Source organism: Cherax quadricarinatus, chromosome 27 (assembly GCF_038502225.1).
Source record: "Cherax quadricarinatus isolate ZL_2023a chromosome 27, ASM3850222v1, whole genome shotgun sequence".
In the NCBI taxonomy this organism is placed as follows: domain Eukaryota; kingdom Metazoa; phylum Arthropoda; class Malacostraca; order Decapoda; family Parastacidae; genus Cherax; species Cherax quadricarinatus.
In genome coordinates, this window is record NC_091318.1 from 22,989,696 (window position 1) to 23,061,784 (window position 72,089).

The window sequence follows — 72,089 nt, forward strand, 5'->3', positions numbered from 1 at the left end:
ATCCATAGTCCAGGAGCCATAGTCCATTGGTACTCAATGGTATTTTTACGTTTACTGATACTCGCTCACGTTGTTTGTATGTATTATACCTACATGCTGTAACAGTCCCAATTTCGGCTCAAAGCCTCTGTCAGCGGCGATGATAGTGGCGTCAGGAAACAGACTGAGGCAATTCCTCCTCTAACTAAATCAGGAAATCCAAGAGTTAAACCGAAACCAACTGTCTTATCAAACCATACCACGGGCGGGGATAGAACCCGAACGCGACGGTCTGGAGTTTTGAGACTGATCGCGGGTTCTATCCCCACCCGTGGTATAATTTGTTTGCAATCGTGTCATTACGATTTCATGAGTCAACTGCCATATATGGCAAGAATATACAGAGAAAATAGGTAACATGAGATCCCTGGATAATCTCCAGTTCACCGCTAACAACGTGGCGTCCCCAAAAGATAAGTTATAACATACAAAACTTTCCACCATAGACTTTTAAAGCTGACATATTAAAGAGAAAAATGGTGACCTTCAGTTTAGAATCTGTAAACAATGGATACTTTTATCTTTACAACAGTACAGTATACTGATGCTGAATTACACAGGTGCAACATTCGGGTTGAACAGAGTAGCTTCCGGAGGTCATCGCCCCCGCTGCCCGGTCCCAGACAAGGTATCTATTTTGCAGATGTTTCGCCCAGTAGTGACTATCCATGGAATTCAGACACACGGAAGACTGTAAAATAGTAGGTAATGAGTCCCTCCGCCTTTCAGAAATAAAGAGAAGACAGATGGTGAAATAATCAGCAACTTATTTTTTCCATCTTTACGGTCTTCTGTTTATATCTGTATTACATTAATAAAGTCAAGGAGGGCGAAACGTCTACAAAATAAAGATACTCAGATGTTGTATATGTGCCTAATTCATCAACCTGACGATAGTGTATGCTATTAATGTAATATAATAACGAACCCCACCTACATGGAGTGGGAGGGATTCGAACCCGCGGCAAGGTAGTCCTAAAACTGCCTAGCCTCAGTATCCTCATATTTTATTACACAATCCGGTAGAAATATAGAAGAGGAGCATATCTATATGCTCCCCTCCTAATTACATTTCATCCCAGGAAAAGGAGAATAGTCTTGTTCCTTGGATCAAGAGTTTCTCACCAGCGTCAAGGAATGGACAGTTAAAATTAATTGGTTATAGTCTTGAAACTCAAATAAGTTATAATCAACGACTATCAATGATAAAATATGCGATTTCTTACCTGGCCTCGTCAATATTTGGTTCGGACGTGATCTCGCTGGCCGGGGATGACGATGATGCGTCCCTCAACCTCTACTAAGGTAAGGAGGCTGGATCGAGCTTCCCCATTTGCTCAAGATATAACCACTTCCACTGATCAGTCCACTTAAAGCATTAATCATTCCGAGACAAATATACCCCACTTCACGTGTATATGTACTTCTCGTTTCAATGTATACATATTATGTGGGCTATATACACATCACAATATAAACAGAGTGAACAACATACACCCACCACTGGTACACGAAGGACTAGTCTTCTCTTTCCACTACTGGTTGCTCCCTCCATATAAGCAACACACACACCCCACCCTCTCTCTGTTGATAGTTTCAGCTGCTTGTTGTCCAACTCCAGCAAGCTTTTCAGTAGTTTAGGGAAATCCCTCGTGTCATGTACAAAGTTAACGCTCTCTCCACAGGTTTCACCTTGCAAGCTGTTGTTACCTACAGGGTAACAATTCCAGTGTGTTGCTGTCTATGTCGCGTAATAGAGATTCAAGAAAGAGCGAGTATTATTTTGTTAATACTCATTTGGATTAGGAGATAAACAGGTGTGATCCAACAAAGGGGAGGGTAGCTTCAATTTCTTTAATCCAGAGCCCTTCAAAGTTATCAAGGCATCATACCACCCTTCCTCCTTGAGGAGTAGATGAGCGGGTAGTCTGTATACATAGTTACATTTTTTATACCGAGACGTCACTATCAAACAATCTATAGTGACTATGTCCTAAAGTCACTTGAAAATTCATGCTAAATACTACGTTTCTTCAACGTACCTTTTAGTTCAGGGCTCGTGTAGCTCAGAAACGCTTGAAATTGCAACAATTACAGTACTCTGGAAAGATCAAGCCCTCTCACCATCAAACAAATTGTTCACTGCAATGTTGACTGACATTCCTCAAACGTTGCAAGGATCAGGGTGGAAGGAGAGAAATTTGTTAGAAGTTCCTGGTGAAAATGCGACGCAAACTGCATATGTCGGTATATTCTATCACTGATAGAGACAGCTACCGTGAAATAAGCCACGGTGAATTAAGCACATGCAAAGGGTAAAGTTTAATTAATCAAGGTTTCACTCAGGGTGGAGCCTCGTCAAGTACCTGACAAAGCTCTGTCGAAAGCAAAATATTGGTTTATGTGTCATTTGCCATTTGTTGTCCAGTGCGGCGCTGACCCAGCACAAAATGTACTACGGGTAACCCTAACAGTACAGACGACCAGAAGCCGCCAGTGCCTCACTGACCCCGGATAGACGCACCACTAATCCGCAGAGATACACCAGAGAGGCAGTGTTCCACTAACCCCGTGTAAACCTGCTAGAGACAATCTGCGCTGCAGTAACCACGTGCAGGTTCCCCAGAGAGACAACCACTACTCCTGTAAGCACGTACATATATACCAGAGTAGTCCCTACTATTCTAATCATGTACATATGTACCAGAAAGGCAACCACTATTCAAAACGAAATTCATCTTCTTGTAGGCCATTAGTAGCAAATCTCTCCTGTCCTTGCCACATTTTTTCTACCGAAACTTTTCCTATCCAGCCAACCGCAGAATGTGAAGTTAACGCTCTCTTGCTCTCCAGACTCGAGGAAGATAATTGGACAGACAGATCTCCAACAATCGCTCATTTTAGCGAAGCAGCTGCTCTTACCCCGCTCTCAACTCTCGCAAAGTCTTTCATATGTGCTCGTGAATACTGAAGCAAGTCCCGAGTTGGAGTCTAAATTGGTAAACAAGATGAAACTGCTTGATAAGCGGAGGATTCAGAGAGCCGCTGCATCCTCATTGAGTACAAATTGCGTTGGAATTCATTGGGACCAAAACGACGTCCTTGTAGTTGTAAGTCTACTGCTTTACCGACGTAATCACAGTAGACAATTTGTTACTTGTACCATATGGTAAGTATCTCATCTTTTTGGGCACATAGCCTATGGGCGCCTGAGGTGTATAGCAAGCAGGACAAGTCCATTTTCTGCTTGGCTGTTCCAACCTCAAGAGTAGTAAGATTTTTGAAACGGTTAAAGTGTGAAGGATGAAGGGCCTGAATGAGTTCTTATGAGTTCATACGGTTATCAAAGCTAATGCCTTAGGTAATATTGATAATGAGTTAGGCGAATATTTTTGTTAGTGGATTTGGCCAGTAAGCCTGCTGCAGTGTTCCTTCTTTCTTATGTTCTCCCTTCCGGAAAAAATACATCTGTTATATATGGTTCTTTCATTCGTATCTCGTACAAAATAAGTACAAGAACATAACATTTATAAAAATAGTGGAGTTTATAAGTAGGCCTACTGGCTAATGCTAGGCAGGGCCTACTCCACACAGCTATATATGATAATGCAGGAGCACTGCAGCAGGCCGACCTACTAAAGCTAAATAGGGCCCTTGAACTGCGCTAGATCTACACTAGGCAGAACTTCTGCATGAAGTCTGTTAACATAAACAATTCACATGATAGAAAGATGGTGAGTGGTACAGATGGTATACACAAATAACCCGCACATAGGAGAGAAAAGCTTACGATGACGTTTCGGTCCGACTTGGACCATTTACAAATGGTCCAAGTCGGACCATTTGTAACTAGATGCCCTTCTCTTTTGCCAGCTATTGACAGAATAGTTAAGTGCTAGAAAGTCCATAAAAGTTATTTCCAGAGCTTAGGTGAGGAGGAGTGCCCCAAGGTACCATAGAAGTGATTAGGAAATGAAGGAAATGCATGTGAATCGTCAGATATCTATTTCTTCTTCCTCATTTATTATACTCTTAAATTGTTCCCAGACACTACTGAAGCACTAGAAGCCAAGACGTTTAGCATAGCTTCAGTATTTAAGCTAATATCTGAACTGAAAAGCAAACTTGAGGGAAGAGTAAAATACTATTTTTATGGCTTGGCAGTAAACACCAAGCTTGGCCAGCTTACCCCAGAGGTGTTTAAGAAATGTGAAACAGACTTCATTGTTTTCTATGAGCCATAATAAAATACTTAAGTAACAGGTATGACTTCTCTGAAAGAAGCTTTCATAATTTTGTGATGCAGTCAAGGCTTGTAACCTTTAAGATTTTGATATGGATGAATTATATGAAGAGTATGGGATTGTGCAGGCAATTATCAATACTCCTGAGATGGTAGATAGCTACAGTGAGGAAAGTTATCTCAGCCTGTTCAGTAAATCTGAAGTCCCTTTCACAAATCTGAAGAAGGTGAGTGTTTATATCTACTCTATGCCATGCAACAATACCCACACAGAACGAGTTTTTTCAATAATAACGAGAGAAACCGTCTGCAAGTGGACTCAGTCAAAGCAGAGCCCCAAATTTGTAACAGCTTCTCAGAAGAGTGCCCAGTCATGTACAATAAAATCCTGGCCAATAGAAAACTCTTGGAGATAGCAAGTAAAGGACAGAAATACAAAAATAGACACCCATGGTCAATAGGTTACTTCCTTTAGTTTGTGAAGTTAATTTGGTTAGCAAATGCTGTTCCAAAAAAAGTAAAAATAAGGGTTTCTGTTCTGCTGATATCTAGTACTAACAACAGAGTGACTGTGAGGAAGACACCGTGAGGAGACACATTGCAAGGGAGACACGGTGAGGGAGACTGTGTTAGGGAGACTGCGTGAGGGAGACACGGTAAAGGAAATTCTTGAGGGAGACACTGTATGGAAGACACTGAGGAAAGACACTTGAGGAAGACACTGTAAGGAAGACGACAGCACTAATCTCCTCCTTGAATATCATTACGAGTTTCCTGATGAAACAATTTTGGCTGACGTCGACAACTCCCAGAGGGCTGAAAAACTGTATTAGATACTAATGAAGTTTTCACTGCCTTGAACGTCCCATATAGTAGTGGACACTTGTCTATGAATTGAAGAAACTCACAAGGAGACAGAAGCGCGCACACACACACGACACACGACCACCTACTACCAAGGTAGTAGGTTGGCAGACAGCAACCACCTAGGGTGGTACTACCGTCCTGCCAAATGCGTGTAAAACGTAAACCTGTAATTGTTTTACACAATAGTATGAATGCTGGCGTCTTCTTATTTCTGTCTCATAAACACGCAAGAAAACAGGTACATCTTGTTACTTCTACTTAATACTTATGCACACTACATATACATGTACACGTACATGTATACACACCGATCTGTTTTTCTTCTATTTTTCTTGTACTCTTTATTTTCTTTCGTCTCCTGGGGAAGTGGAAAAAATCTTTCCTCCGTAAGCGGGCCTCTGGCAAGACAGTGATGGAGTGAATGATGATAAAAGTGTTTCTTCTTTTTCGGGTCACCCTACCTTGGTGGGAAACTGCCGATGTGTTCATAAAAATGTGTGTGTATGTGTGTGTGTGTGTGTGTGTGTACTCACCTCACCTAGTTGTACTCACCTAGTTGAGGTTGCGGGGGTCGAGTCCGAGCTCCTGGCCCCGCCTCTTCACTGATCGCTACTAGGTCACTCTCCCTGAGCCGTGAGCTTTATCATACCTCTGCTTAAAGCTATGTATGGATCCTGCCTCCACTACATCGCTTCCCAAACTATTCCACTTACTGACTACTCTGTGGCTGAAGAAATACTTCCTAACATCCCTGTGATTCATCTGTGTCTTCAGCTTCCAACTGTGTCCCCTTGTTACTGTGTCCAATCTCTGGAACATCCTGTCTTTGTCCACCTTGTCAATCCCTCTCAGTATTTTGTATGTCGTTATCATGTCTCCCCTATCTCTCCTGTCCTCCAGTGTCGTCAGGTTGATTTCCCTTAACCTCTCCTCGTAGGACATACCTCTTAGCTCTGGGACTAGTCTTGTTGCAAACCTTTGCACTTTCTCTAGTTTCTTCACGTGCTTGGCTAGGTGTGGGTTCCAAACTGGTGCCGCATACTCCAATATGGGCCTAACATACACGGTGTACAGGGTCCTGAATGATTCCTTATTAAGATGTCGGAATGCTGTTCTGAGGTTTGCTAGGCGCCCATATGCTGCAGCAGTTATTTGGTTGATGTGCGCTTCAGGAGATGTGCCTGGTGTTATACTCACCCCAAGATCTTTTTCCTTGAGTGAGGTTTGTAGTCTCTGACCCCCTAGACTGTACTCCGTCTGCGGCCTTCTTTGCCCTTCCCCAATCTTCATGACTTTGCACTTGGTGGGATTGAACTCCAGGAGCCAATTGCTGGACCAGGTCTGCAGCCTGTCCAGATCCCTTTGTAGTTCTGCCTGGTCTTCGATCGAGTGAATTCTTCTCATCAACTTCACGTCATCTGCAAACAGGGACACCTCAGAGTCTATTCCTTCCGTCATGTCGTTCACAAATACCAGAAACAGCACTGGTCCTAGGACTGACCCCTGCGGGACCCCGCTGGTCACAGGTGCCCACTCTGACACCTCGCCACGTACCATGACTCGCTGCTGTCTTCCTGACAAGTATTCCCTGATCCATTGTAGTGCCTTCCCTGTTATCCCTGCTTGGTCCTCCAGTTTTTGCACCAATCTCTTATGTGGAACTGTGTCAAACGCCTTCTTGCAGTCCAAGAAAATGCAATCCACCCACCCCTCTCTCTCTTGTCTTACTGCTGTCACCATGTCATAGAACTCCAGTAGGTTTGTGACACAGGATTTCCCGTCCCTGAAACCATGTTGGCTGCTGTTGATGAGATCATTCCTTTCTAGGTGTTCCACCACTCTTCTCCTGATAATCTTCTCCATGATTTTGCATACTATATATGTGTGTGTGTGTGTGTGTGTGTGTGTGTGTGTGTGTGTGTGTAGACTCAAAAGTTGTAACAAACACCTGTCAGTGGATAAACAGAAGGGTGGATGGGGGGCACGACGCTCTACCGTCTCGACTACCCAGACCTCTAACAGGAAGGATTCGGAGGTAATATTGTATTACATTTGGATGTGGCACTGAGGAGGTTAATTAGCAGTAGGTTCGCCGGTTCTGTCCCGGTCCGGGTCTTTACCAGATGGTGACCCGGCGGAGGAGGGTAAGAACGGATCTACTGTTAAAGCTCCGCGGCTCGAGATGGTAGAGCGTCGGACTGTCAGTTTACAGGCCGGGGTTCGTGCCCCCGTCCACCCTTCTTTTTATCTACTGACAGTTGCTTATTACAACTTAATTTGACTCCACACACACACACACATTATATATATATATATATATATATATATATATATAATCATGTTATGGAAAAAAAATCAGTGTGTTGTTGTGTTGTTGTGGATTACGGAAATGTTTTTATATAAACTTTATGCTTGACTGGGCCAATCAACCTCTAGTAATCAGTTAAAAATAATTTTAAGAATTAAAGACAAATGAGTAGCCTGAGAAGACAGATTGCTCAGCATTTTAAAAACAAGGAAATCAGAATAAATTAGAAGTCTCCCTCCTTGTAAGCATTTGAGTTATGGTCGAAAATATAAATCTTTCCTTTTCTTGGCCATGAATTATACTTTCGGATCCTCTTTTTTTAGCTAAAATGATTTACTCTGTGAAGATGAATGTTTGACGGCAGAGATAAAGAAATATTGCTGCCTAGATTTTTAACGATTGTGAAAGGCTCATGATCCAAGATATTGGAGATGTCCTCCCCTTTCTTGGTTCAAATCTTTTTATTTCCCATGCCCCAGGTGCTGTATGACCCCAACGGGTCACCTTCACCACCACACTGTCATTATTGACAGTGCCGTAAGCACCATTATCAAAAACGACAACAAAACCATCAATAACAACATCATATCACCATCACCATCACCATCACCATCACCAACGACCTCACTATCACCACAATACTAATGACAGTACCGATACACAAATAACCCGCACATAAAAGAGAGAAGCTTACGACGACGTTTCGGTCCGACTCGGACCATTGACAAAGTCAATGGTCCAAGTCGGACCGAAACGTCGTCGTAAGCTTCTTTCTTTTATGTGCGGGTTATTTGTGTATTGTTCCAGTCACGGTATTGTGCCTTTTTGTTATTTATTGACAGTACCGATACATAAACAAAACAATAACGACACCACCACAGCCACCAACACCAATAAAAGTACCAATACACCATCATCACCATTACCAACAACAACACCGCCACCAAAGACTAACATCCTTTCCTCCCTACATAAGCTTTGCACCAACACACCGCCAGATATAAGTTTTATCGGAATCTTGGGTGCGTTGCACTTTACATGCAAATTCCGTTCCAATACGAGTATTAACTAAGACAATAAAGGCCCTGGCCTCGGGCTCACTATCGTTTCATCTCGGGAACAAACTTTGTCTAAAAAAAATTAACAGTGCCCTGAACACGTTAAACTGTGATCTCTGATCTGTCTAATATATATATATATATATATATATATATATATATATATATATATATATATATATATATATATATATATTAGACAGATCAGAGATCACAGTTATATATATATCTGTCGTGCCGATTAGGTAAAAAATGCGATTTTGGTTTAAATAGCAACGCTCTTCTTGCCGGATAAGGCAAGCGAAAATTTGTGTATGCAGCCTAACGAAAAAAATATATTTCATTGTGTTTATTTATTATTAAGTTATTTTAAACTTATCTAAAACATATTCATTTGGATTAGGCAAAATTAAATTGAGCTTAAGGAGCTCCCTGTCATCGTAAATGAAAATTTAATTTAAGTTGTAGAGTTCCTTAGACGACTACAGAGAACCCACTATGCAGCAGGCATTCCCTCTGTTGATCACCACACTGAGGTACTGAAAGGAAAGGTAGCAGCCCTCAGGTGGTTTTTAATAGGCCTGAACCCAGTTCTTTGAGGACACCAGTTGCATGCTTTTCCCAGGAGCCGAGGGGCCTCTGATTCTGTTGAGACGAGATGATACTGGTGAGCCAGTTAAGCTATACAAGAAAATATATGATCAAGTTCTTCGTACTTTTAAAACGTTTGCGGCTCTAAATCTGGCGGATATACTTTCCTCATTACTACTATAATAAATATAGGTGTCAACAAAAGTTGATGCACATGTGTAGATCCAGACCACCAAATTACCATCTGTCTAGGGCTGCAAGGTAACTCGGGATCGGTTCTGCAGAATTGGCGTAGCTGCTTTTTCGTTGGACACCGTGCTATAGCAAAAGCTTCTCATGCCTTGAAATTTTTCTCCTGATCTACAGTAACAAATTTCATCTTGTCCTAATTGGTCTTCTGATGTACTGCCACAGATATACCTGTGTTCGGTGAGGGCAGGGGCAGCAAGGGGTGCTACTCCAATACAAATGACCAGAGAGTCACTGCCAGGAGGTGAGTTTTGTTTCTCCCTGCCATATTCTCAGACCTTGCTGAGGCAGTGTTCTGCAGTATTGAGCTTTAGCAGTGTTACTGTTTGTTTTTAGGAAATTTAGTCTTTTTGAAAAGCCTGTTATAGTATCCCGCTACGTGGTTCCTTTAATTAGTTTTTCGTTATGAACCCTACATTATATGAGGGGCTCAGAGAGAATCGTTGCCATTAATTTGCCATATACGAGGACAGGAATGCAGGAAGTGGTATTTACAATGACTTGTGGACAAAGATACGCCCAAAACCAACTGAAAGTGTAGCTTCATCCCAGTGTTCATTTTTTTATGAATATCGACTCAGGAAACTGTTGTATTCACTTGGTTTCCTGTGCATGGTCAAATTTTTTGAGATGGTACAAACTGTCTTGAATTTCCAGATTAACTGTCTGCTGTTCCATCCTTCTGAAGTCATATAATTTATCCTCGAAGATCACAGCAGGAGCATTATTACCTAAACTGCCTGCCAGTAGGATGCCATCAGTGGGGATGAAGGTTAAGGCTTCTGATAGTAAGGATATCACCTTCTTAATTGATTGGTGACTGGCAGAGATTTCACATTTAGACGGATTAGGGCTAAATGCCAAGGCCTACCCCGATATTTCTTCCTAAACAAAAGCCTAAAATAAGCACTTGTGTACACTTTATAGGTCTGATGTCATCACTTTTCTTACGAATAAGTGAAATGTTTGGAAAATGTAAATAGGGAATTATCGGTCTTTTTTTCCCCACTCACTCTTAAGCTTTAAATGTAATAGTAGATAACCCTTGAGTCTGTCCTGGCTGGCTGTGCAGCAGAGAGAGAATTTGTCCATCGCAATTTATCACGGCGGCAAAAAAGAAGGGGGTTGTTTGCCGGTATCGTTTGTCACCCAGATGTCAGCTTCTCTTCCACAGGTAGTTCAATATTATTCGTATTTTGTGTGAGAAAAAGGAAACAAAATTATGGATAGTGCAAAAAGAAAGATTAACAACAATTAGAGTTATTTAAATGCAAATAAGAGGCTAATTTAACTCATTTAATAAGATACAGATCACGGGAAGAAGTTATTATAAAATAAGTGACTTCAAAAATGGCTAAAAGTCTGTGTAATCGTACGAAATCACTCAAGATTTTAGATCCAATCCATTATTTTTTACTGTCGTATTTTTTTTTATGCTGATCACGTTCACCCCAGCAATATTTTGCAATTTTTATTTCTTATGATTTTTTTTTATCAGAACGCCTGGAAAGGTTCTCTTGTTTTAGATTATTTTAAGAATAAATCTTAAATCCTCTATTAACTTTCAGAGGAATTTATAACGAGAAGTAGTAGTGACCTGCGTATATTTTGCAATATCCTTGAACATTCATGAAATAATTGTAAATATCCACCATAAAGCTCACTCTTGAGCGAAATATCGCCTATAATAAAGTCTTATTCTTTATTACGTGTCTTTATACCGACTTATCGGCTAGTTGTCCCCAGTTACCAATATTCGCCACATTAGCAAAAACATATCAAAACGCAACAATGAAATAAACATTGGCCAACCAAAACAGCACACAATCTTCGCTCTACCCAGAGCGAAATGTTGTCCCAATAAGAAACAAAAAAGATGCAACGTGTGTCTTCATAAGAACATAAGAATGTAGGAACACTGCAGAAGGCCTACTGGCCCATACGAGGCAGGTCCTTATCAAAACGACATCTACCTAAAGCAACCCAAGAAATAACTCCCGTACCCCATGACACCAATCAAACCCAGCCACTCCCACTCATATATTTGTTCAGTCTCTTCTTAAAGCTACCCAAGGTCCTAGCCCCACTTGTAAATGTCATAAAATAATTCACAGTTTACTGGAGAAGACGGCAGAGTGAGACCAAAATCCACTAAAACGCATTTTTATTAATGTGTCATTGTCTCGGGACGGGAGTGACTGGGGGGGGGGCGGGAGGGTGTTCATCTGTGGCGCTTCAGAATACGTAGAACAGTGTCAGGGCTATGACACGCCTGGGGACGGCACAACACAGATGGAAGACAATGTCTGCGTGTGTCTGTGTTGAAGTTAATTATTCACGAGCCAGACACCAGAGAGGACGGTGAGGCTCGTGGATTTGTGTGGGATATGTTTCGTGTAATATTTAGACCAGTAATAGCGAATGAAAGTAATTAGGAATGTATTATTAAAATTATTTTTATATTATTATTATTATTATTATTATTATTATTATTATTATTATTATTATTATTATATTCACATAGAAGCGCTAAAGCAGTAGGACGATCAGATTTGATCTAAGAAAGTTGAATGCAGCTCCAATTTTTCTCCTGCGGAATAAGAGACAAGGTTCATGCAACGACTCTTGTGAAGGAATGGAGCCTAAAATGATAAGTAATGTATAGAGATAAACAGCATGATGAACCTTGAATAACAGTATGATGAACCTTGAATAACAGAATAATGAACCTTGAATAACAGTATGATGAACCTTGAATAACAGCATAATGAAAGGCTTAGTAACAGCGTGATGAAAGATTAAGTAACAGTTATGATGAAACGTGAAATAACAGGCGAAAATAAAGGCAGGATTTCGAACTGGAACAAATGAACTTGAACGAACTCAATCATGCCAATCTAGCCAGGAGCGAAGCTCTATATCGAGTCTATTGTCAATGCAGGTGACTCTGTTGGCATTTTTTTTAAGTCATTTTGTTTTTAAAGAAGAGTCTCTTTTTTCCGGGAAAAAATAACTTTAGTCTGGCCTGAAAAGTATAAAGATTGATGTCTGCAAAAGCAAGTGTTTCTCATCAAGGGAACTGGTTCAGCTTAACTGCGTTTCTCATCTGAGGCACAAAATAGCGCTTAGCTACACGAAGAGTAACAGGTGTTAATATATTATATATTTTATATCTGTTAATGGTTCCCGGGATCATCGCCTCCCATGACCCAGTCTCATACCAGACCTCACAAACTGCGAAGAAATATAACAGATTTAAGAACTATTCAAAAACACCTAATAATATAAGGGTAAGTGTATGCTGAATACAAATACAACTTAGTAAAACATACTTGCCGTCTTACATCTTTTAAAAAACAAATAGAAAACACCAATAGTCCTACTAAAGTGCCAAACATTTAGCTGGCTTCATTTGCACTCTGTTAAACGAGAACTGGTGTACCTTCCTACATACGACAATGCTCCGCGTTGTGCCTTTGTTTTTCGTAAGGGGTGCAAAACCTACTATCACATTTTACAATGAAATATTTTTTTTTTAAATGGAAGGACCAGAAAATCAGCGGAAAACCTCAGTCACTTGACCGAAAATTCCACGGAGTGGATATTATGTGAAGACTCCAGTCAGGAGTTTTCGTATCTCTCCTTATATATTAAGTATCACAACCATCCTTGGATTGTTGCTGTCTACCACCACCACTATCCTCTGCTAGTTGTTATCTACCATCACTACCACCCTTGGATAGTTGCTGTCTACCACCACCACCCCTGGATAATTACTGTCTACCACCACCACCACCTCAGGAGACTTGGTGTCCACCACCATTATCCCTGGATGGTTGCTTAAGAGAATAAATCTTGCACTAAATTGCAATTGTTTTTTTTTCTTCTATCATGATCTTGTGTAGCATGAGTTCACTGTAAAGTTGTCGGTAATTTTTCAAATCAAAATTTTTTATTATTATTTTTTTTTTATTATCACACCGGCCGATTCCCACCAAGGCAGGGTGGCCCGAAAAAGAAAAACTTTCACCATCATTCACTCCATCACTGTCTTGCCAGAAGGGTGCTTTACACTACAGTTTTTAAACTGCAACATTAACACCCCTCCTTCAGAGTGCAGGCACTGTACTTCCCATCTCCAGGACTCAAGTCCGGCCTGCCGGTTTCCCTGAATCCCTTCATAAATGTTACTTTGCTCACACTCCAACAGCACGTCAAGTATTAAAAACCATTTGTCTCCATTCACTCCTATCAAACACGCTCAAGCATGCCTGCTGGAAGTCCAAGCCCCTCGCACACAAAACCTCCTTTACCCCCTCCCTCCAACCCTTCCTAGGCCGACCCCTACCCCGCCTTCCTTCCACTACAGACTGATACACTCTTGAAGTCATTCTGTTTCGCTCCATTCTCTCTACATGTCCGAACCACCTCAACAACCCTTCCTCAGCCCTCTGGACAACAGTTTTGGTAATCCCGCACCTCCTCCTAACTTCCAAACTACGAATTCTCTGCATTATATTCACACCACACATTGCCCTCAGACATGACATCTCCACTGCCTCCAGCCTTCTCCTCGCTGCAACATTCATCACCCACGCTTCACACCCATATAAGAGCGTTGGTAAAACTATACTCTCATACATTCCCCTCTTTGCCTCCAAGGACAAAGTTCTTTGTCTCCACAGACTCCTAAGTGCACCACTCACTCTTTTTCCCTCATCAATTCTATGATTCACCTCATCTTTCATAGACCCATCCGCTGACACGTCCACTCCCAAATATCTGAATACGTTCACCTCCTCCATACTCTCTCCCTCCAATCTGATATTCAATCTTTCATCACCTAATCTTTTTGTTATCCTCATAACCTTACTCTTTCCTGTATTCACCTTTAATTTTCTTCTTTTGCACACCCTACCAAATTCATCCACCAATCTCTGCAACTTCTCTTCAGAATCTCCCAAGAGCACAGTGTCATCAGCAAAGAGCAGCTGTGACAACTCCCACTTTGTGTGTGATTCTTTATCTTTTAACTCCACGCCTCTTGCCAAGACCCTCGCATTTACTTCTCTTACAACCCCATCTATAAATATATTAAACAACCACGGTGACATCACACATCCTTGTCTAAGGCCTACTTTTACTGGGAAAAAATTTCCCTCTTTCCTACATACTCTAACTTGAGCCTCACTATCCTCGTAAAAACTCTTCACTGCTTTCAGTAACCTACCTCCTACACCATACACTTGCAACATCTGCCACATTGCCCCCCTATCCACCCTGTCATACGCCTTTTCCAAATCCATAAATGCCACAAAGACCTCTTTAGCCTTATCTAAATACTGTTCACTTATATGTTTCACTGTAAACACCTGGTCCACACACCCCCTACCTTTCCTAAAGCCTCCTTGTTCATCTGCTATCCTATTCTCCGTCTTACTCTTAATTCTTTCAATTATAACTCTACCATACACTTTACCAGGTACACTCAACAGACTTATCCCCCTATAATTTTTGCACTCTCTTTTATCCCCTTTGCCTTTATACAAAGGAACTATGCATGCTCTCTGCCAATCCCTAGGTACCTTACCCTCTTCCATACATTTATTAAACAATTGCACCAACCACTCCAAAACTATATCCCCACCTGCTTTTAACATTTCTATCTTTATCCCATCAATCCCGGCTGCCTTACCCCCTTTCATTTTACCTACTGCCTCACGAACTTCCCCCACACTCACAACTGGCTCTTCCTCACTCCTACAAGATGTTATTCCTCCTTGCCCTATACACGAAATCACAGCTTCCCTATCTTCATCAACATTTAACAATTCCTCAAAATATTCCTTCCATCTTCCCAATACCTCTAACTCTCCATTTAATAACTCTCCTCTCCTATTTTTAACTGACAAATCCATTTGTTCTCTAGGCTTTCTTAACTTGTTAATCTCACTCCAAAACTTTTTCTTATTTTCAACAAAATTTGTTGATAACATCTCACCCACTCTCTCATTTGCTCTCTTTTTACATTGCTTCACCACTCTCTTAACCTCTCTCTTTTTCTCCATATACTCTTCCCTCCTTGCATCACTTCTACTTTGTAAAAACTTCTCATATGCTAACTTTTTCTCCCTTACTACTCTCTTTACATCATCATTCCACCAATCGCTCCTCTTCCCTCCTGCACCCACTTTCCTGTAACCACAAACTTCTGCTGAACACTCTAACACTACATTTTTAAACCTACCCCATACCTCTTCGACCCCATTGCCTATGCTCTCATTAGCCCATCTATCCTCCAATAGCTGTTTATATCTTACCCTAACTGCCTCCTCTTTTAGTTTATAAACCTTCACCTCTCTCTTCCCTGATGCTTCTATTCTCCTTGTATCCCATCTACCTTTTACTCTCAGTGTAGCTACAACTAGAAAGTGATCTGATATATCTGTGGCCCCTCTATAAACATGTACATCCTGAAGTCTACTCAACAGTCTTTTATCTACCAATACATAATCCAACAAACTACTGTCATTTCGCCCTACATCATATCGTGTATACTTATTTATCCTCTTTTTCTTAAAATATGTATTACCTATAACTAAACCCCTTTCTATACAAAGTTCAATCAAAGGGCTCCCATTATCATTTACACCTGGCACCCCAAACTTACCTACCACACCCTCTCTAAAAGTTTCTCCTACTTTAGCATTCAAGTCCCCTACCACAATTACTCTCTCACTTGGTTCAAAGGCTCCTATACATTCACTTAACATCTCCCAAAATCTCTCTCTCTCCTCTGCATTCCTCTCTTCTCCAGGTGCATACACGCTTATTATGACCCACTTCTCGCATCCAACCTTTACTTTAATCCACATAATTCTTGAATTTACACATTCATATTCTCTTTTCTCCTTCCATAACTGATCATTTAACATTACTGCTACCCCTTCCTTTGCTCTAACTCTCTCAGATATTCCAGATTTAATCCCATTTATTTCCCCCCACTGAAACTCTCCTACCCCCTTCAGCTTTGTTTCGCTTAGGGCCAGGACATCCAACTTCTTTTCATTCATAACATCAGCAATCATCTGTTTCTTGTCATCCGCACTACATCCACGCACATTTAAGCAACCCAGTTTTATAAAGTTTTTCTTCTTCTCTTTTTTAGTAATTGTATACAGGAGAAGGGGTTACTAGCCCATTGCTCCCGGCATTTTAGTCGCCTCATACGACACGCATGGCTTACGGAGGAAAGATTCTTTTCCACTTCCCCATGGACAATAGAAGAAATAAAAAAGAACAAGAGCTATTTAGAAAAAGGAGAAAAACCTAGATGTATGTATATATATATATGCATGTGCGTGTCTGTGAAGTGTGACCAAAGTGTTAGTAGGAGTAGCAAGATATCCCTGTTATCTTAGCGTGTTTATGAGACAGAAAAAGAAACCAGCAATCCTACCATCATGCAAAACAATTACAGGTTTTTGTTTCACAGTCATCTGGCAGGACGGTAGTACTTCCCTGGGTGGTTGCTGTCTACCAACCTACTACCTACAAATCAAAATGACGCCGCCAAATACTATTATGTTCCCTGGTGATTACTAAACTCTTCTGACCGGCTGCAAGACTTTATGGCTGATGCGTCTTAAAGCCAGGATAGTAACCATTAAGTTTCGCTTGCGTGCAGGTAATTTGTTGATGAGATTCAATCAACTTTAATTGTACATATTTAAATTTTATAAAAATACGGATAATATATATATTATGAACAGCTCTCAGTTTTTTTTTAATGACTGATTACCTACAGTCATTCAAAATTCCGAGAACTCAGCACGTGAAATTACTGCAAAGTTATTCCATATTATATATATTATCTGCATTTTTATAAAATTTAAATATTTGTAATCAAATCTAATTGAATCTCATCAACAAGTCACGTAAGATATAAATACAACGATGTAGGCGATCTACGTGTGCCAATGCTTATTTTACAACTATGCACATCAGGTCGCCTTCTACAGTTGTATGAGTCAGTGTTTACTATACAGCTATGTATATTACGGCTAGTTCCACAGCTACCCGAATCGAAATGAATTTGTAGCTACGCATATCGGTTTGTGTTGTAGAGCCAAGCAAGCCAGCGTGCGTAGGCAGCTCTGAGAAAACATGAGGAATCAGTAGATGAGAGAAACGGAGAGAACCAGAAGCAGAGGTCATAAACCAACACTGCTGTCAAAACTTACCCAAATCTTCAAAAATATTGCAGAAACTTGAGATAGTAGAAAAAATGTTTGCCGATAGTATTGGCAAAGCAAAATAGTCTCCCGATGAGAAACAAATGGCTTAACCGCGGCAACACGAAGTATTTCTCGGCAAAGAATACCGGCAAGATAATATTTCGCCAGCAAGGAATATTATTGTATACATGAGAAAACTATGATAGTAAGGGTCATACAGTGCCAAGGAAATAGGAGGTAATTAGGTTTAATACTGGGATGGAGGATAGCACAGGTTCCTTGGATTAAGAGCAAGAGAAAGTACATGCCCCCTAGAGAGACATATGAATGGTTGCACACACACACACACACACACAAGACGCGACACACAAAACACACACGACAGAGAGAGGGAGAGAGACTTCTTAAAAGAAACAAAAATGTGTAGGTCACATGTCAACACGACCCAGCGTCGAGGTACACAATGTAGATTCATAACTCTGTTTAAATCAGAAAACAAAAATGAAACAGGAAAAGGAGATTTAAATAATCTTAAATACAGAACGATTTCACTTGTTTACGATTAAATTAATACCGAACATTTTGCATATCTACCTCACAAGAATTTTCCTGAAAACAAAAAAACTGTGTTGTCCAGAATATTAAGAACAACGTCGAAAATATAAAAAATGGGAGCAAACATTCAATGTCAAAATAAATTCCAACAGTGCCCCCCCAAAAAATAATTTTACTCACAGTTCCCCAATCAACAGAGGCAAAAGTAATTAAGATTGGCAGGAGACAGAATATACATTTTTTTCGAAAATATTGCATCCCATAAATAAAAATACCGAAAATATGGATTGCACGAGACAGAATAGCCACGATTTATTTTTTTACTAAAAATGTAAAGCATTTGACATTAAAGTTCTGCTAGTGTTGTTCTTCCTCATGGAAAACCTTGTTCGACTCTATGTTAAAATTGTGCAGAGGTCTGGAACGACTCTGAGTTTTGTTAGAGGTAAGCAAACTATTACCCAGTGAATATTTAAAGAGTATACAATGTAAGACCAATTATGAGTATCACCTATAAACTGTAATGAAGATATAACTCATAGGATGTAGACTTGGCATAACTCATAGGCTTAACTCACATAATGTATGTTAAGTATAATTCAAAGGATCTATAAGTTATTGGAAGTATAACTCACATGATATACGCTAGGTACAAATCATGTTATTACCCAATGTATGAGTAACCTGAATGCTAGGTGAAATCCAGTGGGTGAATTGGAGGTAAACAGTTCCTCAGCCTTGATATGAGATGCACAGTTTCTCAGCCTTGATATGAGATGCACAGTTTCTCAGCCTTTTTGATACTGAAACAGATGGAGACTTGCATATTCAGTTCAGAGGAAAGGTGCGGCAATTGTATCCCTCCCACCTATGATGATATCTCTGATTGCTGCACCTCTCCTTTGTCTCAAGGATATAAATCTCCTTCTTCAGGTTTTTGCTTCGGATTCAAGAAAGCTAAGAGGGTGAATAGTATATTTCAAAGCTGTTGAACTGATTATCTTGAATTACCTCTCCACTGATTTTACTATCTCTAATGTTTATTCTCTGTAGGTCTATTTGTCGACAAAGTCCTGTTGTCGATAAATGGACAACTTAGCAGTAATTAATCCCAGACAAATCCATAAGTAGAACATGACAGACTGAATAATGTGACGGCGTCTCTTGGAGAAAAAAATATATGGTTCCCTTCCCTTAGTAACAGAACACAATCACCTCTTAAATTAAAAAAAAATAAAAGAGAACTTGATAACAGAGAGAACATGATCAACTTCTACTGACACTCGAGGAATTAAAACAAATATTGCTTCGCTATAAGCTTTTTTTCCCGAGAGAGCTTGCAATAAAGAGTGCCTTGAAGAATGGCACTAATTTGGCATAAACATTTACTATACTGAAGTTTCATAGTCATTCATCAAGGGCTGCAAAGAAAGGGTAATAGAAATCCTTAACAACACATTGAACAGGTGCCAAATTAGCAGACTAAAGATCCCTGTTACAGCTGGCACTGACACCATCATCTCGTACACATGCACACAGCATCACTGGGGTCACCCAAAAAACTAAGCCAGTTAGGAACATCGCCGTGATAATCACTCACAGCTACAGGTTGTCAGCGCCTGAGTCTCTTCAACCAGTCCTTGCGGGAAATGTAATAAACATAAATTATGTGAAACACTATGAAACGCTAACAGAAAGATATAATACCTAAATAATATTGACAATGCAGGTTCAATACATCCACATCATGGTCTAAAAAACGCTTAATTATTGTTATTATTATGGAGAAGTGCAATACCCATAGGAGTCACACTGCGCCTGGAGAATGAGGTAGTTAAATTTGACTAGAGGAAAGGGAGGGTAGCTCCAATTCCTTTGATCAAGTGACATTCCCTTAGTATAAAGATACCTTCCTTCTCTCCCTTCCCTTGAGGGGAACGCTTAGCCAGCCGTTAAAGGTGGCTGTAATTCATACACCAGGACTAAGGAGTGTTCAACATTGCTCCTCATCTGGCTAAACTACTACTGGTTAGAGTCCAACCTGTTATCCTGACGAAACCAGATCCATTTCATCCATTATCTCGCCTTGTTCACTTTCAGTCATTTAATCCACGCTTCTATTTCGGTGTTACGCTCAAATTACTCGGTGAAGCTCATTCCGAGCGAAATGTTGTCTAAATATTACACATTTCAGAAAACATTTACTTTAATCAGTGGCATCATCGTTGAATCCGAGCGAGTAAACCAATACTTGACATCGTTTTTTTTTAAGGACCCGAGGCAAACTGAATACCAGAGCCATGGAATACTTCGTACGAGTCTCTCTCAACCGTTGTAGTCATCCACAGAAAGTATCCATTGCTACTTGCCAATGTGACAAACTGATAATGCAACTGGAGGATGAGGGAGGAGTCATACGGGGTGGTACATCTGTCTCGCTTAGCCTATGGGACTCGAGCAATATGAGTTAGACATCCACCCCATTATAATAGTTTTGATAGTTTGTCGAAACAGTAAAACTCTTAATATTGCAAAACCTTTATATTCAGCGAATTTAGATAGTAAAACTAAGTTAAAGTTTACATGGTCAACGTTAGCTATCATTATCTCAGTAAGTAATGAAGCTTTCTAAATTCTGCAATTTTCCAGAAAGCTTATCCCATACATAAAGCTTATCCCATTCATAAAGCTTATCCCATACATAAAGCTTATCCCATACATAAAGCTTATTCCATACATAAAGCTTATCCCATACATAAAGCTTATCCCATACATAAAGCTTATCCCATACATAAAGCTTATCCCATACATAAAGCTTATCCCATACATAAAGCTTATCCCATACATAAAGCTTATCCCATACATAAAGCTTATCCGATACATAAAGCTTATCCCATACATTCTATTATGCCCTTATACTTCGGTGACTTAAATTTCGTGATCTGTCAATATAACTAAATTTTCTAAATGAAAAAACCCTAAAATAAAGGGTTTTAATATAATTTTTACATACATTCAAACATACTACATATAAAAGCACGATGAACACATTAAATATGTGTAGCATCTATATTAAAAATTCTAAGTGCAAAAAATATTAATATCAATATCTCAGTGTTCACAAAATGTTCATGCTGGCAGTAAGCTTGCTGTTCCTTTGATTTAATATGCAAATGTGAACTATACGAACAAATTGGTACCCGAAATATTTTTTCCACCTTAGGTGGTACCAGTACCTGCTCTGGCCCATGGACGTACTGCTCGTGGGGTTTAGGCACACTGTCCATGGGGTAAAGGCACACTGCCAATAGGGTACATGCATACTGCCCATGGGGTAGAGGCACACTGCCCACATCACCACAGGAAGCGGCTCGAATCAGCTTGATTTCCCTCCCCTTTATATTGACGATGCCAAAAAAACTCAGATTTACTTCTCTCATTTAGACTGTCATAAGTTAATCTTTCTTTTACATGAAAGCTAAAATATAATTATAAGCTATAATAATAATAATAATAATAATAATAATAATAATAATAATAATAATAATAATAATAATAATAATAATAATAATAATAATAATTTATTTACTACAAGTACAAGGTATACAGGCCTAGCTGACATCAGTGACATACTACTATACAGAAAGCCCCTTGTTATGTTGAGCATTTCGGGCAAATTAGGTCAGTTTTTCCCAGGATGCGACCCACACCAGTCCACTAACACCCAGGTACCCATTTTAAACTGATGGGTGAACAGGGACAGGGACAGCAGGTGTCTTATGGAAACACGTCTCTAATGTTTTCCAGCCGTACCAGAGGAGATTCAAACCCCGGACCTCAGTGTGTGTGAGCTGAGAGCTCTAGCGATCGAGCTACGAGACACCGTAAATGTAACAATGGCCTATTCGGTGCGTTCAGATGAAAGTTGACACTAGCAGTCTTGTCATTAGTGGAACGCGTTAAATCTAGTGAGCAGGTTAAGAGATCAGGGTAAAAAGATTGGGTTATCCGAGGAGAACGACTGTCTCGTGAATCAAATATTCCTTTTTGCATACGAAAGTTGGACAAAGCATTTTCTTTTGAGAATTAACTGATTTCCATTTGTTTGTGAATACATTTGCTATATCCCCGTCTCCCGGAATATATACGTCTCTTCTGACATGGTGCGTAATTCTCGGTTCTAGCAAATGCCCAGAGTGAGAGAGAGAGAGAGAGAGAGAGAGAGAGAGAGAGAGAGAGAGAGAGAGAGAGAGAGAGAGAGAGAGAGAGAGAGAGAGAGAGAGAGAGAGAAAGAGAGAGAGAGAGAGAGAGAGAGAGAGATTTTCGCGTTGGTTGCTCCTCTGCGTACATGTTTGTGGCAGTTGGTGTCGGGGTTGGACTACATGCGTGTTTCCTGAGAGCTGCTTCCCGGGTGTAACTAGCCAGGGAGAGCAAGTACACTCGCTACACGTTCTCTAACCGAGGAGATAAAAGTTAGTAACAAGATCAGTGGGTTTGTTGGGGTCCTGACCTAGCTACAGCTGCTGCTGTTTCTACTGCTGTTATTTCTGCTGCTGCTGTATCTGCTGGTGCTGCTGTTGATGATGCCGTGTCTGCTACTGTGATTGCTGTGCTGCTGTTGCTGCTTTGTGTTGTGCTAATGTTGCGGCTTTTACTGCTGCTGCCGATGTCACTGTTGTTGCTGCGCCTGCTGCTGATAATGCAGCTGCTACAGTAGGTTCTACTGCTACTACACCACAAACAGTTTTTACTCATTCTCCTGCTCCGTTCATGGTCTCTTGCGATAAATGTTCATTGATTTAAGGGAATAATTGTATTTCCATTTATTGTCCATGTTCTCCTCAGTTTTGCTCCTCGTTAAACACATCTGGTCCCTTTCTAGAGGTTTTAAAGAGATTCGTCCATCGTTCTAAAATTTTGTAGACTGAACCTAATCCTATTATTATTATTATTATTAACTAAGCGCTAAACTCACAAGGGCTATACAGTAATTTTTTTAATGTAACTCAGAGGAAAATCATTTAGTGGATCATTGTACCTGACCTCACATTCTGGCCGCTTCCCCATTGTCAAAAATTCTGTTAATAAGAATTCTAGAGGGGAGAAAGAGAGAGAGAGAGAGAGAGAGAGAGAGAGAGAGAGAGAGAGAGAGAGAGAGAGAGAGAGAGAGAGAGAGAGAGAGAGAGAGAGAGAGAGAGAGAGAAACTCCACAATGTTCAACCTGACTCCTAAGCCCATCACCAAACTTTACACTGATGAATGACTCTCGACCCGCACACACCACGAGGGGGAAGGAAATCAATAATCCCTTTCGTCCTGCGGGAGAGGATAATTAGTTCCAGAGGAAGAAGAAATTAAACTTTCCTCCTGAGACGATACCTGAGGAAAAGGGCCATCATTCCCACAAGAGGCGTCCAGGAAGGACCAAAATCCCGTCTTGTTTCAGTTTCCTTAATCTCTAGCCTGTCACGATTAAGTCGTAGCCTCAGAGGAAAAAGAAACTTTAGCTGTAGAGTCAAAGAATTTTAATACTGTTTATGAAGACTTTAAGAAGTTAGGATCCTCTTTAGCATCTCGAGCTTCTATGGCGAAAGGGCTTCTAACGCTGACCTCATTTATTGAAGGATATTGAAATAATGTGATTCTTGGAAACTTTATCAGAATGATATGAGCTAAAGAGTTCATGCTTTCAAGTAAAAGATACAATAAAGCATAGCATGTCACTCGTGGCATGTGACAAAGGTGTACAATCCATCTGCTGGGCGAGACGGCCAGAAGCCTCAACCGTGATCTAGAGAGAATACAAGTATGCACGCAGCACAGATATTTTGTGAGACGCTTATTTGATAAACCATAACACACAAAGGCGCCTGGCAAAATGGAAAGAATCCACATTGGTTTTTAAAGGAGAATGATTTGTGCAACTACTACCAACTCTGACACAACAATCACCAGCACTGACACAGCAAAGACCAACTCTGACACAGCAACCACCAACTCTGACACAACAAACACCAACACTGACACAGCAACCGCCAACTCTGACACAACAAACACCAACACTGACACAGCTACCGCCAACTATGACGCAACAACTACCAACTCTTGACACAGCAACCACCAACTATGACACAACAACCACCTACTATGACGCAACACCCACCAACCATGACACAACAACCACCAACTATGACACAACAACCACCAACTATGATGCAACAACCACCAACTATGACACAACAACCACCAACTATGACACAACAACCACCAACTATGACGCAACAACCACCAACTCTTGACACAGCAACCACCAACTATGACACAACAACCACCAACTCTTGACCCAACAATCACCAACTCTGACACAACAACCACCAACTATGACACAACAACCACCAACTATGACGCAATCACCACCAACTCTTAACCCAACAACCACGAACTATGACACAGCAACCACCAATTCTTGGCCCAACAACCACCAACTCTGACACAACAACCGCCAACTCTGACACAATAACCACCAACTCTGATACAACCAACAACTGTAATTAGGTTCCAAGGTGACATAGGCTGAGTTAGTGGCGCAGGTGATGGCGGCGCAATAGGTGGTGCTGGTGGTGCTTGTTGGTGCAAGTTTGGTTATTGGCGCAGGTGGTGTTGCTGGTTTAACTTGCATAGTTAGTAAAGTTAGGCCAGGTATGTCAGAGACTGCAGGCACCTGGCTGAGTAATGTGATCCTGAAGGTAAGCCACATGGCAGTCTACATCAGTGTGGAAAACTGATTTATTTTTAAATGAATAGGGAAAAATTGAAATATAAATCGTCCTTGCGAAAAAAGTTACATTCCTTTATCATGATATATTCATGTCTGAAACAGTAAGGCTTATTAATTATTAAATTTATGAGGAAGTTATGCGTAGCCTGAGGAATGCCATCACCAGCGTCATGAGAGAATATTATGTATATATATATATATATATATATATATATATATATATATATATATATATATATATATATATATATATATATATATATATATATATATATATATATATATATATATATATATATATATATATATATATATATATATATTCCTCCATGGGGAAGTGGAACAGAATTCTTCCTCCGTAAGCCATGCGTGTTGTAAGAGGCGACTAAAATGCCGGGAGCAAGGGGCTAGTAACCCCTTCTCCTGTATATATTACTAAATTTAAAAAGAGAAACTTTAGTTTTTTCTTTTGGGCCACCCCGCCTCGGTGGGATACGGCTGGTATGGTGAAAGGAAGAAGAAAGAATATATATATATATATATATATATATATATATATATATATATATATATATATATATATATATATATATATATATATATATATATATATATATATATATATATATATATATATGTCGTGCCGAATATGTAAAACTGGTCAATTATCAAGAACTCATTTAAAATTATGTCCTTTCTAAAATTTTCTCTTATACGTTTAAAGATATATTTTTTTCATTAATGTTAATGTATTTTTTTTTAAATTTGCACCAAAAGAAACTTAGAAAACTTACCTAACCTTATTATAACAAGAACAATTTATTTTAGCCTAACCCAACTAAATATATTTTAGATTTGTTTACAGTAATTTAATACTAAACAAACACAATGAAATATATTTTTTTCGTTAGGTTCAGAATGATTTTGGCGAAATTATTGCATACACAAATTTTCGCTTGTCCTATATGGCAAGATGAGCGTTGCTATTTAAGCCAAGATCGCAAGTTCTGCCTATTCGGCACGACATATATATATATATATATATATATATATATATATATATATATATATATATATATATATATATATATATATAATCTTTTTATGCTTTAAATCGTATATAAAACAATTTTTGCTTTGCAGAACCGAGACCGAACACAAGCCAAACAAACCTTCCTCAATCAGACATCAATGCTTTAAGTGGAGAGTCAGCCAAGTCGAGAGATCTGCAGGGAAAACAATCCCATCTGCTGTTCGAACAAATATTTCCATGTACGCCAACTTTCCATTCCTTTCCTAGTAATTTGTTGTGTTGTGTCAGCAGCGCTCATAAAATGCAGATCCCTCCTCAGCCAGTTTTGCATACACAGATGCAAGGCGTGCTTCCCTGCGTGTGTTTTCACTTTCTGTGAGTGAAGACGTGAATTTGGATAGCTTAGGAAACTGTCACAAACGCAAAAGCAAGACGACATTATCTGAACAATACAGAAAATTCAGTGACCCATTAGCTAAGGGTTGATGACCTATTAGTGATGGGTCAATGAACTGTTAACTACGGGTCCATGAACCATCAGTAACTGGTCAAAGTTTTATTTGCGACGGGTCAAAGACCCGTTGACTACGGGTCCATGACCCATTAGGAACGTCAAAGTTTTATTTGCGACTGGACAAAGATCTTTTGGCGTCGGTATCAACATCAAAAATGATCTTCATATATTCTTCTTAAGACCTCTGCACCCTCAGCATGAACTTATCGAGGCTTACTATCCCTGGTCTCAGTTGGCCATCAGATTGAGCGTGTCGTGGCCTGTCTGGCTACAGCTGGCTACTGAGGTGAGCATACAGCAGCCTGGCTGGCCACTGCTCGTTCTCAAGGTCAGCATATCGTGACCTGACTGGCCACAGCTGGCCACCACTCAATATCTCAGTAAACAACACTGTGTTTGCCTATAGCATCCATCTTGGCGACCGGAGTTTGCACTACCATTGCCAGATCCCTCAATGTTTACCCAGCTGGTGTTCCTCACCTGGGAAGGCAGGTGGCTCCCGTTCCTCGCCTGGGGCGGTAGATGTTCCAGCTCCCCCTTAATGGAAGCAAGTGGTTCTATACACTTTAAACCGTGGTAAATCTAAGGGATGAATGGGTCGCTCAGTACACATGAGCGTTTATGTATCATTCGCTAGCAAACCAAACATGCAAGCTACATTCTCTCATGGAAACCACCATTAACTTTCCTCGTTATGGGGCGTCTAGGTCTTGTAGGTGTGTCAAGCTGCCATGTTATCATGGCGGAGTACTGAAGCTGATATATTGTACAGCTGGGCTTTCATGTTGTGTGTGGTGTTTGGATATTGGGTTATCTCACTCCATGCTATAGGGCGTATGGAACTTTCCGCATTGAGGAATATCACACACCACGACATGAGGAAGGTTAAATATTCGAGTTTCTTCATACTGTTAAATTCCAAGAAAAAGTGACAGAAGGAATGTGGGTGTTCTCAGTGATAGCTATGTTGAATGTTTTAGCGATTTTATGTAACCAAATTTTTACATTAACATTAATGAAAAAAATATATCTTTAAACGTATAAGAGAAAATTTTAGAAAGGACTTAATTTTAAATGAGTTTTTGGTAATTGACCAGTCTTACCTATTAGACACGATATATATATATATATATATATATATATATATATATATATATATATATATATATATATATATATATATATATATATATATATATATATATATATATATATATATGTCGTGCCGAATATGTAAAACTGGTCAATTAGCAAGAACTCATTTAAAATTATGTCCTTTCTGAAATTTTCTCTTATACGTTTAAAGATATATTTTTTTCATAAACGTTAATGTAAAAATTTTTAATTTTGCACCAAAAGAATCTTAGAAAACTTACCTAACCTTATTATAACAAGAACAATTTATTTTAGCCTAGCCCAACTGAATATATTTTAGATTTGTTTACAGTAATTTAATACTAAACAAATACAGTGAAATATATTTTTTTCGTAAGGTTCAGAATGATTTTGGCGAAATTATTGCATACACAAATTTTTACTTGTCCTATATGGCAAGATGAGCGTTGCTATTTAAGCCAAGATAGCAAGTTCTGCCTATTCGGCACGACATATATATATATATATATATATATATATATATATATATATATATATATATATATATATATATATATATATATATATATATATATATATATATATATATATATATATATATATATATATATATATATATATATATATATATATATATATGTCGTGCCGAATAGACAGAACTTGCGATCTTGGCTTAAATAGCAACGCTCATCTTGCCATATAGGACAAGCGAAAATTTGTGTATGCAATAATTTCGCCAAAATCATTCTGAACCTAACGAAAAAAATACATTTCACTATGTTTGTTTAGTATTAAATTATTGTAAACAAATCTAAAATATATTTAGCTGAGTTAGGCTAAAATAAATTGCGGTTGTTATAATGAGGTTAGGTAAGTTTTCTAAGTTTCTTTTGGCGCATACAGACTCATACAGACACTACTCTCAGTTCGTTCCATATATGAAAACACTAGGAAGAAATTTTGCAAATACATGTTTAAATAATTTTTTATCATGAGGTTCAGCTGCGGCAAACACGAGTATGAAATCTGACTCTCACACAGATTTCAGCACTGGAGTATCGTTCATCACTACCTACTAATGACACAATCTTCTTGTTTTGATAAGCTCTGACTCTTTACAATTTATGCAAAGTACAAACATTTTGTGTGCATACATTTTGCAGCGCGTAATGGTTGTGTGATGTATGGAATTTGGAAGGGAGAAAGAAGCTCTGGGTTTTCCACTGGGGAGAAAATCCGGCTTTATCGCCTTGAATGCAAAATTAACAATGATGCAAATCCAGGCCGAGTAAAAAAAAAATGAACTCTCCACTTTTAATTTCTCTCTCCATTTACAGCCAACAAATATTCATTTTGGTCTAGAATACGAATTATGCAAATCACGAGCTCGCTGCAAATTCATCCCAGCTATCATATTCTCTGTCACATCACGTATTCACGGTAATTTTTACATGCGCGTTGTAAAATGAATTTCATAGCAGCTGAGAACGAAATTTAGAACTTCGGGACCTATGAATGGAACAATTTAACTTCCTTTTTTTATACAAACTGTAAAGAAGTATTAAAATAATGATGATAATTAGGAAGAATATGTGAAGCTGATTCCATTTTCCATGTAACTTTTTTTTCAAACTCTCGGCAACAGACGGCTTCTAGTTTTTGCATCACGCAAGTGTACACAAAATTATTTGAATAGAGTTAAACAGCTTAAATATATACTTAAGAATTCAGATGTTAATAGAAACTGCAAAATATGTGTAAAAATGTGCGTGAAAATAAGAGAATTATTAAATAATGTGCCTATTACACTTTATATGTGTAGTAGGCACCTGAAAAGAGCATCAGTCTTTATTATAACGACGTGTTCCCTTAAGGACCCAGATTAACTTGATAAAATTTAATTTGAGCGAAACGTTGTCATAATAAAAATTTACGATGCTTTGTGTGTCTTCTAATCCGTCCGTTAGCTCGTTGCCACTTTTCTCCTGGGTTTGTGTGTCAATTATAGTTTTTTACATTTCCTCTTCGGAGGTCTGCTTGAAAGACTGCGTTGTTTACATACATTTTGGAGGCTTCCGTGTGATCCAACATGGCCGCTACTAGCAATAGGAAGATTGAAGTTTTAGAAAAGTCTTATATTCAACAACCAAGCACAACTATATTTTTTCCCCGAGACACTATATTCCTTGTACTCTTATGGTGCTTAAATCGCCTAAGATTATAGCAGGGTCTTAGAACACGAAAAAGATGTTCTTTAGTGTTGTAAATGATGTGGAGAAACTTGAACATTACAACAAATGATGTATTTTTTTTTTCAATTAATGGACCGGCAAGCCAGCGGAAGGCCTCGACTTCTACCACGTCAGGAGAAATTCTGGTATTCCTCCTCACGAATACAATACCACCACCAGATAATAAGGCTACAAGTGTATGTATATCATAAATTTTACGGAGCTTTCTTTTGGCCATAATAATAGTATCAACATACAAGGAGAATTCAGCAATACTTACCTATCTTACGCTACAAAAACACTAACGGTGTTGTGGGTGGGAATCGAACACGTCTCACTCTCCCAGATCAGGAAGCCTCTATGAGCCACTTTCTAAACTATTCCGTTCATATGATTTACTTGTTTCAGATGTATTTTATAACCAAAATAAATTTAAAGGTTTCATGAGAGTAAAAAAATAATAATAATAATAATAATAATAATAATAATAATAATAATAATAATAATAATAATAATAATAATAAGAAGAAGAAGAAGAAGAAGAAGAAGAGAAAGAAAAATTCTAATAATAACAACAATGCTTGTAGTTATAATGGTCAACTTTACAGAAAAAAATAGATACTTAAGTTCTTTATGAAAAAAATGTTGGGCTTGTAAAGGTATTCACAGATCACTTTATTTTTAAAACAGTGAATTATCTTCAGTGTAACATTATCTATGAGTCACTTATATTGTTACCATCAGTAAATCATTGCTTCATCCTCGGTGAATCATTGCTTCATCCTAGGTGAATCATTGCTTCACCTTCGGTGAATCATTGCTTCATCTTCGGTGAATCATTGCTTCATCTTCGGTGAATCATTGTTTCATCTTCGGTGAATCATTGCTTCATCTTCGGTGAATCATTGCTTCATCCTAGGTGAATCATTGCTTCATCTTCGGTGAATCATTGCTTCATCTTTGGTGAATCATTGTTTCATCTTCGGTGAATCATTGCTTCATCCTCGGTGAATCATTGCTTCATCTTCGGTGAATCATTGTTTCATCCTCGGTGAATCATTGCTTCATCTTCGGTGAATCATTGTTTCATCCTCGGTGAATCATTGTTTCATCCTCGGTGAATCATTGTTTCATCCTCGGTGAATCATTGTTTCATCTTCGGTGAATCATTGCTTCATCTTCGGTGAATCATTGCTTCATCTTTGGTGAATCATTGTTTCATCTTCGGTGAATCATTGCTTCATCCTCGGTGAATCATTGCTTCATCCTCGGTGAATCATTGCTTCATCCTCGGTGAATCATTGCTTCATCCTCGGTGAATCATTGCTTCATCCTCGGTGAATCATTGCTTCATCCTCGGTGAATCATTGCTTCATCTTCGGTGAATCATTGTTTCATCCTCGGTGAATCATTGCTTCATCTTCGGTGAATCATTACTTCATCCTCGATGAATCATTGCTTCATAATCGGTGAATCATTGTTTCATCCTCGGTGAATCATTGCTTCATCCTTGGTGAATCATTGCTTCATCCTCGGTGAATCATTGCTTCATCCTCGGTGAATCATTGCTTCATCCTCGGTGAATCATTGTTTCATTTTCGGTGAATCATTGCTACATCTTCGGTGAATCATTGCTTCATCCTCGGTGAATCATTGCTTCATCTTCGGTGAATCATTGTTTCATCCTCGGTGAATCATTGCTTCAGCCTCGGTGAATCATTGCTTCATCTTCGGTGAATCATAGTTTCACCCTCGGTGAATCATTGCTTCATTTTCGGCGAATCATTGTTTAATCTTCGGTGAATCATTGCTTCATCTTCGGTGAATCATTGTTTCATCTTCGGTGAATCATTGCTTCATCCTCGGTGAATCATTGTTTCATCATCGGTGAATCATTGCTTCATCATCGGTGAATCATTGCTTCATCATCGGTGAATCATTGCTTCATCTTCGGTGAATCATTGTTTCATCATCGGTTAATCATTGCTTCATCTTCGGTGAATCATTGTTTCATCATCGGTGAATCATTGTTTCATCATCGGTGAATCATTGCTTCATCATCGGTGAATCATTGCTTCATCATCGGTGAATCATTGTTTCATCATCGGTGAATCATTGCTTCATCATCGGTGAATCATTGTTTCATCATCGGTGAATCATTGCTTCATCATCGGTGAATCATTGCTTCATCTTCGGTGAATCATTGTTTCATCATCGGTGAATCATTGCTTCATCCTTGGTGAATCATTGCTTCATCCTCGGTGAATCATTGTTCCATCCTCGGTGAATCATTGATTCATCTTCGGTGAATCATTGCTTCATCTTCGGTGAATCATTGTTTCATCCTCGGTGAATCATTGCTTCATCTTCGGTGAATCATTGTTTCATCCTCGGTGAATCATTGCTTCATCTTCGGTGAATCATTGCTTCATCCTCGGTGAATCATTGCTTCATCCTCGGTGAATCATTGCCTCATCTTCGGTGAATCATTGTTTCATCCTCGGTGAATCATTGCTTCATCTTCGGTGAATCATTGTTTCATCTTCGGTGAATCATTGCTTCATCTTCGGTGAATCATTGCTTCATCCTCGGTGAATCATTGCTTCATCTTCGGTGAATCATTGCTTCATCTTCGGTGAATCATTGCTTCATCTTCGGTGAATCATTGCTTCATCTTCGGTGAATCATTGCTTCATCCTCGGTGAATCATTGCTTCATCTTCGGTGAATCAATGCTTCATCCTCGGTGAATCATTGCTTCATCTTCGGTGAATCATTGCTTCATCCTCGGTGAATCATTGCTTCGTCTTCGGTGAATCATTGCTTCATCTTCGGTGAATCATTGCTTCATCTTCGGTGAATCATTGCTTCATCTTCGGTGAATCATTGCTTCATCTTCGGTGAATCATCCTGAATCATAGATTGGGCACTTCTACTGTGAATTAATTTTTTTTTTTTAACTAAAACTATCTTAGTTCTCGTTGTAAAATTGAAGTTCCCGAATAATAATTGAAAATCCTTTCAAATCTGAAAGCATTGGGAGATACAAAGATTGTTTTTCTCGCTTCTATTCAAACATTAAGAGTTTGCTCAAAGAGCGAATCATAACTTAATTTAAAAAAAAAAAAATCAGTGAATCACTGCTTCATCCTCAATCAATGACTCGGGGGAAAAATTTAATTACGCCAGAGATCCTTTATCACAAAATTTCTTTGCCCTTTCAATCTGTTTTCTTATTCTCTTTGAGAATCAGGTTTTTCTCCAGCCTTGAAACAGTTAGTCCAGCTTAAGCTCTTCCCAGAGCTCTTGTCATCTTGCTCAAACCTTTCCACTGCTCCTGTAAGAGCTTCTCCATATTGCTTGAACCTCTCCTCAGGTCCAGTAAGAATCTCTGTATCTTGTTTAAATCTCTACTCATACAAGAGCCTATCCATCTTTGCTTAAGTCTCTTCTTAGATCCAGTAAGAGCCTCTCCATCTTGCTTGAACCTATCCTCTGATCCCGAAAAAACATCTGAATCTTATTTAAATCTCTACTCATATAAGAGCCTATCCATCTTTGCTTAAGTCTCTTCTCTGATCCAGTAAGAGCCTCTCCATCTTGCTTGAACCTCTCCTCTCGCGCAAACCTCTGCGCCCCTCTTAAACCTCTCTGTAGTTCTTTGCCATATCATTAGGTATCTTGAGATTTATTTTATTTTGCTCAATCTTATCTTAATAACATTTTGTTTTCCATTTCAAAATTTCTGTATGCTAAAAGCTTCAATAGATCATTTTTGTAATAAAGTTGGTAGAATTACCAACAATATGTAAAGTAAAAGGACACAAGTGCAACTAATGTGACATATTTATTGTGGCAACGTTTCGCTCTCCAGGAACTTTGTCAAGCCGTTACAAACAGTACATGGACACAGTGGGTATATATATATATATATATATATATATATATATATATATATATATATATATATATATATATATATATATATATATATATATATATCCTCTGTCACATTAGTTGCACTTGTGTCCTTTTACTTTACAGATCATTTTTGTTGCTAATTTTCAATGCCCTCCTTTCACTTTCTCCTTTCACTCTTTAAACGCTCTTAGACTCTTTGAACACCTGTTACACTTTCTATGAATAACTTAAAGTCTGAAAACATTTTCTAAGACCTCCTTCACTCTCACCATTACTTTTAACTCACCAAAATCTACACTGTAATCACATCAGTTACTGGGGTAGAAAATGCAGTTACACACTGTTACTGCTTTCGTGAACACCCGGTAAACATTTATGTCTATTGTCAGTTTAAAAACAACAGAATACAATAGAAGTCTGAAGACTGTTTTATCATCATGTCTGTGAACTGTCTTATCTCCAGCCCAACGAATTACCTTTAAGGACTGAAAAACAATCTTTTTTTCTCCTGTGGATTATCTTGGCTGTCGGTATGATAACTATCAGTAGATCTGAAAATTATTTTATGCTTGAATAAGACTGATCTGTAGAATTGTTGCACCAGCAAGTTAATGCGGTTTTTGTGCCCCACAGAAAACTCCCTTCTTGTTCCCTCCTTGTTAAACACTCGCCATTATTGTGTATATATTCCAGGAGTTGTGATCAACATTTTTTCGACGCCTAATAGCCGTCCCTGGAGCATTAGTTATGACTTAAAAGGCTCTAATTAGGAAATTTCAGAGTGCATCAATTATACCTTAATTGGCCTTTTCTAATTAGCATTCCAAATTTTTAGACAGAGCAAACATTAATGTAATTAGGTAATCATGGCTCTAATTTAAACCTTAAGAGAATCAACTAGCATCACCAAGAGACTTCATCAGTACCGCTTAAGACGTCACCTTTGTAAACGAGAGATTTGGTGATTGGATCTTTAAATTTTTTAACCTAAGCTTACCTCAGCATTATTGTACGAAATTCTGGTGACAGCCAGCAGCTACTTGAATAATAAATAGTTTACTATCATTTTCTTTAGTTCTTCACCATTAAAGACAACGATTAACTGCATAACGAACTTTAATTGGGGTATCGTTTTTCTTTGTGTAAATCATAATCTAGCTTAATCAACCACTACTTCTACTACTACTGCTGCCACTGATTACTACTACTACTACTACTACTACTACTACTACTACTACTACTGCTGCTGCTGCTGCTGCTGCTGCTGCTGCTGCTGCTGCTGCTGCTGCTGCTGCTGCTGCTGCTGCTGCTGCTGCTGCTACTACTACTACTACTACGACAGTATTACTACCCTTTCTTCAACCTGAACCACTCCTGTCCCCCGCCCCCTCTCGTACAAATTCCGGCGATACGTCGTCATAAGTTTCAGTCTCCTAAGTGGTTGTTGGAGTCGAGTCTTAGCCCCTGACTCTGACTCTCAACGCGTTGTTACCTTCATACTTATCGGCAATGAGCCATCTCAGGAAGTTTCCATAAATCTAGGTAAATATCTTCCAGTGACCTGAGGACAGCACCGGCCCCATCACCAGCGATTAATTCCCATGACCTCCCTAATTTACATTGTCACAAGGAACCTCCATCCATTAATCGTTGCACAGTAGGCACCCCAGTACCGGTATTCACTGCCCATTACCCTTGGTCATTAGGCATCCCATTATTCCTTACCGTCGACCAAGAGGTTCCCCACTTTCCTCCTATATTGCCAGCAGAGGGTATCTTCCCTTCCCTTTGGTCAGTAGGGAATACCTTCTCCTACCCTCGATCAGTTAGGAATACCTCCTGCTAACCTTGAGGAGATGTCACCTCTTACCCTGTGTCAGTAGAAGTTAACTCCTATCCTCGGTAAGCACAGAGGTATCCCCCTATTCTCCTTGCCTTGAACAGAATACCCATTCTCTCCTTGGCCAGATGACTCCCCTTCATGTTCCTCGCCAGGATAGGGTATCCTTTTCCTCCCTTAGCCAGAAAGGGTTTCCCTTTAATTTCTTTGGTCAGCGAAGAGTACTTCCTCTTCCCTTTAATAAACGGTAAACAGAGGGTACACCCGTCCTTCTCTTAGTAAATAAAGGGTACATCCCTCCTCTTAGTAAACAGAGGGTACACCCCTCCTTCTCGTAGTAAAGAAAGGGCACACCCCCTTTCTCTTAGTAAAGAAAGGGCACACCCCTCCTTTTCTTAGTAAACAGAGGGTACACCCTCCTTCCATTTGTAAAAAGAGGGTACACCCTTTTTCCCATCTCCAGAAGCGAGCACCTCTTAATCTCCTTGTCCAAGAGGGCTTTACATTCCCTTCCTTCTCTTAGCAGGGAGTTCTTACCCCCTTAAGCCTCTTGGCCAGGAGGGGCCTCTCTTCCTCTTAAGAGTCGACACAATAATTTCGTTGCAACACAAAAAAGTTGTATTTCCCCGAGGCCAAAACTTTACCTCCGGTTTCCCCACAAAACTTGTCTCATACAATGGAGTTTCTGTGTTCCACTTCCAGCGAGCGACGCGAGCCACACTGGAGGCCCTGCAGGCATAAGTGCCTTGAGCTGAGAGTGCCAGTAGGTGAGCATGTGAGGGAGAGGGAGGGGGCCCTTGAAGGAGAACGTTGAGTCGAATTGTGTGATTTACACAGCACTGGGATCGATGAATAAAATGGGTATCTTTAATTGCCAGACCATTTGGCATGCTCAGCAGGATTCTTCAGTCGAATTCAGAGACGACTTTTGAACTGGAGGCAGTGGAAGACATAGGGAGGAAATTTCAAAGTGTTCTGTCCCATATCCTTGAAGAGTTGACAGGTCTTCAGTTCCTTAGCCTTGAATGATATAATTCTGTACTTAATCTTGTCGCACACGTGCCTTACTCATCATCTTAATCTTGTCGCACACGTGCCTTACTCATCATCAGCTTGTTGTTATTGTATACTTCAGTTTCTAAGAATAGCAACAAGCTATCATTATACAATAGTTATAAGCTATCATTATTATGATGTCCTGAGGCGCGGTCTCAGGACATCATAATAGTGATAGCAACTCTGTGTTAAAGGAATTTTATCACCTAACGGTTACGGTGTACTATTAATATAATGAAACACTGGAAATATTGGGTGATTAAATTCTCTTAACATAACGAGTTGCTATCATTATTGTGATATTCTGAGATGCGTTTCCTGTTGGTATCTGTAGAAGAGCGTTTAAAAAATGAAGACCCAGTCTCAAGATATCACATTATTAATAAACAACAGTCATTACTAATTTTCATCTTAACAATTTACTTATATCAGTATCAGTATTATGAATATTCTTCCGCCATTACATAAATGATCATCATATAATCTTTGCCATCGTTGGCATTCCAAACCAGATTCATAATTCGTTTCAAGAAACAGAATGCGAGGTACACCAAGGAAAAATTTCTCAGATACTTATGATAAACATTGGTTGTTTAGGCACTCAATATTGAAATCGATCTGCAACGATATGGTGACCCATCATCGAGGTGGTTCGACTGGCTGACTGTTTTGTTGAGTTTAAAGCCTACCAATTTAAACGAGGTACATTAAGGCTGCATGTCACCTGTTTACCACCACTCAAAAGTACCTTAATCCTTAGTGCAGAGATTAAATAATAATTATATAGCGACTGAAGAAGAAACTCGTGGCGAAACGTTTTCTTCAATAAATGTCTTGAGCTTAACTTAAGTGACATCAGTGTTGTTGAGAAGGTAATACCAGTATGTAGCATTTTGTGGAGATGCAATAACTGGTACTTAGTGAGATATATACCGAGAAATACATTCCTAAGTATAAAGAGTAAGATTGATGCACATCATTTATTAGTGTTTGTTAAACTATTGAATTTGAATTTTTCCGAAACTCTTGTATTAGTTTTACTTATACAAAAATAAATCGCAAAATAAATGGATTTATAGAGTAAACTGAAGCTCACCACTCAGCTAAAACTCTGTTAGATTTAAAAATCTGCTCTGCAAACTGTTTCTTTACAGAATAAAAGTAACAGTACTATGGCTGGAATAATTCACAAATAATTTACAGTAAGGTGACGAAATTTCAGAAAAAGTTTCCGTAAGATCTGAACCTTTATCAAGGGATTTGATAATGGGTCCACGACTGAACCAAAACGTCATCTGGAGTGTCCTGAGTGTGGGTTATTTGGATATATGTATGTCTTTGCTATATTTTAAAAGTTGAAGACGATTTGTGGTGAGGGTTTGAGGAGAAGCTAGTTAGTCGAGGCTGGAGCGACACAGCTGCTGCCTGGGGCATAATTTACTGGGATTATGGCTTCTGTGTTTATGAGTAACGATGCCGTGGTGCCTAGCTGTCGTAACTCTTCGTGATGACGAGGAATGTGACTATGTCGCAGGAAGTGATGATGATGATGATTATGAATGTGGCTGTCACAGGAAATGATGATGATCATTAATGTGACTATATTGCAGGGAGTGATGATCATGAATATGACTATATTGCAGGAAGTAATGATGATGACGGAGCACATGACTGACTATGCCATGAGAAGTGAATTTAATGGAAGAATGGCATTCAACGGATGCATGTAACGTATGTGATTTTCTCCACGAAATGACTGAAGAAACCACTCGTGGTGAAACGTTTCCTTCAATAAATGTCCTGTGCTCAATATAAGTAACATCACAGTGCATATATTGTTGTTGTTAGTAGGGTTCTTGAGGCAGAACCAGTATATAGCGTTTTGTGGAGAAGCGACATCCTGTACTTAGTGTCTTGTTGAGGTGAAACATACGCATTGACGCTGTCATTCTCAATGATTACCATACGCAATGACACTATCATGCGCAATAACAGTTACCTCAACAATTTGGAATAAAACAAACTTGCGAGCATTTAACTGCAGGATTTAAGTTCCGAATCTGCAACTTAATTAAATCATTTTTGTATATCCTAATCTAGAACACCAGACTTATTAAATAAATTTGCATTGTTTATGAGCATTATTGGAAAATATTGTGTTCGTCTTCCAAGACAACGAAAACATGAAGAAATTATATCTGTTCACCTATTTGTGGTTGCAGGGGTCGAGTCATAGCTCCTGGCCCCTCCTCTTCGCTGATCGCTACTAGGTCCTCTCTCTCTCTCTCTCCCTGTTTCATGAGCTTTATCAAACTTCGTCTTAAAACTATGTATGGTTCCTGCCTAGACTACGTCACTGTCCAGATTTTTCCACCCCCTCGAACAGTGAGAGGATTTCACTCACTGGCTCCTGGATCATCTCCCTCCAAGGTAAGTGCCATTAAGGGCTCTTGATACAAGGAATAGGAGTCATCCTCCAATTCCTCATATCAAACCTTATTACGTACTATTCCCAGTGATGAATGACCTCTTCAATTTTGCCTTATCTTCATTACTACGACCATTATAACTATTTGTACTGTCATTATTGGTACTGTTACTATTGTTATTACTATTACTACTGCTACTACTACGACTACTACTACTACTACTACTAGTACTACTACTACTGCTACTACTACTACTAATAATAATAATAATTATTATTATTATTATTATAATAAAAATTACGATGATAATAATTATTATAAAAAAATTACGATGATAATAATTATTATAAAAAAATTACGATGATAATAATTATAATAAAAACAATAATAATAATAATGTTAATAATTTAGATAATAAAAACAACAACAACAAAATAATAATAATAATAAAAATAATAATAATCTCTGATCACTTCCCACAGCCAGCTACGGGATCTCATTTAAGATACAAGCACAAGAAGAGTGATCTGTTTTAACTCACTGCTCGCTCCCTATAAGATGGAAAATTAGCATAATTAAAATATCCCCTTTGAGAAGGTATCCTCTGTTGCCCCGCCATTAATTTCACACATTATGTAAACGAATCAACTTTTTTCACTTACGTATTCAGACGGGTGTGAGGACGTTAGTAATGAATATTACACCACCTGTATTATTATTATTATTATTATTATTATTATTATTATTATTATTATTATTATTATTATTATTATTATTATTATTATTATTATTATTATTATTATTATTATTATTATCATTACTGTTATTGTTATTAAATAAAATCTTGCACTTTGGAGATGAACTTTAAGACGACGTTTTGGTCAGTTCTGGATCATTGTCAAGTGACAACTGAGCGCAAGAAAAGTAGAGAAGGCCAAAAGGTATCCTCTAAAGGAGAACCTTTACAAGGCTGCCTGATTTCTTAAGAAACTTGGAATCACTGGAATGAGATCAGTTACTGAAGAATGTCTTTTGATCCCCTTGAATCTTTTCCCACCGGTAGATTTTATTAAAACCAAGCTTGTTACTCTGCAAATTTCGATTTCAATTTGCAAATTTTATTAAGTAAATTGTGTCTCATGAGAGGACTAGAGAATGCCTCTTCTGGTCGGCTTCAAATTCTAAATGGCAGTGTATCTTAACTAGAGATATTTCTGTACTAATTCTGGGCTGTGGTTGCCAGCTTGTCAAATTTTGCCAATTTTATCAAACTGAATTTAAAAAAAAATAGAATCAAATATTTTTTACAGAGTTGTGGAGAATTTACAATGAAATTAAAATGATAAAAAGCTGAGAAAAATAAAAAAAAAATCTCGTTTTTGTGGATATTTAAGTCTAACAAGTAGAGGCTCTTATTTTCGGATCTCATTCAGCAAAATCTTCAGTTCACTTTCTCAGCCTTTTGCTTTTCTAGAACGCCTTACTCAGTGGCTTCAATTTTTCAACGCTGGTGTAATGCATCTTGGACAAGATTCACGGGACGATTTGTATGCGTGGGTGTCGTATACACTAAGTTACATAGGAAATTCCCGAAATTTTGCTTCCTTGTGACAGGTGGAGACAAGTTCCTCTGATCACTTTCCACAGTTTTGTATCCTATCTAAAAGAAGGTTGATGTAGTTTATGAGTGTCTTGGTGCCATTTTTGCCTCTTTTTAATCTCGAAATGATGTGGTATTGTTTTTAGCTCATTGCATTATTTTGTCTTGATGGCAAGTAAGAGCCTCGTACTCCGAAGAGCTGGACTTATCTTCCCCCTTGCTTGGATCTAATTGAAAAGTCACCCATTCTACAGGAGCTGCATAACCCCTACGGATTTCGCGCTTTCCTCTGATTAAAAGTAAAATAATTGTGTGTGGCATCAGTCTTTACTAAGGCTGATGCATCGGACGAAGTGGATGAAACGTTTCGTGCAGGTGGAAATTTGGTTGGATTCTGAGCAACAACTACAAAATGGTCCAAGTCGGGCCGAAACGTCGTCGTAAGCTCCTCTCTTCTATATGCGGGTTATTTGTTGTATTGTTCCAGTCACGGTGTTGTCCCTTTACTCTCAAAGTAAACTTCGTCAGTATTTTATTAAACGTTGTGTTCCAAGATATAATTGGAAAATATTTCTGCTGATCGGAAGTCAGTGTTTGACCATACTTGGTTATCCTAAGCTAAATCTACGTAATATAATTTGTATGTACTCGTACCATCTGCCTGCCATCAAGTTCAGTGTAACAAATTTGTATGTTATGTATTCAGAGCTTAAAAGTTACTGAACTTTATTCGCTGGCCATTCTTACTTAGAGAAAAGCTTGAATTAATTTTTGGTTTCTGTAATTCCCCAAATTGCCATTTTCATAGAAAAAATTGGAAGAATTAAACTTGGTAAGGTTATTTGATTTCCTCATCCAATTGGCTTTAAGCTTTCAGCCTGATAACGTGATAATGCAGTGTCAGAGGTCTTTCAAATTTAATGTCTTATGGGATGTTGCTGAAGGTGAGATAACTGCAAAATGTTTCTTCGGTTTAGTTTGTAAATTTTTAAAGCCGGTTTTTCTTGCTGGAAAGTTTCAATTTGTGTTGTGGTTGTGCATGCCCTAATTTGTCAGTTTTTATTAAAGAAATTAGGTTATTAGTTTCCATGTGATAACTGGTGAAAGCCTCTTCCCTTTCCTCTAACATCTTCACTGCTATCTAACTGTATTACAAAACTTTTATCGCACTCTGCACTATGCCTTTCGCGTGCATTGAACTACAGTGGCAAACCCTAATGAGTAATACAACGCAAATGGCAGGAAGTAAAATAAAAACAGAATCATTTTGATTATTACAACAGTGTGGAGATCACCTCAGCCGCCAGAAACGGATGAGTAACTCTTAACTCACGAAATCGTAATGAAACGATTACAAACTCTTTGCTACAATAACATTCCTAACAGTAAACATTAATAATTGAACACTAAACAAACACCAAATAAAGTATAGTTGTAAGCTACTTTCGTTAAGAAGCACCAAAAAAACAAATATCCAAAAATTTGGGTTATAAGTATTCCACGAAAAGAGAAGACTGCTTAAAGCATTTCATTATACATGGTCAAAAAATAGTGGCCAGTTAACACACGAGGGAATTGCGAGTGTTTTCACGGGAAGAGGGGAAACCAAGCCCCAACGAGAGTGGCTTTGCGAGAATCAAAGCGGTCTCTGTTGAGAGAGAGGAGACGTATTAGCAGGGATTACAGGGACTAACGATAAAGCCAAAGAGAAGAAAAAACGAAAGGGGAAGAAAGTGTAATAACAGAAACTTCGGTGTTTTCAACGTGATTAAATAATTATGAAAAAGGGGAAAATGAAAATTATACGGATCCAAAGGGTGTATTCCCGACAATGGTGAGGAAAAGATACCTGTTACAGAACAAGATTTTATTAGAACATTTCGCTCTACGAAGAGCTTCATCAGGTCATAACTTCACAAAGCTCTACACGAAGTCCAACGTTCCAGTGAAAGATAGCACTCTAACGTGTCTTTTCTTCACTAAATGTTGTTATACCTCTCCTAGAAGAGCTATAGAGACAAGAGGCCTGGTCTCAGACCGGGCCGCGGGGGCGTTGACCCCCGAAACCCTCTCCAGGTAAACTCCAGGTAAGACTTGTCGTCGTAAGCTCCTCTCTCCTGTGCGCGGATTATTTGTGTTTTGTTCCAGTCACAGTATTGTGCCTTTTTGTTCTCCAAGACTTGTTTAAATTAAAATGACTCTGTAACTAAGGACTACGTCTGTTCCCAGACTTAAGAGGCACGTAAGTTCCCATGTCTTGTAATAACATGTTCATTTTTCCACTATAATCTAGCTTGTGTTACAGAGGTCTGAGCTTTGCACAGACCTCTGTAACACAATTGTCTTCAAAGATTTATTAAGCTATGCCATGAATTAAGGAAAGATCCTGGACTTCACCTTACGAAACAGACAAACCAAATGCGATAGTAATTATGGATAAGGTAGATTATAGTGGAAAAAATGAACATGTTATTAGAAGACGGAGGAACTTATGTGCCCCTTAAGTTACATGAGACGTTACTCGAGTATTAGATAGACGAGGAAACTCCACAAGCATTGTGCTCGGTTATACATACTAACTTGACGGGTTGTGTAAAGTTAAGGTGTATCGTGGCATCAGAGCGGGTGTGATGCCGGGGATAACGTATTTATCAAAATGGTATACAGTGCCGACAGGTTGGTAGGTAACACACACAGGCAACAGTTAGGCAACTTTATTCCGAAACGTTTCGCCTACACAGTAGGCTTCTTCATTCGAGTACAGAAAGTAGGCAGGAGCAGCAGAGATGTGAAGACGATGTAATCAGTCCATCACCCTTGAAGTCGTAGATTTGAGGTTGTCAGTCCCTCGGCCTGGAGAACCTCAGATCAAGGTTGATAGACTGATTACATCGTCTTCACATCTCCACTGCTCCTGCCTACTTTCTGTACTCGAATGAAGAAGCCTACTGTGTAGGCGAAACGTTTCGGAATAAAGTTGCCTAACTGTTGCCTATGTGTCTTACCTACCAACTTATCACACACACACTCCAGAAGAATATGTAACGACAGGAAACAGAGACTCCTGTTACGATTCCTTCAGCAGTTAAGCGCTGTATGACCCTTGTGGATTTTAGCGCTTAATTATGATTATAATAATCATTCAGAAGTTTAGAATACGACTGAAGTTACGATTTGTTCAACCAGTGCACGCAAACACAAATACACCCCCCTTCCTCACACACACACACACACACACACACACACACACACACACACACACACACACACACGCACACCACAATTAGGTAAGTACAATTTGGTGAGTATACACACACAAATTCGAAAAAATCTCAAAAAAAAATATTTTCCTGACCCGCGTGTGAAAACTCGGCCATCGGATATTTTACGAGCCATAAAAAAGAGCAACCTAAGAAGCCATTTGTAAACTTTGAGTGAGAATATGGGTATGTGAGCTGAAGACTTGGGCAGGAGGAACCCTCTGGGCTAATGGCATCTCAGTATCCCTTATCGCATTTAAAAAAATGTATTTATTCTGATGAGTATATATATATATATATATATATATATATATATATATATATATATATATATATATATATATATATATATATATATATATATATATATATATATATATATATATATATATATATATATATATATATATATATATATGCAATAAGATCACAGTAAACAGGTGATTTCAAAATATGCAAAACATCCACTCTGAAAGAATAGAGAAATTCCAAGCGCTTTCGTGACTACTCACATTATCAAGGAACTATGAAAGTGAAGCATCCAAGGAAGCTATATAAGGGGTCGGCCAGCACCTCACTATCAGATCCCACAACGGTTAAACACGTGACGCGCGGCGAGCCAACTTGGATAGGTCCTTTGGGGGTGAGTTTTGCAAAGGACCTATCCAAGTTGGCTCGCCGCGCGTCACTCTCAGATCCCACAACGGTTAAACACGTGACGCGCGGCGAGCCAACTTGGATAGGTCCTTGGGGGTGAGTTTTGCAAAGGACCTATCCAAGTTGGCTCGCCGCGCGTCACGTGTTTAACCGTTGTGGGATCTGATAGTGAGGTGCTGGCCGACCCCTTATATAGCTTCCTTGGATGCTTCACTTTCATAGTTCCTTGATAATGTGAGTAGTCACGAAAGCGCTTGGAATTTCTCTATTCTTTCAGAGTGGTTGTTTTGCATATATATATATATATATATATATATATATATATATATATATATATATATATATATATATATATATATATATATATATATATATATATATAAATATATATATATGTCGTGCCTAAAAAGTAAAACTGGTCAATTAGCAAGAGCTCATTTCAAATTAAGTCATTTCTAAAATTTTCTCTTATACGTGTAAAGATATATTTTTTCATTAATGTTAATGTAAAAATTTATAATTTTGTACGAAAAGAATCTTAGAAAACTTACCTAACCTTATTCTAACAAGCCAAATTTATTTTAGCCTAATCCAACAAAATATATTTTAGATACGTTTACACTAATTTAATACTAAACAAACACAATGAAATATATTTTTTTCGTTAGGTTCAGAATAATTTTTCCGAAATTATTGCATACAAGTTTTATCTTGTCTTATATGCCAAGATGAACGTTCCTATTTAAGCCAAGATCGCAAGTTTTACATATTCGGCACGACATATATATATATATATATATATATATATATATATATATATATATATATATATATATATATATATATATATATATATATATATATATATAAATATATATATATGTCGTGCCTAAAAAGTAAAACTGGTCAATTAGCAAGAGCTCATTTCAAATTAAGTCATTTCTAAAATTTTCTCTTATACGTGTAAAGATATATTTTTTCATTAATGTTAATGTAAAAATTTATAATTTTGTACGAAAAGAATCTTAGAAAACTTACCTAACCTTATTCTAACAAGCCCAATTTATTTTAGCCTAATCCAACAAAATATATTTTAGATACGTTTACACTAATTTAATACTAAACAAACACAATGAAATATATTTTTGTCGTTAGGTTCAGAATAATTTTTCCGAAATTATTGCATACAAGTTTTATCTTGTCTTATATGCCAAGATGAACGTTCCTATTTAAGCAAAGATCGCAAGTTTTACATATCCTGCCAGATGACTGTGAAACAAAAACCTGTAATTGTTTTGCATGATGGTAGGATTGCTGGTTTCTTTTTCTGTCTCATAAACACGCTAAGATAACAGGGATATCTTGCTACTCCTACTAACACTTTGGTCACACTTCACAGACACGCACATGCATATATATATATACATACATCTAGGTTTTTCTCCTTTTTCTAAATAGCTCTTGTTCTTTTTTATTTCTTCTATTGTCCATGGGGAAGTGGAAAAGAATCTTTCCTCCGTAAGCCATGCGTGTCGTATGAGGCGACTAAAATGCCGGGAGCAATGGGCTAGTAACCCCTTCTCCTGTATACAATTACTAAAAAAGAGAAGAAGAAAAACTTTATAAAACTGGGTTGCTTAAATGTGCGTGGATGTAGTGCGGATGACAAGAAACAGATGATTGCTGATGTTATGAATGAAAAGAAGTTGGATGTCCTGGCCCTAAGCGAAACAAAGCTGAAGGGGGTAGGAGAGTTTCAGTGGGGGGAAATAAATGGGATTAAATCTGGAGTATCTGAGAGAGTTAGAGCAAAGGAAGGGGTAGCAGTAATGTTAAATGATCAGTTATGGAAGGAGAAAAGAGAATATGAATGTGTAAATTCAAGAATTATGTGGATTAAAGTAAAGGTTGGATGCGAGAAGTGGGTCATAATAAGCGTGTATGCACCTGGAGAAGAGAGGAATGCAGAGGAGAGAGAGAGATTTTGGGAGATGTTAAGTGAATGTATAGGAGCCTTTGAACCAAGTGAGAGAGTAATTGTGGTAGGGGACTTGAATGCTAAAGTAGGAGAAACTTTTAGAGAGGGTGTGGTAGGTAAGTTTGGGGTGCCAGGTGTAAATGATAATGGGAGCCCTTTGATTGAACTTTGTATAGAAAGGGGTTTAGTTATAGGTAATACATATTTTAAGAAAAAGAGGATAAATAAGTATACACGATATGATGTAGGGCGAAATGACAGTAGTTTGTTGGATTATGTATTGGTAGATAAAAGACTGTTGAGTAGACTTCAGGATGTACATGTTTATAGAGGGGCCACAGATATATCAGATCACTTTCTAGTTGTAGCTACACTGAGAGTAAAAGGTAGATGGGATACAAGGAGAATAGAAGCATCAGGGAAGAGAGAGGTGAAGGTTTATAAACTAAAAGAGGAGGCAGTTAGGGTAAGATATAAACAGCTATTGGAGGATAGATGGGCTAATGAGAGCATGGGCAATGGGGTCGAAGAGGTATGGGGTAGGTTTGGGAATGTAGTGTTAGAGTGTTCAGCAGAAGTTTGTGGTTACAGGAAAGTGGGTGCAGGAGGGAAGAGGAGCGATTGGTGGAATGATGATGTAAAGAGAGTAGTAAGGGAGAAAAAGTTAGCATATGAGAAGTTTTTACAAAGTAGAAGTGATGCAAGGAGGGAAGAGTATATGGAGAAAAAGAGAGAGGTTAAGAGAGTGGTGAAGCAATGTAAAAAGAGAGCAAATGAGAGAGTGGGTGAGATGTTATCAACAAATTTTGTTGAAAATAAGAAAAAGTTTTGGAGTGAGATTAACAAGTTAAGAAAGCCTAGAGAACAAATGGATTTGTCAGTTAAAATAGGAGAGGAGAGTTATTAAATGAAGAGTTAGAGGTATTGGGAAGATGGAAGGAATATTTTGAGGAATTGTTAAATGTTGATGAAGATAGGGAAGCTGTGATTTCGTGTATAGGGCAAGGAGGAATAACATCTTGTAGGAGTGAGGAAGAGCCAGTTGTGAGTGTGGGGGAAGTTCGTGAGGCAGTAGGTAAATGAAAGGGGGTAAGGCAGCCGGGATTGATGGGATAAAGATAGAAATGTTAAAAGCAGGTGGGGATATAGTTTTGGAGTGGTTGGTGCAATTGTTTAATAAATGTATGGAAGAGGGTAAGGTACCTAGGGATTGGCAGAGAGCATGCATAGTTCCTTTGTATAAAGGCAAAGGGGATAAAAGAGAGTGCAAAAATTATAGGGGGATAAGTCTGTTGAGTGTACCTGGTAAAGTGTATGGTAGAGTTATAATTGAAAGAATTAAGAGTAAGACGGAGAATAGGATAGCAGATGAACAAGGAGGCTTTAGGAAAGGTAGGGGGTGTGTGGACCAGGTGTTTACAGTGAAACATATAAGTGAACAGTATTTAGATAAGGCTAAAGAGGTCTTTGTGGCATTTATGGATTTGGAAAAGGCGTATGACAGGGTGGATAGGGGGGCAATTGTGGCAGATGTTGCAAGTGTATGGTGTAGGAGGTAGGTTACTGAAAGCAGTGAAGAGTTTTTACGAGGATAGTGAGGCTCAAGTTAGAGTATGTAGGAAAGAGGGAAATTTTTTCCCAGTAAAAGTAGGCCTTAGACAAGGATGTGTGATGTCACCGTGGTTGTTTAATATATTTATAGATGGGGTTGTAAGAGAAGTAAATGCGAGGGTCTTGGCAAGAGGCGTGGAGTTAAAAGATAAAGAATCACACACAAATTGGGAGCTGTCACAGCTACTCTTTGCTGATGACACTGTGCTCTTGGGAGATCTGAAGAGAAGTTGCAGAGATTGGTGGATGAATTTGGTAGGGTGTGCAAAAGAAGAAAATTAAAGGTGAATACAGGAAAGAGTAAGGTTATGAGGATAACAAAAAGATTAGGTGATGAAAGATTGGATATCAGATTGGAGGGAGAGAGTATGGAGGAGGTGAACGTATTCAGATATTTGGAAGTGGACGTGTCAGCGGATGGGTCTATGAAAGATGAGGTGAATCATAGAATTGATGAGGGAAAAAGAGTGAGTGGTGCACTTAGGAGTCTGTGGAGACAAAGAACTTTGTCCTTGGAGGCAAAGAGGGGAATGTATGAGAGTATAGTTTTACCAACGCTCTTATATGGGTGTGAAGCGTGGGTGATGAATGTTGCAGCGAGGAGAAGGCTGGAGGCAGTGGAGATGTCATGTCTGAGGGCAATGTGTGGTGTGAATATAATGCAGAGAATTCGTAGTTTGGAAGTTAGGAGGAGGTGCGGGATTACCAAAACTGTTGTCCAGAGGGCTGAGGAAGGGTTGTTGAGGTGGTTCGGACATGTAGAGAGAATGGAGCGAAACAGAATGACTTCAAGAGTGTATCAGTCTGTAGTGGAAGGAAGGCGGGGTAGGGGTCGGCCTAGGAAGGGTTGGAGGGAGGGGGTAAAGGAGGTTTTGTGTGCGAGGGGCTTGGACTTCCAGCAGGCATGCGTGAGCGTGTTTGATAGGAGTGAATGGAGACAAATGGTTTTTAATACTTGACGTGCTGTTGGAGTGTGAGCAAAGTAACATTTATGAAGGGATTCAGGGAAACCGGCAGGCCGGACTTGAGTCCTGGAGATGGGAAGTACAGTGCCTGCACTCTGAAGGAGGGGTGTTAATGTTGCAGTTTAAAAACTGTAGTGTAAAGCACCCTTCTGGCAAGACAGTGATGGAGTGAATGATGGTGAAAGTTTTTCTTTTTCGGGCCACCCTGCCTTGGTGGGAATCGGCCGGTGTGATAATAAAAAAAATAAATATATATATATATATATATTTATATATATATATATATATTTATATATATATATATATTTATATATATATTTATATATATATATATATATATATATATATGTATATATATATATATATATATATATATCTATGACAGCTGCTATATGACAGCTGTTATATGACAGCTGTTGGTTTGACTGCTGCTTCTCTGACAGTTGCTCCTTTGACAATTGCTCCTTTGACAGTTGCTCCTTTGACTGCTGCTCCTTTGACACCTGCTTCTTTGACAACTGATGTTATGACAGCTGCTGCTGTGACAGCTGTTGCTTTGACTGCTGCTTATTTGACAGCTGCTCCTTTGACAACTGCTACTATGACAGCTGCTTCTTTAACAGCTGCTGCTTACAAAACTGCTGCCTACAAAACTGCTGCCTACACAGCTGCTGCCCACAAAACTGCTGCCTACACAGCTGCTGCCTCCAAAGTTGTTGCTTGATTATGGGGTTAGATCCTCTGACATTATGACTCCCAAATCTCTCACATTAAATTTCCGCTCTCCTGAGAGATTTAAGCTGGCGTTGCACTCCGATCCAGTATTTATTCACTCATTTTTCCGTAGCGGAGTAACTTGATAATGGTTCGTGCCGACATGAATAAAAGTCCTTGACTGTCCAAAACATCCAATAAATTGTATTTTAGTTGCGAATTGTCCTAACAACTTGAACTTAATTGTGAATTTCTCCAGCCACCGTATTGTGGGTTAGTTGTTAATTGTTCCAGCCTTGGTAATGTGGGTTAGTTGTAAATTATTCTATGGTGCTGCTAGCCAGCTGTATTCTAGCTACGGTACGTGATTTAGCTGAGAACTGATCCAGAGACGTTATTGTGCTTCAGCTGTGAATTGTTCTAGCCATAGTATTGTGGTTTAGCTATGAATTGCTCGAGTCATGGTACTGTGGGTTAGCTGAGAGTTTTTCTAATCTTGGTATTGAGAGTTAGTTGTAAATTGTTTTACCACGGTATTGTGGTTTATATTTTGAGTTGTTGCAGCCACGGTGTTGAGGATTAGTTAAATACTGCAGCTACGTTATTGTGGATCAGTTGGAAGATGTTCCAGCAACGGTACTGTGGTTCATGTTGTGAGTTACTTAAGCCTCTGTAATGTGACTTTTATTCTGTGTGATAGATATACTATGGTCAAATTCTAAATGGTATACTATACCAACAAGTATACGAGCTAGACACTTTGATTTCATCTAGATACTTTTATTGACGATCAGTATAGATGCCTGTGTACTGAACTGGTATTTTACTCACCAAGAAATGTTGTGTGAGAGTATTGCCCAGGTATCTTACTCATCTAGAAGTGTTGTGAGAGTATTGCACAGGTGTCTTACTCATCTAGAAGTGTTGTGAGAGTATTGCACAGGTATCTTACTAATCTAGAAGTGTTGTGAGAGTATGGCACAGGTGTCTTACTCATCAAGAAGTGTTGTGAGAGTATTGCACAGGTATCTTACTCATCTAGAAGTGTTGTGAGAGTATGGCACAGGTGTCTTACTCATCAAGAAGTGTTGTGAGAGTATGGCACAGGTGTCTTACTCATCAAGAAGTGTTGTGAGAGTATGCCACAGGTGTCTTACTCATCAAGAAGTGTTGTGAGAGTATTGCACAGGTATCTTACTCATCTAGAAGTGTTGTGAGAGTATTGCACAGGTGTCTTACTCATCAAGAAGTGTTGTGAGAGTATTGCACAGGTGTCTTACTCATCAAGAAGTGTTGTGAGAGTATTGCACAGGTGTCTTACTCATCAAGAAGTGTTGTGAGAGTATTGCACAGGTGTCTTACTCATCAAGAAGTGTTGTGAGAGTATTGCATAGGTGTCTTATTCATCAAGAAGTGTTGTGAGAGTATTGCACAGGTGTCTTACTCATCAAGAAGTGTTGTGAGAGTATCGCACAGGTGTCTTACTCATCAAGAAGTGTTGTAAAAGCATTGCACAGGTGTCTTACTCATCAAGAAGTGTTGTGAGAGTATGGCACAGGTGTCTTACTCATCAAGAAGTGTTGTGCAAGTGTTTCAGCGTTAGGACTGTGGCACCGTAGAGGGCGACCTCAGTGTAGAGTGTGGAAAACTGGAAAGGAAAAAAACCTATCTAGTTGCTCTCCGCAAAACACGCTAACAAATTGCCATTGAGAGTTTTCCAATACTATAAACCCGCCAGTGGATTTCTCCAAAGTTACATGGAAATCGAAACAATTTGGTTTAACTTTACGAAGCACCAGACTTCTAACTTTGCATTTTAAGCAGTTTTTCGCCGAAGCCTTGAATACTCTTTGCAGATATGGAAATTCAGATACTTTTTTTCCATAAGATTTTTTCCATCCAAAGAATCGTGGCATTAGTTATTCCGGCCTCTCATCGCAGTCTCTCTCTCTTTCTCTCTCTCTCTCTCTCTCTCTCTCTCTCTCTCCCTTTTTCTCTCTCTAGATCTGAACGTCATACCTCACAGTTCCGACAATAAATTCGCGTACTTTCTTCTCTTCACTGTTTTTAGTGAGCGGAATGGCTCACCTCGTCCTACCTATCCCCTCATTCCCATGTCTACATTCCTCCCCTCTACCTTCTACACTCTCCCCTCATTGCCTCTCTTAACTCTCCCCTCGTCCCTCCCCCCCCCTGCACCTAACCATTACCATCTAAACTCTTCAGAACACAAACTCTCCATTTTATCTTTACACGGAGAATTATCTACATAATTTCTCTTGCAGCAGGAAAAGCAGGATAAGCAGCGCCAATCGTAGCAGCAGAAATGACAGAAACAGCAGTATCAGCAGCCACAACAACAATAACAGCAGCAGCAGCAGCAACAACAACTTGAGCAGAAACAGTAAGAGCATGTTTGATAGTAGTAACATCAAGAACAGCAGTGGCAGCAGAAACAGCGGCATCAACCATCAAGAGCAGCAGCAGCAGCAGCAGCAGCCCTATAACTCATATGCTGCTTAATAGATTTTTAGAGAATTTATCGTGATGAAGGTTATTGTTATTGGAAGAATGCTGAGGATGAGAATAGTGTATTTGCTTTGGCCGAGGGCGAGACTGTTTTAATATATTACTTGACTCAAAAAAAAAATATAAAGAATTTTATAGTGTCTATATTCTATTACTATATTCAATAGTTTTATAGTTACTATATACTAGGGAAGGGCAGCTCTAATTACTTTGATCAGGAACCAGTCACTAGCAACTAGGTACTCTCTTTCTGAAGAGCTCCTAGTAATTGTAGACTCATTTTCTCTAGGGTAAGGAGAACTTTCGTTTTTAAATATTTTAGATTCTGATGATGGATTAAGGAACATCCGAAAAGTCAACCAGTTGGATATGCATTAAAGAGGGTGTCTGTCTCAGCCTTGGTCCTGCTTTTTACAGTGAAGATTCGTTTCCCATATGGAACCTCAATTGCTTAAATTAATGTAATTAAACCGAATGAACTACACAGCCATTGAATGTAGTCTACTGTATTCTCAAGGTCGCTACATATAAATCGTGAGACTATCATCAGTGGGAGAACTATGGGAACTATACTGTCACGCATGTTTCTTGCGAGCTTATATTACTCCAGGGGGAACCGTACAGACCTCCAGTTTTCACATGACGATTAGCTGTAAATTCTTCCTGTTACGGTACTGTGACTTTTCTTTTGTATGGTGTTATTTACTCGTATATCTGACTAAACAACGCAAATCCTTTTTTTTTTTTTCCACAGCGACCAGCACTTTTGTTTTACCTAGTTTCACGTGGCTAATATTTGTCACGATAAAATTAGTGTGAATGAAATTGCTTGAAACATAAATAAGAGGAGAAAATTTACGATAACTCGACAAAATAAGGTCAAGACGATCTTCTGGACAACTTGAGTTGCAGTGTGCAGTGGAGGACCTTTGGGCTGCACACCTGTCTTGGTTCCGTTACATTAGTTGTGTTCCCTTTACGTTACATTAGCATGCACTTAGAAGCTTAAGGTACCGGAACTATACAGCTCCAGCTCACTCTGCTAGTTAATTTTACTCTCTCTCTCTCTCTCTCTCTCTCTCTCTCTCTCTCTCTCTCTCTCTCTCTCTCTCTCTCTCTCTCTCTCTCTCTCTCTCTCTCTCTCTCTCTCTCTCTCTCTCTCTCTCTCTCTCTCTCTCTCTCTCTCTCTCTCTCTCTCTCTCTCTCTCTCTCTCTCTCTCTCTCTCTCTCCGCCCCTGGCACCCAAGTGCCTTGCTAGTCTGCATATGACACTCCCTTCTCTCCCAGGAGCACCTTAAAAGGGTCCTCCCCTTGCTCTAGTGCCCCTCGTGGATCCATATTGGAAAGGTTACGGAGCTTCTGTTTCTCCAGAAAACAAAGCAAGAGTGTGTACTAAGCTGTAAGTTGTGAGGTCGATACTGCTACCCTCTGACTGGCTTTGTTTATTTGCAATATATAAGCCTTAAGTTCCGAGCTCGACAAAGACGTTGACATTAGTGGAATTCACAAATAACCCAGAATTCGGAGAGAGATTTTAGACGACGTTTCGGTCTGTCCTGGACCATTATCTAGTCACAGAAGTTGTGACTTCATAATGGTCCATGGCAGACCGAAAAATTACCCATACTCTGGGTTATTTGTGAATTGTTCCTTCCACGGTATTGTGACTTTTATTCGATATTAGTGGAAGTTTACAGTCGACGCCAGAGGATGTGTTCGCCTTTAGAGAGAGCATACTGAGAGAGATACCCCCAATATTATTATATTCAAAAGAAAGATCTAAATGCTCCTACGGACTGGAAAGTAATTAGGTTGGTTTAAGGAAAGGGTAGACAGCTTCAGTTCTTTGGATCAAGAGCCCTTCATAAGCTACAAGACACTCCCCTCCCCCTAGAAAGATGTTATTCATGGTGCAATGCTACTTTTGTACAAAGCCAGTCTGGGAGTCATAATGTATGACACCATGAGATTATATTCCAGGTCACCAGTGTCACTGTCATCAACAACAATGTCACCATTGTCACCACCTGTACCATCATCACTATCACTACTTATACCAGTAGTAATATCACCATTCGTTTCACCACCAGCACCATCACCACCTGTGCTTCAATTACCACCACCACTTGCAACCCCTCACCATTGCCACCTGCGCCTCAGTCACCACCACCACCGGGCATGTCCACGATCACTACCACCTGCACCTCCACCACCACCTGCACCTCCCTCACCACCACCTGTACACAGAGCTAATATCTCTGCCTGTATCAACCACCATGTACCGTTTATTCTCCCTTCATCTGTTTCCCCTTCCGTTGTTATCCTTTTTTCCCCAACTCCCGCCTCTGTTCCATCCCTACCCTTCCTACGTCGCACTTCCACTGCTCCATTTATTAAAATTCTGGTGCCTTTAAATTTATTTCTGTGATGTTGTTGCCTTACTGTTTCACCTTTAATTGGCACGGATGTATTTTGTGAGGTACCGAAATGTGTTGTTCTGTAAGTTATGATAATGTGTTGCCGTTTCTCGTTTGTGACTTAAGAGTGGTGCAGGACGGAGCGAAATGTCGTAAGTGGGTTTTTTTTTGGCTTATTTCTCATAGCATTAGGAACACGAAAAATATAATGCTTCTGTAAATGCATACGTAAATACTTTGACAGTAAAAATGCTTCGCTTCTGAAAATGCCTCGCTCGCAAAGACTGTGTCAACCTCTCAAATATGTCACCCATGCAAATGTGCTGCCAGGTGAAAATAATAACCGACATTTCGCCGGCCGCGGGACCCTGCGCAAAATGCTTCGCAATTTCTGTATTTCCAGGACAATAACAGTAAGTTTTAGGATCTTCCGAGATTAACACATATATCCTTAATCCCTTTCATCACGCTCCCGGCAAATTTTCCTCCCTATTAAGAGAATATACGGTTATGTCACTCATTTTCAAGGCTTAAAGAGACGAGTTATGTACCATGTATGTATACATAGCACTGATTCCCCTTTTGCATTTTTTTCGGACACCGATATAGCTGGAATTTTTTTTATATGCTCTGCTGGTCTATTATTTTAGGTGAAATTACTTTTTTTCTGCATATTGGTAAGCACCCGTTTGAATTTTTATTCGAGAGGATGAATTAATTAATGTGGCGTTTACAAAATGTTAGTGACTTGGCCAACAAGGTAGTGAATGTAAACACATGTAACGTAGAGCAAGACTGTTTTAGACGACGTTTCTATCAGAACTTAGCCTTATCAACTTCACAAAAGTCGTGAGCGAAACCTCGTTCAAAATAAAATCTTGCTAGTGATTATATTTCATTGTTTCTTGCCAAATATTCGCTATCTAATGCTTTCGATCGTAAACTCTACGTACCCATTAACATTCCCTTCACCCATTTACTCTCCCTTCACCTATTACTGTCCTTCCATCCATTCGCCTGACACCCGCTCAATGGGAAAATGCTTTCTTTAAAGGCAATGGCATTCTTCTGTCTACTATTTTGTGTTTATAATACACGGGGAAAATGAACGCTTCCACGTTGTTTCCAGAATGTTCTTGTGTCTGGTTGCTGAGCCGGCGAGCGATAAATATTGCCAGAGCGATGTTAGGAATTTTCGAAAAGATTGTGCGACACTCCGTAAGTGGGAGGCCATCGAGAGAAAAGAGGAGTTTTTTTTTGGGGGGGGCTGCCTTAAATTGTCAGTGGCTGTGGACGGTACTCAGACGCTGAGTATAACTAACCGTCAGGAACTGCGTGCTATGGGAACATTGATGTGTGTTGTTACATACGATTTAATGAGTCATGATAGCCATATGCGAAGATCAGATTCTCAATTTATCTTTAAAAGCTGGTTGATAATGGATCTTTCACTGCTGTGCACGAGAATCAAGAGCTAGTTCCAGCCATTTCGGGAGCTGCATTCTCACAGAACGTCGATGATTATCGTACGTTGTCGTGTATGATTCGGGAAGGGGATGCTAGTTTAGCTATTTTCAAGAGCTTCACGCAAATATAATATAGTTGCGTGTTTGTGTCACAGAAACGGGTTTCAAACAAACGTTGCCTGTAATATCTGAGGATAAAAATATCTTAGCTAAGAGTTTTTATCCTTTCTTAATTCATTCACTTCATTCACAGGCTATGAGGTGTTGTCCTACCTAAGCTGACTTACAGGATCTTATTCTGCCTCCAGAAATTCTCAACCCAGCCGTATATAAAGTAAACTAACCCACATTTCTTCCAGGATGAGATCCACAACACTCTGCAGTCTCTCAAGCACCTGGATACAAGGGCGACATACGGAAAAAAAAAAATCTTTATTAGTTTGACGTTTCGCCTACACGAGCCTTTACAAAGTAAAAACTCGTCCAGATAGCAAGATAACGTCTTATACAGGTGAAACGTCGTACAAAAATTAAGGTCTTCTTTAGCAATATGTGTCCTTACACTACTGGGTGAACAGGTGTTATAGATCAGACACCAGAGGAGAGGTTTGACTTACTGATTAGTATTTAAATGGAATTAAAACCCCTTAAATCTAGTATTATTTATTATTATTATTATTATTAATGATTATTATTATTTATTGTTATTATTAATTATTATTATTATTGTTATTATTATTATTATTATTAGTAGTAGTAGTAGTAGTAGTAATACTGCAATTATTATTATTAAAATTATTATTGAATAGTGAAAAAAAAGGCATGGAAGGCAAATATCTCATATAATATAATACTCATAAAATGAGTGACACTGTATCACAGGTAATGAGCACGATAACAATAGTACAAATAACAACAATTAACCGGAATTTAAAGCTCATTAAAGATTAAATAATAACAACAATAATAATAAAGTTACATACTACATATAACTTGTTTTCGGCATTATATAAAGATTATTTTGTGGCCCCAAAAATTATGATAACGTTAATACTTATATTTTCCTGTCAGCAACATTAGCCTATTATTATTTTTATTATCATTATTATTATTATATTTTGTTATTGTTATTGTTATTATCATTATATTATTATTATTATTATTATTGTTATTATTATTATTATTATTATTATTATTATCAGTAGTAGTAGTAGTAGTAGTAGTAGTAGTAGTAGTAGTAGTAGTAGTAGTAGTAGTAATAGCAGTAGTAGTAGTAGTAGTATACGGAAGCACTAAACTCGTAGGGCTTTCTTCTCCTTTTGATCTATTTCCGTCTTTCCGTCCTTTCATGACCTATTCCATTTTTTCGTTTACCCTCTTTCCATTCTCCCTCTCCCTTCCTCTCCAAGTAATTCACTCCTCTCTCTGACTCTCTGTTTCTCTCTGTCTCTGTTTTTTTTTTCTCTCTCTCTATTATTCCCATCACTATCAATGTTTCACATTTACTTTCAGTATCACTATCACTTAAACCTTCACGCTCTCATATTCACTATCAGTCTTTCTCGCTCACTTTCCTCCACACTTTCACTCACTTTTACCCTCACTCTCACTTTCAATATCTCTCTCCCAACAAACGTAAACACATCTAAGCTCTCATCCAAATTCTTGCTTTCGCCCACTGAGGCAGGAGCAATCGAATTTGCATACATACATATGCAGATCCCCCCGCGCACTGCCATTATTAACGTATATACCCGAATGTACACCCAAATACACTTAAAAATACAGGAAGAGACACTTAGACTAACCTCCTTCCTACACACACAGTTTCGAGAGTAGGTGTAATTGGGGCCCTGAAGGCTAGGCATCACCTGCACACGCAGTTTCAGGAGCAGGTATGATCATATCTTTCAAGAAGGGAATCAATAAAGTTGGTCCAGAAGAATTACGAGGTGGAGTTAAGAGTCAAGAGTCGATCCCAGCGAACTCAGGTAGGTAAGTACAAGTTGGTCAGGAACAATATGGAACAAGTTGGCGCAAAATAGATACTTGAAAACTTTAGTTTACAGAATATATATATAAATATATATATATATATATATATATATATATATATATATATATATATATATATATATATATATATATATATATATATATATATATATATATATATATATATATATCATGCCGAATAGGCAGAACTTGCGATCTTGGCTTAAATAGCAACGCTCATCTTGCCATATAGGACAAGTGAAAATTTGTTTATGCAATAATTTCGCCAAAATCATTCTTAACCTAACGAAAAAATATATATTTTGCTGTTTGTCTGGTATTAAATAATTGTAAACAAATCTAAAACGTATTTAGCTGGGTTAGGCTAAAATAAATTTTTCTTTTTTTAATAAGGTTAGGTAAGTTTTCTAAGTTCCTTTTGGTGTAAAATTATAAATTTTTACATCAACATTAATGAAAAAAATATATTTTTAAACGTATAAGAGAAATTTTTAGAAAGGACTTAATTTTAAATGAGGTTTTGCTAATTGACCAGTTTTACATATTCGGCACGACATATATATATATATATATATATATATATATATATATATATATATATATATATATATATATATATATATATATCATATATATATATATATATATATATATATATTTCACTGTATTTGTTTATATATATATGTATATATATATATATATATATATATATATATATATATATATATATATATATATATATATATATATATATATATATATATATATTCCGGCCGTTTCCCACCAAGGCAGGGTGACCAGGAAAAGAAGAAACACTTTCATGGTCATTTACTCTATCACTTCTTGCCAGAGGCGTGCCTACACTGCAGTTAAAAAATGCAACGTATCAACACCCCTCCTTCAAAGTGCAGGCATTGTACTTCCCACCTCCAGGATTCAAGTTCGGCTACCCGGTTAACCTGAATCCCTTCATAAATGTTACTGTGTTCACACTCCAGCAGCACGACAAATCATAAAAACCATTCGTCTCCACTTGCTTCTATCTAGCACGCCTACACTCAGGCTTGCTGGAAGTCCAAGCCCCTTGCACACAAAACCTCCTTTACTCCCCCCCTCACTCCAACCTTTCCAATGACAACCCCGACTCCGCCTTCCTTCCACTATAGATTTACATGCTCTCCAAGTCATTTTTATTTTGTTCCACCCTCTCTAAATGTTCAAACCACTTCAACAACCCTTCCTCTGCCCTCTGGATAATACGATAATACTTTTGGAAACCCCTCACCTCCTTCTAATCTTCAAGTTACGGATTCTCTGTATTATATTCACAATGTACATTGCCCTCAGACATGACATCTCCACCGCCTCTAGCCTTCTCCTTCTTGCAACATTCACTACCCATACTTCACACCCATATAAGAGCGTTGGTACCACATACATTCCTCTGTTTGATTCCACGGATAACGTTCTTTGTTTCCACAGACTTCTCAGTGCTCCATTCACCTTTTTCCCGCTCATCAATTCTATGATTCACCTCGTTTTTTCATAGATTCATCTGTTGACACGTCCACTCCCAAATATCTGAATACATTCACTTCCTCCATACTGCTTCTCTCCACACATACACACACGCAGACACAACTTCCAACTTTAAAATGTCTCTTCAAAAAAAAATCATGAGGACACGTTTGAAAAAGCTTCACATATGAGTAGTACATCCGTCATCTTTAACTGGGAAGAGAAAATGACGAGACAACCACATTTATAGTTATGTAAAAGGGGATACGAAAGAACTGATAAAGACTTCCTAACATCCATATTCAGCACCAGAGGTGAGATCTGTGACACACTGAGGTCAAGCAGTTGTATGGAATGCGAAAAGTATTGAAATTTTTGTTGTAGACTAATTACTGAACACGAGACACATTTAGGTTAGGTTAGGTTAGTCAGGAAACAGGACAAGTGTTTCCCGACGCGGGTCTTAGTCACATGATGACCCGTAGGTGGAGTTTTTGATCAGCTGACCAAGACCTTCCACAGGCTTACTGGTCCTCCCCTTTAAAAGTTATGGTTATGACTATAATAATTCACTGACCAAGAGACGCACTTAGTTTAGCTCTTCTCCCGTAGCTAGAAACAGTCAGTCACAAATAGGCACTAGCAATTGGCCAATTAAAACGACACGCGCCTATATACAAACATTCACACACACACACACACACACACACACACACACACACACACACACACACACACACACACACACACACACACACACACACACACACACACACACACAAACACACACACAAACACACACACAAACACACACACAAACACACACACACACAAACACACACACAAACACACACACACACACACACACACACACACACACACACACACACACACACACACACACACACACACACACACACACACACACACACACACACACACATATATATATATATATATATATATATATATATATATATATATATATATATATATATATATAATGGAGACTGTACATACAGGAGTAGCTGGCATCCCACATGTGTGTGTATTATACCAACACCTCCTGGCTGCCCTTATAGTCAGACATGTTATGGCCGTCGCTTTAATTTGTGGAGAATCTCGGGTACTCTCAGGCTGACATACGAGACATATAGTGTATCTCCTGCTGCTGTCTTGATCCCTCCCTTGTTCTCCCTCAAGCCTCCTCTCTCTGCTGTCCCTTCAGAGTTGGTACCCCTCATGCTGGTGAAGGGCTCTTGAAGCATGGAACTGAAGCTACCCCTCTCCTTGTAATTACCTTCAGATGTTATATGGCCCCTATGGGTTTATCGGTTTATCGATGACTATATCATGCTTCAACAGGTTCATCGACACCTGAGTGTTTCCTTCCGGCACCTACGTCACTACTAAACCAACACCTATGTGTCTCCTTCCAACACCTACGTCTTTCCTTCCAACACCTACGTATCTCCTTCCAAAAACATTTGTGTGTATCTTTCCAGCAACAATGTATCTCCTTATAATTATGGGGAACCTGCCTGATGTTTCCCCTTAATCAAAATACATGTATCACACTCTCTGGATTAAATGAGATAATGGAATATACGCAGGAGGAGAAGGAGGAGGAAGAGGAAGAGGAGGAGGAGGAGGAGGAGGAAGAGGAGGAGGAGGAGGAGGATATACAGAAAGAAAAGTACTGTAAGGACTGTGGACATTGTAAGTCTCATTTCAGTCAATGAAGGACAAAAGAGGGAGAGAGAGAGAGAGAGAGAGAGAGAGAGAGAGAGAGAGATGGAAGTGGAAGGACGAGAGGAAGAATGGGAGGGAAGGTGTGTGAAAGAGAGAGAGAGAGAGAGGAAGAATGGGAGGGAGGGTGTGTGAAAGAGAGAGGGAGAGAGAGAGAGAGAGAGAGAGAGAGAGAGAGAGAGAGAGAGAGAGAGAGAGAGAGAGAGAGAGAGAGAGAGAGAGAGGGAGGAGATATACTGCAGATTGAGTTTCCTGACTTTTGATTATCTTTAAAGTTTATAGCTGTGTTCTGCTTCGGATATTAACCCCCACGAGGAGACATGAAGGATGATATACGCACGTTAGTCTGTCTGAACCTCACCCTTGTAACCACAAACTATAGTTCTACATAAACAACTTGAATCACAAACAAGTATTCCACCAAAACAACTTGAATCACAAACAAGTGTTCTACCAAAACAACTTGAATCACAAACAAGTGTTCTACCAAAACAACCTGAATCACAAACAAGTGTTCTACCAAAACAACCTGAATCACAAACAAGTGTTCTACCAAAACAACCTGAATCACAAACAAGTGTTCTACCAAAACAACTTGAATCACAAACAAGTGTTCTACCAAAACAACCTGAATCACAAACAAGTGTTCTACCAAAACAACTTGAATCACAAACAAGTGTTCTGCCAAAACAACCTGACTCACAAACAAGTGTTCTACCAAAACAACTTGAATCACAAACAAGTGTTCTACCAAAACAACCTGAATCACAAACAAGTGTTCTACCAAAACAACTTGAATCACAAACAAGTGTTCTACCAAAACAACCTGAATCACAAACAAGTGTTCTACCAAAACAACCTGAATCACAAACAAGTGTTCTACCAAAACAACTTGAATCACAAACAAGTGTTCTACCAAAACAAATTGAATCACAAACAAGTGTTCTGCCAAAACAACCTGAATCACAAACAAGTGTTCTACCAAAACAACTTGAATCACAAACAAGTGTTCTACCAAAACAACCTGAATCACAAACAAGTGTTCTACCAAAACAACTTGAATCACAAACAAGTGTTCTACCAAAACAACCTGAATCACAAACAAGTGTTCTACCAAAACAACTTGAATCACAAACAAGTGTTCTACCAAAACAACTTGAATCACAAACAAGTGTTCTACCAAAACAACCTGAATCACAAACAAGTGTTCTACCAAAGCAACCTGAATCACAAACAAGTGTTCTACCAAAACAACCTGAATCACAAACAAGTGTTCTACCAAAACAACCTGAATCACAAACAAGAGTTCAACAAAAGACTTTAATCACAAGAGTTCTAGCGAAACAGCTTAAATTACAAACAAAAGTTCTGTCAGACCAACTTGGCAAGTGACGCCGGAGGTAATCATTCAAGTGTTTTCATGGAGGAAGCACTAAACAGGTAGGGATAATTCAGCGCCTAGGAAACGGAAGGTAATTAAATTTGATTCAAGTAATGGGAGGGAAGCTACAGCTCTAGGGCTCAATATCCCTTCACCACTATTGAGGCAGGTCTCCCTGATGGAAGGAGGAGGGAGGGGGTCATCGTTTTTCAATGTGTTAGTACACAGGCAATAACCACTGCCGTGAACATTTTCAATATTCAATCTGACCCATGTTCACTCTAACCCACCATGTTCAACCTTCCACCTGATCCATTCCCCAGGGTTTAGCGCTCTCACATTAATAATAATAATAATAATAATAATAATAATAATAATAATAATAATAATAATAATAATAATAATAATAATAATATAAAATAATAATAATAATAATATAAAATAATAATAATTATAATAATATAAAATAATAATATAAAATAATAATAATATTATTAATAGTAATAATAATAATAATAATGAATAGAGGAGCAGAAAAATTAAAGATCAAAAATTATGTTGAGAACGTTTTGAGGGGTTACATATATCTCTGGGATTCATCTGAATTACACCGCATAACTAATTTCTGCCAAGAGTGCCAGATCAACTAGGTTGTGGTTGTATAGTTGGTTTCCGAGGGACCGGAGGCAGCACATACCTGAAATTGATCAAGAAGTTGAAGAGGAGATCAGGCAGGACAGCGAGGGATAGAATAGGACTCTTGAAACTAGCCACAGGTACATCACTGCGCCACCCACAGTGCTAAAACACCACCACCACTACCCACTTCTGCTTAACCAAAAATTACTTTACCAGAGATGGGCTGTTTTTACACCGTAAATTTTTTATTGTTTTATTGTGCCGCTTGATAATGAAAAATGTTATTACAAATATAAATCATTATTCCCCCCAAAAGGTTAAAATGGTCGTAAATGATTACAAAAAATTAGTGGAACGTGTCTGAAGCTTAATGGAAATCCAGTGAAAATTATTATTATTATTATTATTATTATTATTATTATTATTATTATTATTATTATTATTATTATTCATTTTTAAAATAATAGGAAAAACAGGATAATCGAGATTTAGAAATGAATCATTTTAAGATTAATTAAAGAGTATATATATATATATATATATATATATATATATATATATATATATATATATATATATATATATATATATATATATATATATATATATATATATATATATATATAATGTATAAACTCCTAGTGGTGCAGATTCACTGAGCATTGGGTTGTTAAGTGACGAGTCTCGGCAATGCTAAGAGGTTCTCTTTAGCAGAACTGCCTTGTTAAGTGCTCTTTGAGCCTGATTAATGCACTGGTAGACGACCTCCACTTTCAAGGTGTTTCCTGTCATTAAGGGGAAACTTGCAGGAGTTTAGTCATTATAATAGTCTTTAAAGGTTTCCTGTTAATCACTCTACGTCTCTTTATGCGTGATACACAGTTATAGCTTTAAAACTATTGAGTCATTTAGAGTTAGTGGTAACCATCAGTAGTTAAGATATCACCCACTGGTACTGCCTCTTAACTAGTCACTAACTGGTTTACTCTTTCCTATTCCCTCATAGACCATTTCACACCTGTTATTGAAGATGTGTATGAAGTAAGCCTCCACTGTGATGCATTCACATTAAGCAATAACTCGTAAATTATGAAGGCAATTCTGGCATCTGTAAGGACCCGTGGATTGACTTGGCTGGTAACCTCACTAGAAGCAGCTCGTGACTACTAATGACTATGACTAATGAACATTGGGATATATTCGTGATTTAATGAACTGGTAACTACGATGGTGAGTTTACTGTGGTGCTCCTTGTTTTGATGTTTTGATGGGACTCTTAATGACCCGTATGATGGGAGGATCTTCTCTTGATTTGCCATGTTCCGTTCTTCACTGGTGATGACCCCTAGTGACGTATGATAATCCATGACTAAAAATTATCTCTGTATTCAACCCTGGCATGCAGAAAGATAATGTTTTTAGAGAAAACAGCTAATCAGTGTTATGTATGCACAGTCAAGCACGACTGACTGATAACAAATCAAGGGATTATTGTCATTTCGAGTAAAAAATACTTACATCACAGGCATGGATAATATGTTTACTAATCCTGTTTTTCTAGTCCGCTTTAGTCATTAGAAATTTGCGGCAAGAAAGAGGGAGTGCATCAGCGAAGGTATGTATGTTGCGGCATGAGACACCACGGCATAGAGTTTAAAGATTTTCATTATGATTTGTGATATATAAAACGTTCACACTGCTAAATAAAATTATTACTGTTAGTTTTGGACCCCAGCAGCGTACTGCTGATTGTAACAGAGGAACAACACAGGTACAGAGCGACTTTTCGATCAGTGTACAGCTGTGTGTGTGTGTGTGTATATATATATATATATATATATATATATATATATATATATATATATATATATATATATATATATATATATATATATTATTGTAATCACGAACGAGTGATATTGATCAATAACAGCACTGCGCTAGCCGAGGACTCGAACCCATGTTGTCCTGGCCCGCCTCATGGTGAGCAAGAACCACATGACGCTTTAACCCACAAGACCACCAAATCCTACAAAAATGGCGCAGCCAGCAGAGCTAGCTGTTTCACAGCCATCCGAGGACATACGATGTTGTGGGAGTTTCTAAGCTAATTTCATTCCCCTCCCTGTTTGGTGAACTAGCCCACGAGCAGCATATATATTATAGTAACCACGAACGAGTGGTATTGGTCAATAACACCAAACAGGGAGGAGAATGAAATTAGCTTAGAAGCTCCCAAAACACCGTATGTCCTCGGATGGCGGTAAAACAGCTAGCTCTGTCTGCGCCATTTTTGTAGGATTTGGTGGTCCTGTGGGTTAAAGCATCATGTGGTTCTTGCTCACCATGAGGCGGGCCAGTACAACATGGGTTTGTATGGTCCAGTGGATTAAGGCGTCATGAGTTTTCGCCCACCATGAGGCAGGACAAAGCAGCATGGGTTCGAGTCCTTGGCTAGTCGCAGTGTTGTTACTCATATATATATATATATATATATATATATATATATATATATATATATATATATATATATATATAAATATGTACATACGCGCATACATTCATACGTACATATGACTAAGATACAAAACAATGGAAATATATCATTCTCTTTTTCTTTGCTGGTTCATCCTTAGTTTAAGCTACGTAATTTGTTACCACTGTTTGCCTACAATAATCCTACGCTTATTTCAACCATTATATACATTTTTCAAAAGTATCTCTAAACTTAGCCAGAATAAACTCTAAGCTTAGCCAAATTATTAGCAATACAAATCATACATGTTAGAGGCATTATTATTCTCTGTATTATCCTATTTGTCCATGGCTTAGGTGAACAGGATCATTGCGCACCGTCTCCAGCACAAACAGCATCTCGATCAAGCGAAGGCAACACAAACAGTTGCTACAACCTCTTCGGCCAAGATAAACAGTAGCCTAGCATGCTGAATCCTCTCTCAACAGAAACTGACGTCCTTAGCCTTTCAGAAGGCTCTCTCTACCACTGCTCAGTACACAAGACAGCGAATAGCAATATTTCCACATTTAATCTGCTTGAAAGCATCCCCCGGCCTCGCTCCTATGGGTACCCATTGTAATCTCTCTCTGGGGATATTTGCTGAACATAAAACAGGGTGGGGGTAAGGGAGTAGGCAGCCATTTAGACTGATGGATTCATTTTAAATGGCTTTCATGTTTTATTTACTGATAATTCCCTATTATATCTGTCTACAGTATCACCGACTTAACAATAAAGGTAAAACTGCACTACATTATCCCACACAAAGGGTAATATATGACGGGATTATAAGCTTAGTCTTGCGGCCTAAAGTGGAGCATCGTTCGTGGTGAGGCTCAGTGCGGGACCATCTGAATGTAAACAACCGCACCAAATGCTGAATATGTTTACATGTATAATGCAAGCACCATCAGCGCTCGGGGATCACCTTACCTCATCGATCTCACGCAAATTTTGCTTTCGAAATCATACCCGTTTTATGGATGTTTTAAACTGACAAATGCCTATTGAAAAAAATACGACGTGCTTATTGACTGAGCTTGTCTTTACGATATATTTACTTCACGCTCAGATGGACAGGGTTAATGTGAGTTTGACAGCCTCCTGCTGTGTCATACTTGGGATGAACCTCTCAAACGTTGATCTATAACTGTTTCACCATTAATGTGCATGTGTAGATATTTTTTATTTAAATATAAAATGGACGAGTTGTAGCTTTTGGGCTCGCCTCTTAGATTGAAGAGAATTAACACTTTATCAACTTCACGTCTGAATGCTCCCTTCATGGAGTCCACTTCTATTGTGTAGCTGTCTAGCTGATTCAGCGTTCTGAATAATCTGACGCTGAATAAGAGTTTCCCGAGTCTCTGTGAATCGGCTGGGTGCTCAGTTTTCAGCCGTCTCCTCCTTTGATGGATCCTTCCTCAGTAGAGAGCCTCTTGTTGTCGAGCTTTATGTAACCTGGCCCCGCCTCATTACGTACATCAGTGGGCATTACTGATTTCTTGACCTCTTAGATTTTATCACAGCATTTTTAATTCTGGAAGTCGATATTTTTAATACTGTGTGAAATTCTCCTCCATCACATTCTCATCAAATTCGTTCCTTTCTTCGACCACCCTGATACTAAAAAATTACTTTTCAACGTCACTGTGCATCATCTATTTCTCTAACCTCCACCTGGGTTCCTTGTTCCTGGTGCTCGCACGTCATAACCCGCCTGCCACAACTCAACATTTTCTACGCCGTAATGGTGTCTTCACTGGTCTTTATCTCTTCATAGGCCGTTAAGCTCACTTCCTTTATCTCTCATGACAGTGTATTGCTCTCAGCTCCGGGACTAGTCTTATTCCAAACTCATGAACCTTCTCGAATTTCTGAACAAGACTCATAAGTGTGGGCTCCATACTGATTCTCAACGTGCACGCTCATGCTCTTGTTTGTTTGTTTGTTTGTTTGTGTGTGTGTGTGTGTATGTGTGTACTCACCTAGTTGAGGCTGTAGGGGTCGAGTCCTAGCTCCTGGCCCCGCCTCTTCACTGGTCGCTACTAGGTCACTCTCCCTGAACCATGTGCTTTATCATACCTCTGCTTAAAGCTATGTATGGATCCTGCCTCCACTACATCGCTTCCCAAACTATTCCACTTCCTGACTACTCTGTGACTGAAGAAATATTTCTTAACATCCCTGTGATTCATCTGTCTTCAGCTTCCAACTGTGTCCCCTTGTTGCTGTGTCCCATCTCTGGAACATCCTGTCTTGGTCCGTCTTGTCAATTCCTCTCAGTATTTTGTATGTCGTTATCATGTCCCTCTTATCTCTCCTGTCCTCCAGTGTCGTCAGGTCGATTTCCCTCAACCTCTCCTCGTAGGACATACCCCTTAGCTCTGGGACTAGTCTTGTTGCAAACCTTTGCACTTTCTCTAGTTTCTTTACGTGCTTGGCTAGGTGTGGGTTCCAGATTGGTGCCGCATACTCCAATATGGGCCTAACGTACACGGTGTACAGGGTCCTGAATGATTCCTTATTAAGATGTCGGAATGCTGTTCTGAGGTTTGCTAGGCGCCCATATGCTGCAGCAGTTATTTGGTTGATGTGTGTGTGTGTGTGTGTGTGTGTGTGTGTGTGTGTGTGTGTGTGTGTGTGTGTGTGTGTGTGTGTGTACGCATCAGCTTCATCAGTTCCTACAAGACAACATTGATAAAAAATACGTTCCAATCTCCTAGATTACATTCTCTCAAAGTTATAAGCTGTCAATAATAGCAGAAGCGGCATCATTTTAACAGTCTCCAACACCTTCATAAAACATTCAGCAGTGATCAATGTACTCCCCTTGAAAAAAAAGACATACGAAATTATTTCCTAAATTAACGATTACCTGAAATACAACTCAAACAATACATAAATCCCACATTGTGTGGTTTTAATTGCACGTTCCTCATTGTGCTCCCCTCACAAATCTCCTTAATGTGATGTACATCAGAGGGGTTCATTTGCATAAGCAGCCTTCCCCTCTGCGTTTGTGTGAATAACGGATTCATAACGGAATCATTTTATTCGCTTAAGCGGCCACGGTGAGAAAGGCAGGTCTAATGCACACCGTATTTACCTCTGAGTCACGGCAGCAACACAACAAACCGACGCTCCACTACTTCACCCACACTCATCCTGCAGAGGCAATGAAGAACACCAGTATATTGCTAATGTCTAATGTCTGTGAACGGTGAAATTCGGCAAAGTGACCTCATATACGAGAGAAAGATAGGTGGTAGACTATTATTATTATTACTGTTGTTGTTGTTGTTGTTGTTGTTGTTGTTGTTGTTGTTACATTTTAACACAGTCGTCTCCCACCGAAGCAGGGTGACAGAAATAAAAGGAAACACATTCACCATTACTCACTCAATAGCTCTCTTGCCAGAAGGGTGCAGACATCACAACTCAATGTTATCACTGTTTTCATGGGAAAGTGCTAAAAAAAAATACTCCAAGTGCGAATACAGCACTTAGGACATGAGAGGTTATCAGGCTTGATTCAAGACGGAAGGTGGCAGTCCCAGTAACTTGAAGAGAGAGTCTCTTCCCCGTCATCAAAGGATGTTCCTTCATGTGAGCTTAATGCATCAAATTACAGAGTAGGTAATAATGATAGAATTACTGACAAAATGTTAGGTAAATAGACACAGAGCGAAATGTTGTCACAATAAAATGCATCTTTGCACAATTATTTAACATTATGTAGTTGGTAATTGTGGGAGATAGCACGAAAGTAGAGAGGAAGCCGTAGATGAGCATCATCTTAATCACCCTCAGAGCTCATTAGGATCATCCAGGCTTGGTACATCTTTCTCGGGCAACTGGTGTAAGCTGAGCGTGTCTCACGATTAGCAGAATGAGGTTCGAGCCCCCGCCACTTCTGGCGCCATGTTGGATGACAATAAAACACAATATGCAGCAACAGGTAATCTTCATTGCATTATTATAAGTGTTCTTCAGCAAGAAAATTTTCATTAAGAGGTTCTATATAAAAGCACTCTTTAATAGGAAGTTTTTTAACATTTAAAAAGGCGATATTCAGAGCGAACTTCTTCGAATTTTTCTGTGCTTAAAGAGTATTGAGTAACTCTATTCCACTGCACCTTAGTGCAAGCGAAAGCAATAGTGAAAAAAAATGCTACTTGTGCTTCTAATGTAATCAAGTATTGGCCTTGAAGATCTGAAGCAACTTAGAAGAGATATTCACAATTTATCACAGAGGTAACTAGTTTGAAAATTTCTTCAATAAAAATGGCAAATTATGAAATACACAGACCAAATCTAACTCAAACTTTCCACTAAGGAACATCAGCTTTGGTAGCTAAACAGGAAAGGCATTCTCGTGTCTCAAGAGATCAATAACCTAAAATACACCAGCACATTAAATTTGAAGCCGCTCGGAAGTTGCATTGTCTAGTTATCTACTTTGAATGGTTGAAGCGATTTGGACGAAGAACTTAAAAATTATCGCACAGAAAGCAGTATTTCAATTTTCTCATTTTCTTCCTCTTAAAAAGACAAACTGGGACCAAGTAATTCCAAAATCAATCGACACTTTTCTGTAAGACTGACCAGCGTTTAAGGCCTATGTTTTATATAAGCTTTGAGTATATAACACAAATTATTTACAATGGTCTGGAGAGCACAAAGATGGCCATATAAAAGTTCATTACGTACATTTAACCTAGGACAACAATTAAAGACAAACATTGATTTATTTCTGATCAGAAGTATTTCCCAGTAAGGTGACACCTAGTGTTTGAAGCCGATCGGAAGAGACATTATCTGGTTATTACATGGCAATAATTTTATTTAATAAAATTGGCAAATTAAAATTAACACAGCCTGAAGTGAAAGATAAACTATCAGCTCACGAACACTGAAAGTTCAAAGCCTATCAGAAAAAAGCATTCTCCGGCAAGTGATCTGAATCATACGATTCCAAGTCTTTTAATAAGTTCAGCAAAATTTCAGATTTGTATCTACACAATCTAAACTATTCCAAGATTTTTTTTAAATAATTTAAAATTCTGACAGTTTGCCTGGACGTAAACTAAGTTTACCGGATACCAGCCTGTCTGTAAGATGCACCGGCTAATTAATATTGAACACGTTCAAAAGAGGTAAACTCAAGAATATTGATTTAACTCGAGTAAACTGTTGACGCTACTTTACACACAAAATTTTTAGATGTTCATCTGCTCACTTAAATTTCACTCTCCGCCGTCGTCGAATGAGAAGGAAACTTTTTATTATTTAAACGTTTAAAGATATGCTGCACAGGGTTTTGTTAGTTATCGGGGTCATTTCTTGGAATAGATTCTACATCTTCGGTCACAGGGCCAAAATTGGAAATTCCCCCCTTAAGCCATTCCACGGGTGAGGTTAGAACCCGAGATCAGAGAGTCATAAAACTCCAGACAGTAGCTGCCAGCGCGACGGTCTGGAGTTTTATGACTCTCTGATCGCGGGTTCTAACCCCACCCGTGGTATGGTTTGTTTGCAATCGTGTCATTACGATTTCGTGAGTCCTAGGGGCACTTTCACATGTAGGCCTGTGTTGAAAATTTGAAGCCAGTGGGATGAGACTTTTAAAACATAATAAAAAGCAGGGAGGATAAAAATTCAGGCAAAAATTTTAAAGCCTACCTTCGAAAATACTCATTGCAAGTTTTATGTTGTGCATTGTGTTCTTATTTTACCTCTCTCCTGGATCAGATTGACTTCACACGAGGCTCGCCCTGTCTAGCTTATGGCGTCGATAAAGAAACGGTAACAGATTTCTTGCTTTCGTTCGTAAGCAAGCGGTGTTTACATGGGTGTAATGTGTAGACTAGGAGTGCATACACGGGTGTAAACACGTGCTAACATTGTGTACACCAGTATAATGTGCACAAGATTAAAGACACTTAAATGTCTAACCGTAACATTCATGTCAAAATTGGTCCTGCAGATGCAGACATGAAATACC